This window comes from Lathyrus oleraceus, chromosome 6 (assembly GCF_024323335.1).
Source record: "Lathyrus oleraceus cultivar Zhongwan6 chromosome 6, CAAS_Psat_ZW6_1.0, whole genome shotgun sequence".
In the NCBI taxonomy this organism is placed as follows: domain Eukaryota; kingdom Viridiplantae; phylum Streptophyta; class Magnoliopsida; order Fabales; family Fabaceae; genus Lathyrus; species Lathyrus oleraceus.
The window spans coordinates 33,292,986-33,365,074 of record NC_066584.1 but is presented as its reverse complement, the minus strand read 5'-3'; the positions used below and the strand labels follow the sequence as shown (position 1 = coordinate 33,365,074).

The 72,089-nt window shown below is 37.5% G+C and overlaps 1 protein-coding gene, 1 long non-coding RNA gene and 1 other non-coding gene across 6 annotated transcripts; 1 reads left to right on the top strand and 2 right to left on the bottom strand.

Moving 5' to 3' along the window:
* Positions 1 to 28,183: 28,183 nt before the first annotated feature.
* Positions 28,184 to 40,813, top strand: LOC127097397 (uncharacterized). 4 transcript variants are annotated; one of them, XM_051035893.1, is made up of 9 exons: positions 28,184 to 28,410; positions 28,614 to 28,744; positions 30,045 to 30,881; positions 31,042 to 36,882; positions 37,485 to 38,355; positions 38,457 to 39,142; positions 39,821 to 39,962; positions 40,056 to 40,137; positions 40,216 to 40,813. In XM_051035893.1, exons 2-9 carry the CDS (start codon positions 28,694 to 28,696, stop codon positions 40,316 to 40,318), a joined length of 8,613 nt encoding a protein of 2,870 aa, XP_050891850.1. In that variant the 5' UTR covers positions 28,184 to 28,410; positions 28,614 to 28,693; the 3' UTR covers positions 40,319 to 40,813. The 4 variants fall into 4 exon arrangements, with proteins under 4 accessions (XP_050891850.1, XP_050891849.1, XP_050891851.1 ...); XM_051035892.1 differs by having other exon boundaries at positions 30,045 to 30,894; positions 31,031 to 36,882; XM_051035894.1 differs by lacking the exons at positions 28,184 to 28,410; positions 28,614 to 28,744 and having other exon boundaries at positions 30,668 to 30,881; positions 31,031 to 36,882.
* A 6,388-nt stretch (positions 40,814 to 47,201) lies between these two features.
* On the bottom strand, positions 47,202 to 47,308 carry LOC127099725 (small nucleolar RNA R71). Its single transcript, XR_007794200.1, has one exon. It is a non-coding gene; the product is annotated as a small nucleolar RNA R71 (small nucleolar RNA).
* Positions 47,309 to 69,188: 21,880 nt separating this feature from the next.
* Positions 69,189 to 71,232, bottom strand: LOC127097398 (uncharacterized). The gene is made up of 3 exons (XR_007793027.1): positions 70,984 to 71,232; positions 70,472 to 70,576; positions 69,189 to 70,000 (listed from the first exon to the last, which is right to left on the bottom strand). It is a non-coding gene; the product is annotated as an uncharacterized LOC127097398 (long non-coding RNA).
* Positions 71,233 to 72,089: the final 857 nt, after the last annotated feature.

The following is a 72,089-nucleotide window of genomic DNA, read 5'->3' as shown; positions in this document are numbered from 1 at the left end:
TAATAGAGTTGTTGTATGATTTAAAATACAATAAATAAAGGTAAGTTAGTGGAAAAAATAAATAAATAGCACATTGATATTCTAAAGTGATAAATAATTTGAAACAAATAAAAATAAGAAAGATGATATTTGTTATGAGACATATGGAGTTTTGAAAATTAACCTCAATTTTGGAGATAATCCATACCAATCTTGATGATCAAGAATCAATCTTTCTTATTGATTGTTCATCACTCTTCACTCGAGTGATTCACCATATCTTGGTTGCAAGATGATTCTGTCGCACAATGATTTGAGAAGGAAAAAAAATTGTTAAAATGAATTGGGGAAGAAAAGATAAATTTTAGTTTTGGGAGAAAAGAAAGAAGATGAATCAAATTCTGCAGAGGTTCTCTCTGCGTTTTTATTATTGTTGAATTTAACTTATTCAACTTTTTTTACAATAGTAGGGTACCTCCGTATTTATATATGAGATTACTTGCACACCAAGTAATCTTTAACTAACTAACTAACAAATGATACGTTTTAACTTTGTCGAAGTTAACTCCTTCGACAACAACAACAACATACTTCGACAAACTGTATTTGTCTTTCTATCGAATATAGTTAATACAAACTTTATTTGACTCTGTCGAACACATGCTTATGCTTGACACAAAGAATTACATATTTAACACACCACATAATTCATCGTGTCTAAGAAATCTACATTTATCATTATTCTTAATCTCTTGAATAATTTAACCAACACATCCTTTGTCATGATGTTTGAAATCTGATTCTCAGTTCTGTAGTGTTTCAAGTTCATCTTCCCGTTAGCTACTTGCTTTCGAAGATAATAAAACCTCATCTTGACATGTTTGCTTCTTCCATGTGCTATCGAATTCTTGTCCAGATTTATAGCAGATATGTTGTTGATCTTCATGGTCATTGCTTCATGATCCTTCCTTGTAATTTCTTCGATCAAACTTACCATCCATGTTGCTTGACATGCACATAAAGAAGCAGTTATGTACTCCATCTCACATGATGACAATCCTACTACTGGTTCCTTTCTCGAACTCTAAAAATCAACTGGTGCACCACCTGACATAAACATGTACCCAATTGTAAATTTTCTATCCTCAACATCACCGCATCAACTTGAGTCGGTGTATCCCTTAAGTTTGCATTATTTTTGTTCACCTGCTGTAGGAAACAAAATGTCATAGTCGAGAGTTCCTTTAAGATGCCTTAGTATCCTCTTCGTGACTACAAGGTGTGATACCTTTAGCTTCTGCATGAATCTGCTCACCATAACTACAATGTATGCTAGATCAGGTCTTGTTTGAGAAAGGTATCTCAATCATCCAATGAGTCTTCTATACTATGTTGGATCGACATCATCTTTATCTAAGTCATTCGATAATTGTAGTCTTGGTTCAGCAGGTGTCGAAGTTGCATTGTGGTCTTCCATCTCAAATCTTTTGAGTATTTCACTTGCATATCTTCTTTGATGAATCATCATGCCTTTATTACTCTTGTAAAATTCTATACCAATGAAGTATGAAATGTTTCCTAGGTCAGACATTTTGAACTCCTTGATCATATCAACTTTGAAGTCTTTGATCTCCTTCTTGCAGCTACCTGTTATTAACAGGAAATCAACATAGAGACATAATATAAGCACTTCACTCCTTCTTCTGACATATACTTCATCCTCAGTTGTATACTTCACAAATTCCTTCTCCCTTAGGAAACTATCTATCTTCTTATTCTTAGCTCTTGGAGCTTGCTTGAGTCCATACAGAGTTTTGTGCAACCTGTATACCTTACTTTCTTGGTCTTGCTATATAAAACCAACCGGTTGTGTAACATAACCCTCTTCATCTAATGGGCCATCAAGAATGCACATTTCACATCCATCTAACACATATACTTGTTATTCATGTTTTTTATACCAACAACCAACCTTATTGTTTCGATCCTATCAACTAGTGCAAAAACTTCATCAAAGTCAATTCATTCTCTCTAAAAAATCCCTTGGCTACAAGTCTTGCTTTGTGTCTGGTTACTTTTGTTTTTGGATTCAACTTCACTTTATATACCCACTTCATATAAATTGCTTTCTTATCTTGTTGTAGTTTGACTAGTGACCAAGTATTGTTAACTTATATGGACTTCAGATCTTCATTCATCGTCTGCATCCATTTCTGAAGGTGAGAAAAACAAGAAAGGGGGGGGTTTGAATTGTTTGAAAAATAAGCGCTTTTCCAAAATGAAAATCACACAATGATTTTATACTGGTTCGCTTATAACACAAAGCTACTCCAGTCCACCCGGCCAAGGTGATTTCGCCTTCAACAAGGACTTAATCCACTAATCTTGAAAGATTACAAACAACACCTAAGAGAGAAGAAAATCTCTTAGTCTTCCCAAGTCTACAGACTACACAGAGTCACTTGAGGAAATCAAACAAATAAAAGATACAAGATATGTAATCTAGAGTGCTTCTAAGAAAGCAAGTATTACAAACTTAAGAACAGATTTTTCACTTAATAAGCAAAAGCTTAGTGAAATTCTTTGAGAGCAAAGATGATTTTCTTGAGCGTGAAATAATTCAGTATAGTTTTGGCTAGTTGATTTCTTGTTACTGAATGTTGATTGCATCTCTATTTATATAAGAGTTGGAGTAGAGTAGAATCTGGTGGATATTAAACTGAGTTTACTCCATCACTTAAATAGCTTCTGCAGTTTAACTTTTCATCTTTGAAGTGACTACTTACCACAAGTAGTATCTTCTCTCTTGGAAGTGGAGATTAACGTCTCTTTCTTAATAAGGAAATCCAATTGAAAATCTTTACTTGTCTTCAACGTTACTCTTTCATGATTAGCAAATCCATAATCAGAGTATTTGTGTAACTGGAGAAACTAGGAATCTTGCTTCTGATGTTGATCTAAATAGATTCTTCAGAGGGCGTTGTTCAGAGTTAGAGCTTCTAGACTTTACTTTATGTTCAGATGCTTCTGATACTTTGTAGTTTTGTCCAGAGTCAGACTTTCTTGAACGAGATTCAACTTCAGATGCTTCTGATACTAGAGAATTAGTATCTGATCTTGTTGTGCATCTGATGACATCATCAGATTTATTTCTTCTTTCTTTAGAACCCTGCACACTTAGAAACTTTTCGTTAGGGTGCCGTTTTTGGTTTCATCCTTTGTTATCATCAAAATCAAGGAATCTGTTGTAGAACAATTTTTGTTCTTACAATCTCCCCCTTTTTGATGATGACAAAACAACTTAAAATAGCAGATGAAACATGAATGAAACAAGATCAGATAGACAGAAGCTCCCCCTGAGTTAGTGCTAGGGAGTTCAGAAGTTCTTACCAGAGCTTTTCAAGTAATGAGATTTCTGAAAACTTTCTGCAATTTCTTAAATTTAATGTTAGAGCTATTAAACAGAGCTATTTTTATCAGAGCTATTTCTACAATTGTTGCAGAGTGCTTATGGTTTTTAGACAATTTTCATCAGAGCTATTTAATGATTTCTCCCCCTTTTTGTCAGAATCAAAAAGACATAGCAAATAAATAATTGAAGAGAAAAACAAAACATTGTATTAAAATATAGCAGAAACGAAAACCAAGAGAACACAAGACATCAGAGTCAGCAAAACAAGAAAGCAAAAACAAGAAGGCAAGCAAAAACATAAAATCCTAAGTGCCTAAGGGTTCTGAGGCAATTTCTGCAAGATCATGGCAAGCATCTTCTGGATGTTCTCATTGACCGTATCTTGCTTGTCCATTCTGTCTCGGAGGATATTCTGATCTTCCTTAAGGTCCTTCAGAGTCTGAAGAATCATGGGAACAGCAGTTGAAGACTCCCCCTGAGTCAGAGCCTGCTGGGCTTCAGCTTCTGCAGCAGCTTGAGCTTCTGCATCTGCCAGAGCCTTAGCTTCAGCTTCTTGTTGTCTTAGGATTTCTGCTTCTTTTGCCAGTCTTTCTTCCTCTAGTCTTTTTGCTTCTTCTTCAGCTTCCTTAGCCAACCTCTCCTCTTCTAGCCTTCTGGCTTCAGCTTCTCTGGCAAGTCTCTCCTGGAGTCTTGCCTCAGCATTTCTGATGTAGTCATTTCTGACTTGTTCAGATATGCTCTTCAGCCTAAAGGACTCAGATGTCATCCAACCAATGACTCTGTTCCAGTGTGTCCTTACAGATTCAGGATCATCACTGATTTCAGAGTTAATGACCAGAGAATCAACCTTTTGAGCTGAAGCCTCTGCAATCATAAAGATGGCTTCCTTAAGGGTAGGTTTAGAAAGCTCAGGTTCAGGTTCTGGTTCAGAGGTATGAGGTGGAGGGCTGAGATTCAAGGTTTGAGGTTCAGATTCTGACTCAGGTTGGAGTTCAGATTCTGCTTCTGGTTGAAGACTGGGGGATGAAGCATAAAGTGGGTTTAAATCTAAAGGTTCGGATTCTGGTTCTGGGACAGCGGGAAGGATTGGTGGGGTGATATCAGAGGTGTGGGGATCAGATGGTTGAATGTCAGAGGGTTGAGTTTCAGAGGGTATGGTGGTTGTTTGTTGTGGTGGAAGTGAAGTTGTTTCAGGTTCTGTAGTTTGTGGTTGTTGTGAAGCAAGTCTATGAGCAAATAGAGTGGCTATTGTTGGAGAGTCAGGATCAGATGGTTCATGGTCAGAGGAAACAATAACGTAGGGAGGTGATTCAGGTTCAGAAGATGAAGAAGAAGAAGAAGTGCTTTGGTGAGTTTGTGCAGGTATAGAGGGAGTGAAGGAGAATTTGCGACCCAAAGCGCAGCGGAAATTAAAATTTTCTCCTTTAGAGATCCTTACGAATGGTCATGATCAGTGATAGAGTATTTACCTCTTGTGACGGTTGAAACCTTTGGTGCAGATCTCTTGTGACGATCAAAACCTTTGATGCAGATCCACGAAGCGATCACGAACGTTGAACGATGACAACGTCTCTACTCAGTCCACACGAACGGGTTCCTTCAATCTCAGTGCTAGCTGGTACGAATGAAGGCTTTGAGTGAGAGAGAGAGAGAGAGAGTGAAAACGAAAAGAATGCAACCGCAAAAATTTGCTTCTGCACAAGGGTTCTATTTATAGAACCACTTGTGTGGGCTTCAAGCTAAAAGCCCACTTAAGTGTATTTTGGCCCATATCTTATAATATGCCCAAAATCACTTAAGCCCATGGTACCTTACCATATTTCGTATTCTACTCAAGTACACCGTACCTTACGATGTTCCATAACTCACTTAAGGGCACCGTACCTTACAGTATTCCTTAATTACTCTATCTCTCATCAATCCGTCCTTTGTGTGTGACCCTGTAGGTTTTCGCGGCGTTGGCAATTATATCAAATCATGTATTTAACATAATAAACAGTGAGCGGTATCTAGCAACACATCACTGCTACCCAAGACACGAAAATGTCAAGTGATCTGACAATTCCTTCTGTGATAATAATTATGTGTATAATTACCCTTTTGCCCTTATGTCTATATTGAACACAAGGCATAGACCGTGTCATCCTTGTCCAGTTCAATATTGGGCCCATAGACATTTATCCTGTTATGCAGGATGGGCAAATTCCATCTAGGTCACTCATGTCCCTCAGCATGCTTCGTGGAGTACCCATCAACTGTCTTTATGGTTATCCAGTTACGGACAACGTTGGATCAGCAATAAAGCACTCGACTCCACACCTAGGATCCATAGTGGTTTCAGGTCGAAGAGTGGAATACACTATTATCACCATGAGAATAACTTATGACACTTTGCATAACGTTCTATATAGTATTCTCATAGCGGGTCAATCCGGTATAAATATTACTCCTAATATTCATACCTATGTTTAAGACTTGATAACTCTTTATCCATGATCCATGAGATGTGATCATCAGTCTACAAACATAATAGTCTTAATGCTTTAATGTTATCCCACTTCATACTAAAGCTCGACTACGGATACTTTAGGAATAGTGTCCTTATGTTTAATGTGTTCTCATGATTAAGTCACACTTAATACATTAAACGGACTATCTATTCCAGGGACTTTATTAATCAACCATAATAAAGAGAATGCCTTTTATTATTCGATACAAGTACCAAAATGTATTGGCCTCTAGGGCTTACACCAACAATCTCCCACTAGCACTAGAGCCAATCAGGCATACCCCGTATGCCCATTGATCTAGTATGGCCATCATGCTTCTGCTGCGCAAGAGGCTTTGTCAGTGGGTCAACTATATTGTCAAGTGTAGGTACTTTACATATTTTCACACAACGCACTAAGTATGTGTTTGGATCGTCGGTGAGATCTAGGCTCCTTAGCTTGTGCGATAGCACCATTGTTATCATAATAGAGACCAATGGGATCCACAATGCTAGGGACTATGCCAAGTTCACTAATGAACTTTTGATCCAAACAGCTTCCTTTGATGCACTTGAGGCAGCAATATACTCGTCCTCGGTTGTAGAATCAGCAACTGTATCTTGCTTTGAACTTTTCAAGCTCACAGCGCCACCATTTCAGCAAAATACATAACCATTGGAATCATTCATATTAAAGCGTCTCAGCATCTTGTCTATGTACTCTGACTTAGGCCAAGCATTTTATGATCTATCTCTATAGATTCTGATTCCTAATATATAGGCTGCTTCACCTAGGTCCTTCATAGATAAGCATTTCCCCACCCAAGACTTTGCCTGTTGCAGGGTAGGGATATCGTTTCCAATAAGTAATATGTCATCTACATATAATACCAGGAATACGATCATGCTCCCACTAACCTTCTTGTAGACACAAGGCTCATCTTCGTTCTTAACAAATCCATACAGTTTCACTGTTTCATCAAAACGAAGATTCCATGAGTAGGTCACAAGTTCATCTTGATCCATGAGTAATACATCACCTAGATCAGATATCCATATGTCATAGTCAGGTGACGTATCCTGCCTGACCTACGCTGGTCTTGTTCTACTTGAGCAGGTTGCTCTTACACAACTACTTGTGTTTCCTGCTCTAATTCCTCCATAGGTGTATCGATACTTTGTGATTCTTGAATTTCTTCAAGTTCTACTTTCCTCCCACTGATTCCTTTGGAAATAAAATCCCTTTCTAGGAAAACTCAAGTTCGAGCGACAAACACTTTGTCCTCTGAAGGATTGTAGAAGTAATACCCTCTTGTTTCTTTAGGATACCCCACAAATAAGCATTTGTCAGATTTGGGCTCAAGCTTAGTTGAAACTTGTTGTTTCACATAAACTTTGCAACCCCAAATATTTATGTAAGACATATGTGGTTTCTTACCAGTCCATATCTCATATGGTGTCTTATTAACCTTTTGGATGGAACATGGTTAAGTGTGTAAGCTGTTGTCAATAGTGCATGTCCGCAAATGGAGTTTGGAAGATCAACGTGACTCATCATGGATTTAACTCATTAGGTTTCATCCTTTTAGTATTAATGTTATAAGTTGGCATTATGAGATCAAGGACATATAGTCCATTGCTCATTTGTGCAGTAGCATAGAATATATCATTCAAATAAATTGAGCAACAATTGTTCTTTATTATAAATGAAAAACCAAACTTGTCCAAACAAGAAATGGAAATAATATTCCTGCTAATTGCAGATACATAATAACAGTTCTCTAACTGAATTATAAAACCACTAGGTAAAGTCAATACATAAGATCCTACGGCTAAAGTAGCAACCTTTGCTCCATTGCCAACTCGTAGGTCAACTTCACCTTTTGCCAAATCTCTACTCCCTTTCAGCCCCTGCACATTTGTACAAGTGTGAGAACCGCATCCAGTATCTAATACTCATGATGCATAAGTAGATGAATTAATAACAAAAATACCTGAAGTTGAAGTCTCTACTCCATTCTTCTTATCTTCCAGGTACTTTGGGCAGTTTCTCTTCCAGTGTCCGGTCTTACCGCAATGGAAGCAGGTGCCTTCTTTTGCTATGCCTCCACTAGGCTTCAAAGCAGCAGTGGGTCTGGGATTTGCAACTTCCTTGCCCTTCCCCTTATCACTCTGCTTAGTGGGCCTTTTGTTCTGTCTCTTTCCATTTCCGATCATCAGAATGGACTTCCCTTTTGACTTCAGATTCTGCTCAGCAGTTCTTAACATGGCTAGCAGTTCAGGAAGAGATTTGTCCATATCATTCATATTGAAATTTAGGACAAATTGACTGAAACTATCTGGCAACGATTGCAAGATCACATCAGTTGCAAGTTCCTTTTCGAGGGGAAAACCCAATCTCTCAAGGTTTTCCACATACCCAATCATCTTGAGTACATGGGGACCTACAGGGGCTCCCTCAGCTAACTTGCTTTGAAAAAGGGCTTTTGAAACTTCAAACCTCTCATGCCTTGCTTGCTCTTGATAGAGCAACTTCAGGTGTTCGATCATATCGAATGCTGACATGTTCTCATGTTGCTTTTGCAATTCTGAGTTCATGGTAGCTAGCATGAGACAAGCAGTTTCATTGGCATCATCGACATGCTTCTTATAAGCATCTCTTTCTGCCTTAGGTGCAGAACTAGGAGGTTCCTCTTCAGGAACAGGTGTCTCCAAGACATACAGCTTTTTATCATGTTTGAGGACAATCCTCAGGTTTCGGTGCCAATCCAGAAAATTTGTCCCAGACAATTTTTCCTTGTCAAGGATTGATCGCAAGATGTTGTTAGAGGTGTTTGTTGTCATGGTTATCTACATAAGGATTAAGAAAATATAAGTATCATTGACATATTTAATTAGGCCTTTAATCAAATATGCTCCCACTATTTTACTCAAAACAAATGACCCTCATCATTTGATTCGGAGAATCCCGTTGGAAGATTTTCTAGTGGGTCGAGATCCATATTTCACTTCGTTCTAAGTCCGCGTAGGCGGATTACACAAAACTAGGTTATTTAGGTAGGAACTCCTTCCAATTGTATCTCATACAACTCTCGAAATTTCAGTTGGGTGAATAACTCCTTATTCCAATCCATCATATGGATCATTCCCAACTCTTGCTTCTAAACATATATAAGAAAATTATAATTAAGTTTGACCCATTGTTTTAGCAGTTGGATATTACAATTATCCCATCGCACCTTACCAATATAGAACATGCACCTCGCTTTGGCGAAACCTACATTATTCGATACTAGTCTTGATGAGTGCTAAAACTTGGAAAGCAAACATATATAATATTCTCATAATTTGTTTAGTTAAGTTTGACCCATTGTTTTAGCAGTTGGATATTACAATTATCCCATCGCACCATACCAATATAAAACATGCACCTCGCTTTGGCGAAACCTACATTATTCGATACTAGTCTTGATGAGTGCTAAAACTTGGAAAGCATAAACTTAATATTTTAGGTTGAGGGAATTGCAATTGTTATGATCTCACCGGCTTATTTATCATATAAATCGTCTCTCACATGCATCAACATACATACACATGCATCAACATACATACATAATGAAACAGTTATGGCCCCTAGCGCAATTGTTCTCCCAAGCCAATGAGAGAACCTAAGCTAACCTAATAACGATCTAAGCTTCTCCAAGCAAGATCTTCAAGGTTGTCCTCCTTTAGTATTGAATTCTTTTCTAAGCTTCTCCAAGCAAGATCTTCAAGGTTGTCCTCCTTTGATCTTGAATTCTTCTCTTTCTTCATATCATTATTCTCCTTTGATATTGAATTCTTCTCTTTCTTCATATCATTACATTACAGAAGAAACTCGTTTTACATACGAGGGTTTGAGATGAGAAAAGAAGTTACATTAAGAGATCAAAAGGAGAGGCACGACACGCAGGTCGTATTTAAAAACCCAAAACAAAATAAAGGATAACTAAGGCCATAACTGATCACAACAAGGCAACAATAATAAACACATTATTATTATTATTAATCTTAATTCCTTTAATTAATTAAAACCAAATTAAATTTCGGCGACCGATCATACTACGCAGAGTTAGCCGGGGGTTCCGCTGCCCGGTCAGCGGACGGTGGTTCCGCTGACCGATCAGCGGACGGGGTCAAGGGGCAGCGCCCTTGCGGGGTTGGAGGCGCAGCGCCCCTGTCCAAAATTTTAATGAACAATTCATTTGAAATGGACATTGTTTTTGCATCAACACAACTCTTGCGTAGGCACAAAATCAGAAACCCCAAAATTTTGACTCTGGGAGTGTGACGACCGTCACAGGCGTGTGACGAGCGTCACAGGCCATGTGAGTGTGACGAGCGTCACAGGTCACGTTACGACCGTCACAGGTCAAAAAACAGAAAAGCCTAAAATTCTGTGAGTGTGACGACCGTCATGGGTGTGTTACGACCGTCACACATCCAGTTTGTTACGCTTGTTACGCTCGTCACACGAGCCTCACGCAGCCAAAGTAACAAACTTTGAAATAGTCAACACGCTCGTCACACGAGCTTCACGCAGCCAAAATAATAGGACTTTGAAACAGTCTACGGACCTCTTCCAAAAAGCCCTAAATTCACAACTCCTTGACGGCACAACCCTTGCGCCGTCACCAACCCTAATGCGCCAATTTCAGACCGTCAAACACACCTCGATTGTTGATTCAGTATGATTGATCAACAGGTCATTGCTTCACCATACTAATGTCGGATTCCGAAGCAAATGACCATTGATCGCTCAAAGGAAAACAATCATTTAGTGTTCGAATGAATGAAACAGAAACAGTATATCACATATACCGTACTTTGCATTAGGATTACTTATATCATATATAAGTTGATCGGTCTCAATTGTGTAACCTATGGACGATCGATGTATCGCTGCTTCACCATACTAATGTCGGATTCCGAAGCATAGTCAACATCAATCATCCAACTCGTACACTCATGATGCCAAATTTAATTGCCCGTTTAATTAATTGATTCATTCTGTCTTTTAATCATATTAATACAGAAAATAAACAGCTATCCGAGTCATGGTTTCGTAAGTGGCTCTGATACCACTGAAGGAGAATTTGCGACCCAAAGCGCAGCGGAAATTAAAATTTTCTCCTTTAGAGATCCTTACGAATGGTCATGATCAGTGATAGAGTATTTACCTCTTGTGACGGTTGAAACCTTTGGTGCAGATCTCTTGTGACGATCAAAACCTTTGATGCAGATCCACGAAGCGATCACGAACGTTGAACGATGACAACGTCTCTACTCAGTCCACACGAACGGGTTCCTTCAATCTCAGTGCTAGCTGGTACGAATGAAGGCTTTGAGTGAGAGAGAGAGAGAGAGTGAAAACGAAAAGAATGCAACCGCAAAAATTTGCTTCTGCACAAGGGTTCTATTTATAGAACCACTTGTGTGGGCTTCAAGCTAAAAGCCCACTTAAGTGTATTTTGGCCCATATCTTATAATATGCCCAAAATCACTTAAGCCCATGGTACCTTACCATATTTCGTATTCTACTCAAGTACACCGTACCTTACGATGTTCCATAACTCACTTAAGGGCACCGTACCTTACAGTATTCCTTAATTACTCTATCTCTCATCAATCCGTCCTTTGTGTGTGACCCTGTAGGTTTTCGCGGCGTTGGCAATTATATCAAATCATGTATTTAACATAATAAACAGTGAGCGGTATCTAGCAACACATCACTGCTACCCAAGACACGAAAATGTCAAGTGATCTGACAATTCCTTCTGTGATAATAATTATGTGTATAATTACCCTTTTGCCCTTATGTCTATATTGAACACAAGGCATAGACCGTGTCATCCTTGTCCAGTTCAATATTGGGCCCATAGACATTTATCCTGTTATGCAGGATGGGCAAATTCCATCTAGGTCACTCATGTCCCTCAGCATGCTTCGTGGAGTACCCATCAACTGTCTTTATGGTTATCCAGTTACGGACAACGTTGGATCAGCAATAAAGCACTCGACTCCACACCTAGGATCCATAGTGGTTTCAGGTCGAAGAGTGGAATACACTATTATCACCATGAGAATAACTTATGACACTTTGCATAACGTTCTATATAGTATTCTCATAGCGGGTCAATCCGGTATAAATATTACTCCTAATATTCATACCTATGTTTAAGACTTGATAACTCTTTATCCATGATCCATGAGATGTGATCATCAGTCTACAAACATAATAGTCTTAATGCTTTAATGTTATCCCACTTCATACTAAAGCTCGACTACGGATACTTTAGGAATAGTGTCCTTATGTTTAATGTGTTCTCATGATTAAGTCACACTTAATACATTAAACGGACTATCTATTCCAGGGACTTTATTAATCAACCATAATAAAGAGAATGCCTTTTATTATTCGATACAAGTACCAAAATGTATTGGCCTCTAGGGCTTACACCAACAGGGAGGAATGAAAGTTCTGGCTATGTTTAGAACTGGTGTAGGTTGGGAGGTTCTGGTAATTGAGGGTGGGATTTCAGATGTAGTAAAAATGGGTTGAGAGGAGAGAGGGTTAGAGGAAGCCATCTGAAGATTAGAGGAGACAGGAGGAACAGACTTACCAGTTGAGATTTGCAGAGGAGCTGAAGATCCGCTTCCAGAAGCTCCTTCAATTCTGGCTTTCTTTGCTTTCCTTGCCTCAGCAGCTATTTGTTTCTCAGAGACACCTCTCTTGTATCTGACTAGATCTTCTTCTGAATCCAGACAGTCATCGATGCTGAAATCAGAGACATCAAAACCTTCTTCCAGCAGACGATGAAGATAGAGGGCAACAGCGTCTCTGGGCTCATTCTTGAAGAATCTGGCCAGGCCATGAGGCATCTTCCTCTGATCTTTTAGAGATTCCCAGGATGTATCCAGAGTGGGCTTGACTCTAATCTCTTTGATGATTCCCATGCTTTTGAGGTTTTTGGCATTCAGAGGCTTTCCCACATCAATTGCCAGATCATCCATACATCTGGTCTTTTCCAGTTGGTCAACCAATCCATGCTCAATGAAGACATCAGAAAGCAATCTTCCCAGAGGGATGTAAGATCTTGGCTTCATATTGTTTCTGGTTTCTTTGACAGAATCCCTCAGATATCTGAAGAGAAGAACAGGGAGGTTGATCTGGATACCCTTCTGAATACAATATAAAATGCATTTTTGATCAGCATTTATGTAATCAGAGGAGTTGGAGGCTGAGCGATGGTGAATAGTACCCAGAATGATCTTTAGCCATACTCGGAGGTTCTGGTGTAGCTCCTTGTTCTTAGAGGGGTTTCCTTCAACATTAGGTTTGAAGATAGTTGGGTTGATGACTTCAGTGATGCGCTTAGACCTGGGAGGAATGTTGTAAATCTTTTTTCCTCCACTTTCCTCCATATTCAACAAGGAGGCAATTGATGCTTCAGTGATAACAATTTTTACCCCTAGAACAAAAGAGACAATGAATTGGTCATCTGCATCAGCATGTCTCCAGAACTCCTTGACCAGAAGAGGGTAGATAGGACCATAAAGCCTGTTGAAGTAGGTTTCCCATCCTTGTTGACGAAGTTCCTTAGTAAGATCAACGCCATTTCTTCTTAGGTTGTCAAAATCAACCAAAGATTCACACAAAACATCCAAACCTTCAAAGGGAGTTGAAAGGTTTATGTGGCGTTCTCGGTCAAGAATGTGGGGTTCTTGATAAACAGGGGTTATAGAAACACCGGTGACGGTTGGAGTTGGAACAGTAGAGGTTTGAGCGGTGGAACTAGACTCCATTTGCTGTGAGTAGTTGAACAGTTGTTGTTGAACATCCATTGTAAAGAGGAAGATGAAGATTGATGAAGATGAAGAAACTTGCAGAGAATGCTCGAGAGAGGGTTTAGGGTTTTAGAGTGAGTGAGAGTGATAAGTGTGAAATGTGAGAGAAAGTGTTTATATACTCTAAGTAAAACACATGCAAAACGACACCTCAGAATGCGTTAGACACAACACTCAAAATAGCACGCTTGGGGGGAAAAATGATTACAGCTAATAAATGAATGTCTAATCCCAACAGTACGCACACTACTCTAGGAGATTTCAAACGTTCTGACCTTTGATTTCTATTGACAGCTGTCTAGAAGTTCTAGGGTTAGACATTTAATGCTCCACGTGTTGATGTATCTGATCTTCAGGAATACCAAGGGATTGGTTTCTGAAGATTTCTAACTCAGATATCTTCTTAACTTGTAGAAGTATCAGAGTCAGAGGCAGAAGTGTATTTGTTTTTATCAGAGTCTCATTTTACATGTTCAGAGCCAAATTTTACTCAGGACAATTTTTAATGTTCAGATTCTCTAATATAAAAAGAAATCTATCTTCAGCTAGAGGCTTAGTAAAGATATCTGCCCATTGATGTTCTGTATCAATGAACTTCAATGTTACTATCCCTTTCTGAACATAGTCTCTGATAAAATGATGTTTTATTTCTATGTGTTTGGCTCTAGAATGTAGAATAGGATTCTTACTTAAACAAATAGCAGCAGTATTATCACAAAAGATAGGAATGTTACTCTCAAATATCTGAAGATCTTCTAGCTGATGCTTCATCCAGAGCATCTGAGTTGTGCACAGTGATGCTGAGATGTATTCTGCTTCTGCAGTTGATAGAGCAATAGTTGACTGTCTCTTGCTAGCCCAGGAGATTAGATTGTTTCCCAGAAGCTGACAATTCCCAGATGTGCTTTTTCGTTCTATTCTATCTCCTGCATAATCTGCATCACAATAACCCGAGAGTCTATACTCTGATGTTTTCTCATACATCAGGCCCAGGTTAGGAGTTCCTTTCAGATACTTAAGAATTCTCTTAACAGCTGTTAAATGAGATTCTCTAGGATCTGATTGGAATCTGGCACAAAGACAGACGCTAAAGAGAATATCAGGACGAGTAGCAGTCAGATAGAGAAGAGAGCCTATCATACCTCGATAGAGCTTCTGACAAACCTTGTTGCTTACCTCTTCCTTCTCCAGAATGCAAGTTGGGTGCATGGGAGTCTTTGCAGAGTTGCATTCAGTCATGTCAAACTTCTTCAGAACGTCTTTAATGTATTTACTTTGATGGACGTACGTGACTTCTGGAGTTTGATTAATTTGAATTCCCAGAAAGAACTTTAGTTCTTGCATTAGACTCATTTCAAATTCTGCCTGCATTAACTTAGAAAATTCTTGGCAAACAGAGATATTAGCAGAACCAAAAATAATATCATCAACATAAATTTGGCATATCATGAGATCATTATTAAGGTTTTTACAGAAGAGTGTAGAATCAACTTTCCCTCTGATAAAATTTTGTTCCAAAAGAAAATTGCTTAAGCGTTCATACCAAGCTCTGGGAGCTTGTTTAAGTCCATATAAGGATTTCTTAAGTTTAAAAACATGTTCTGGAAAATTTAAGTTTTCAAAGCCTGGAGGTTGATTGACATACACTTCTTCTGAAATATAACCATTAAGAAATGCACTCTTGACATCCATTTGGTATAATTTGATAGAATGATTAATAGCAAAAGATACAAGAAGACGAATAGATTCTAACCTCGCGACTGGAGCAAAAGTTTCATTATAATCAATACCTTCTTGTTGACTATAACCTTGAGCTACCAGTCGAGCTTTGTTTCTGACAACTTCTCCTTTCTCGTTCAGTTTGTTTCTGAAAACCCATCTGGTTCCAATGACATGAGTGCCTCTAGGTTTAGGAACGAGATCCCAGACATCATTCTTGGAGAATTGATCTAACTCTTCTTGCATAGCTGCCACCCAATCGTTATCTTGAAGAGCTTCATCACAGGACGTAGGCTCAATCAGAGACACTAGTCCCAGAGGAATATCTTCAGAAGTTCTGAAAGTAGATCTGGTTCTAACAGGTTCATCTTTGTTTCCCAAAATCAAATCTTCAGATACGTTAATGCGACTTTTGACTTTCCTCGGAATTTCTGGAGATTTAATTTCTTCAGAGTCTTGAGTGACAGTTGCTTCTGGAGTTTTCTCAGATTCTACCAGAGTGATCTCTAAATCTGCAAACTTTTCAACTAGCTTTGACTTTTCAGGGTCAAGCTTATCATCAAATCTAACATGAATTGATTCCTCCACAATTTTGGTTTCTGTGTTGTATACTCTGTAGCCTTTAGAGCGTTCTAACATAATACCTTTCTGTGCTTTGGAATCAAACTTGTTCAGATGTTCTTTAGTATTTAATATAAAACAAATGCATCCAAAAGGATGAAAATATGAAATGTTGGGTTTTCTTCCCTTACACAGTTCATAGGGAGTCTTTTCCAGAATAGGTCTAATAGAGATTCTATTCTGAATGTAACACGCTGTATTTACAGCTTCTGCCCAAAAGTGCTTTGCTACATTTGTTTCATTGATCATGGTTCTGGCCATCTCTTGGAGTGTCTTATTCTTCCTCTCTACAACTCCATTTTGTTGTGGAGTTCTAGGGCAGGAGAAATCATGGGATATTCCATTAGAGTCAAATAATTCCTCAAAATCTTTGTTTTCAAATTCTCCACCATGATCACTTCTGACTCTAACAATCTTAGAGTCAAATTCTTTTTGCACTTTAGAACAGAAACTGGTGAATACAGAGTGAGACTCACTCTTGTGCTTTAGGAATTTTACCCATGTCCAGCGGCTGTAATCATCAACGATTACTAGTCCATACTTCTTTCCATTGACTGATGCTGTTTTCACAGGACCAAATAAGTCAATGTGAAGAAGCTCCAGAGGCTTAGAGGTAGAAACAACATTTTTCCTTTTAAAAGATGTTTTTGAAAACTTTCCTTTCTGGCAAGCTTCACACAGAGCATCTGAAGAAAACTTCAGTTTAGGCAGGCCTCTGACTAACTCAAGTTTAGTTAGCTGAGAAAGTTTTCTCATGCTAATGTGGCCTAAGCGTCTATGCCATACCCATTGCTCTTCGTGAACTGACATTAAACATTTAACATTTTGATCTTTTAAATCAGAAAGGTTTATTTTATAAATGTTGTTTTTCCTCTTGCCTGTGAAAAGGACAGAGCCATCGTTCTGACTAATGGCTTTACACGTTTTTTGATTAAAGATTACATCATAACCGTTATCACTTAATTGACTTATGGATAACAAGTTATGCATTAATCCTTCTACATAAAGAACATCAGATATAGAGGGAAGAGTACCATTACCAATAGTTCCGGAGCCTCTGATCCTTCCTTTCTGATCTCCTCCGAAGCCTACAAATCCAGCGTCTTTAAGTTCCAGGCTTTGGAACATAGACTTTCTTCCCGTCATATGTCGCGAGCATCCAGAGTCCAGGTACCATGACTGGTGTCTGAACTTTGCTGCATAGGATATCTGCAACATAGATAATCTTATCTTTCGGTACCCAGAATCTCTTGGGTCCTTTTAGATTAGTCTTCCCAGAGTTTCTTATAACTTTGGGTCTTCTAGCATTTTTAAATTTTTGTTCTTGTGTGTGTGTGTAATGATATGAAAACGGAGATTTAAGCTGGTTACTGGTAGAGGTTTTATTTTCCTCAGAATCATACCCAATTCCCCTTTTATTATTCTGACTTACTCCATAAATCATGGATGCCATAATACTCCTATCTATCCCATTCTTCAGAAATTGTTGAAAGGCTTCTTCATATTTATAAATAATTTCATTTGAAGTTTGTGGTGCTTGAGACAACATTTCTTCTAATTCTAAGCTTTTTGTTTTAGCTCCATCTCTTTCTATCGTTAGAGATCTGATAGTATCATCTCGTGCTAGAATTGTTGTCTCAAGTCTACTACATACTTCAGATTTTGCCTTAAGAAGGCCTTTAATGTCTTTAACTTTTTGTTTTAATTTCTGAAGAGAGGTAAGAGTTTCTGATAAACATGATTCTAAGTCAGATCTGGAAAGTTCAGAAAATACCTCTTCAGATTCTTCATCTGAGCTGCTGGATGTGGTAGCCATAAGAGCTACGTTGGCCTGTTCATCAGAGTCAGATTCTGATGATTCGGATTCACTATCGTCCCAGGTGGCCATTAATCCCTTCTTTGTTCTGAAGGTATTTTTCTTGAAGCTTTCTTTCTTAGAGTTATCTTTCTTCAGCTTGGGGCATTCATTTCTGTAATGACCTGTTTCTTTACATTCAAAACAGGTAATATCTTTGTTAGGTTTACCTTTTGAAATTGACTCTGATCGATCCCCTCTGGGTCTTGATCTTCTGAAGTTGTTGTTGTTCCTCTTTTTCCAGAGTTGCTTAACTCTTCTGGTTAGTAGGGACAGTTCTTCTTCATCATCAGAGTCTTCAGGTTCAGAGTCATCAGTGTCTGCAGTTTCTGCTTGAAGGGCTTTGGTTCTGTCTGACTTCCATCTTTCAGGTCTGGACTTCAGCGCCACTGACTTGTTCTTTTTCTGAGGCTCATCCTCCTCTAGTTCTATCTCATGGCTTCTGAGAGAACTAACAAGTTCTTCAAGGCTGATATTGTTCAGATCCTTTGATAACTTCAGAGCAGTAACCATTGGTCTCCATTTCTTTGGCAGACTTCTGATAATCTTCTTAACATGATCTGCAGTCGTGTATCCTTTGTCTAGCACTTTAAGACCTGCAATAAGAGTTTGGAATCTGGAAAACATAGCTTCTATAGCTTCGTCATCTTCCATCTTGAAGGCTTCATATTTCTGGATCAGCGCCAGAGCCTTCGTCTCCTTGACTTGGGAGTTTCCTTCATGGGTCATCTTCAGAGAGTCAAGTATATCTTTAGCCGTCTCTCTGATGGTGATCTTTTCGTATTCGTTGTATGATATAGCATTTAGAAGTATTGTTCTGGCCTTGTGGTGATTCTTGAAAATCCGCTTCTGATCTTCTGTCATTTTATTTCTGGGAACTTCAGCTCCATTTAAGACTGGAGGAGTATATCCATCTGTGACAATGTCCCAGAGGTCAGCATCATAACCCAGAAAGAAACTTTCGATTCTGTCTTTCCAGTAATCAAACTTTTCTCCATCAAAAACAGGAGGTTTAGCATTGTAAGAATCTCTTTCATTTGAGTGAGCCATTTGTTTTTCTCGCACTGGATCTCTCTACACGGTTAAGTGTTTGATTTGAAAATCAATAACAGAGCCGGAGCTCTGATACCAATTGAAGGTGAGAAAAACAAGAAAGGGGGGGTTTGAATTGTTTGAAAAATAAGCGCTTTTCCAAAATGAAAATCACACAATGATTTTATACTGGTTCGCTTATAACACAAAGCTACTCCAGTCCACCCGGCCAAGGTGATTTCGCCTTCAACAAGGACTTAATCCACTAATCTTGAAAGATTACAAACAACACCTAAGAGAGAAGAAAATCTCTTAGTCTTCCCAAGTCTACAGACTACACAGAGTCACTTGAGGAAATCAAACAAATAAAAGATACAAGATATGTAATCTAGAGTGCTTCTAAGAAAGCAAGTATTACAAACTTAAGAACAGATTTTTCACTTAATAAGCAAAAGCTTAGTGAAATTCTTTGAGAGCAAAGATGATTTTCTTGAGCGTGAAATAATTCAGTATAGTTTTGGCTAGTTGATTTCTTGTTACTGAATGTTGATTGCATCTCTATTTATATAAGAGTTGGAGTAGAGTAGAATCTGGTGGATATTAAACTGAGTTTACTCCATCACTTAAATAGCTTCTGCAGTTTAACTTTTCATCTTTGAAGTGACTACTTACCACAAGTAGTATCTTCTCTCTTGGAAGTGGAGATTAACGTCTCTTTCTTAATAAGGAAATCCAATTGAAAATCTTTACTTGTCTTCAACGTTACTCTTTCATGATTAGCAAATCCATAATCAGAGTATTTGTGTAACTGGAGAAACTAGGAATCTTGCTTCTGATGTTGATCTAAATAGATTCTTCAGAGGGCGTTGTTCAGAGTTAGAGCTTCTAGACTTTACTTTATGTTCAGATACTTCTGATACTTTGTAGTTTTGTCCAGAGTCAGACTTTCTTGAACGAGATTCAACTTCAGATGCTTCTGATACTAGAGAATTAGTATCTGATCTTGTTGTGCATCTGATGACATCATCAGATTTATTTCTTCTTTCTTTAGAACCCTGCACACTTAGAAACTTTTCGTTAGGGTGCCATTTTTGGTTTCATCCTTTGTTATCATCAAAATCAAGGAATCTGTTGTAGAACAATTTTTGTTCTTACAATTTCGAGTCCTTCAATGCCTCAATTACATTGACTGACTCAATATCTTCATAAAAAGCTTAATTTATTAGTTCTCCTTCATAATCGACCACATTATCCGACGTAATCACACATTCTTTCAACCTTGTAGACATGTTTCTTATTTTTTAAGGTCTGCTTGTACCTGCTTGACCTCTGACTTCTTCTTGTCAAACTTCTTTTGTCAGTCTCACTGGTTTGGTTTATCACATAGAATTCTCACTGAATCCTTATTGACATTGTCTTTCCAATCACTCATTTAGCTCATCTATGATTACTTCGCTGCTAATCATAACTTGTTTGTTCAAGGGATTGAAAATTTTGTATCCACCATTCGAATGATATCCTATCAGGATCATTTGGTTAGACTTATCATCAAACTTTTTTCTCAACTGATCAGGCACATGTCTTTGTATTATAGATCCAAACACCTTTAAATGACTTAAGAAAGGCTTGACACCATACTAACATTCTTTGAGTGTGATTCCTTCTAGCTTCTTAGTCGAACATCTATTCAGGATCTATGTTGTAGTCAACACAACCTCATAAAAATCTTGTCGTTTTTGCAGGGTGGTCTAATGACACAAATCATTTAAAAAAATCCAGTTATTTTTGCCAACAACCAAGTCAAGTTTTTTCAGCTAAAGGTTCGAGATGATGAATATGTTCAAAATATGTTTCTCATTCATGAACATTCTTGGTTCAATGATATTGAGTTGTATACTTTATTACAACAAAATCAGTTACCTCAGATTGTTGATTTATCATAAGTTTTTTGAAAAACTAATGACGACGTACAAGCTGAAGTCGATGTTGTTGACGAGGAAGAAGAAGAAGAAAAGATATTGGTTAATCATATGGTGAACGATGACACTATCGACCATGAGCAAAAGTCGTTACCTTCGGTCATATGTATTTTCGCATCAACACATGACAAACTTGAACTTGGGTACAAACGAACCATCCTCAGATATATTTTACAATCTGTATATGCAAACAAAGGATCATTAAAAGTGGAAGACAAGTTTCACACGAAAGAAGACTGTGTGAGAGCTATAAAAAAGTATCATATGGAAATCTCAGTTGATTATACTGTCAATCACACTAATGTGACGAGATACATGATTCTGTGTCGTAACATGCTCTGCATGTTCCGGATGAAAGCATCTTACCATAAGAGGAGTGGTTCTTAGGAGATAGGTTTTATGGGTCTAGCTAAGACTTGTATAATCACCAATCTGATGCAGGATCATCGCAAACTCATCTCTAAGTTAATATGCGATGGAATTTTATCTATCATTAGCAAGGATTTGTCATTAAGGTGAGTACAATAATCTCGCTTATCCTTACACGACATGATTACACTCCCTCGTACAGGAAGGCATGGATAGCTAGTACTAAGGCGGTTGAATGAGTATTTGGAAATTGGGAGGATTCGTACAAAGAACTTCCACAATACATGGTGGGACTTAAGCATTATGCTCTAGGGACTGTTGCAATTTTGGAGACCCTATCGACATATACTCCAGACAAGACTTATGTTATAGGAAATGTAATATTCCACCGACTCTTCTAGGTGTATGAACCATGCACCAGAGGCTTTGCGTTCTGCAAAACTGTTATACAAATTGATGGAACATGGTTGTACGAGAAATATAAAGGAACGCTACTCATGATAGTGGCACAAGATGACATCAATAACATTTTTCCAATCGCCTTCGCTCTGGTTAAAAGAGAGACTTCCGATGGATGGAGTTTTTTCCTTAAAAATCTTCGATTACACATTGCTCCATAACCTAAGTTATTCTTGATTTCGGACGACATTCATATATTGAGAGTGCTTATTAAAACCTTGATAACGGCTGACAAGATCCTCCTTCTACACATGTCTACTGCATTAGACACATCGCTCAAAATTTCACGCGAGAGATCAAAGACAAGACACTTCGGAAGAAGGTTGTGAACGTAAGGTATGCATTAACAGAACCTTCCTTCAAACACTACCGCGAAGAGATCAGATTGACAAATGCAGATGTAGTAAGGTGGATCGATAATATTCCATTGGAGAAGTGGACCATAACATTCGACAATAGTCAATGATGGGGCCATATGACAACAAATCTCGTGGAATCAATGAACTCTGTCTTCAAAGGCATCCGAAACCTACCGATAATCGCTTTAGTGAGAACAACCTATTTTAGGTTAGGGTCACTGTTTGAGACCAGACATTTAAAATGGAGTTCAATGTTACAATCATGGTAATTGTTCAGTGAAACTTTAATGTAATTCATTAAGGAGGAGGATGTTGAAGCTAACACACATGTGATCACAATGTTTGATTGTCGTAAATGTTGGTTCAATGTAGATGAGGCAATGAACAACAATGAGGGGAGGCCAAAGGGATAATATAAAGTTGAACTAGATAGAGGTTGGTACGACTGCGGAAAGTTCCAAGCCTTCAATATTCTTTGCTCCCATGTCATAGTGACATGTTTAAAGGCTCGACATGACCCTTCCAGCTTACTATCTGTTGGTTACAAAGTCATAAACTTATGCAATATGTACAACAATATCTTTCTGATGGTAGCAAAATAGGATTATTGGCCTACATATCAAGGGGAGATAGTTTGGCACAATGAAAATATACGAAGAAAGAAAAAGGGTCTCCCTAACGATACACATATTCGAACCAAAACGGATACGACGAACAAAATGGTGAGATTATATAGTTCATGCCATCAGCCCGACCATAATCGTACAGACTATCTAAATGTTGGAGCAAGCTCAACAACATAATTCAATAATTCATTTTTAGTCATGCATTTTATATGTAATTCATTTTATGCAACCATTTTATTTGATATTGAAAATAAAGTTCATTTCACAAAGATCACAACATTCGGTTATAACAATTTAAATAACAACTAAACAACAATTTAAATAACTAATCAATAAGACAAATAAATGACTAAATAACATATCTATACAATTACAATCATCAGGACAATTTCCTTTGAACTATGCATCAACAATTAGTGACAGTTTTAACTGACTCCTAGAAACAATTTTCTCAACTCTTGTTGTACATTATAACAAGCCTTTGAATTCTTCTGATCTTTTCACTGTTTTCAATGTCTCTATCTAACCATTGGATCAAGCTTCTCTGAAGATGCTCGAAAGTCTCTGTGTTCAAGAGTTAGATCTTCATCAGAGGCTTTACTGTTGAATAAATCAAATTGAAATTTCTCTTGATAATATAACACGACATTTTGAAGAAAAATTGAAGGAGAGAATTAGAAGATGGGTGGAAAATGGTGAGGAAGGAATAAACTATATATAAAAACCCAAAGCAACATAGTAGCCACAATCTATGACGCATGCTCCTAGAGGATACATGCATGTATCATAGGGAATGGCATGAGATGAATGCATGCTCCATATCATATGTCGCCTTAGTTCAAAATATGATTGCATGCACCACTGCCTGTGGCGTCTCCTCTTGTGGACGGATTTTGTTTGTTTAAAACATGATTACTTTATGAAAATATGGTTATTTTGGTTGTTTTTTTTTTTCAAAAAACATGGTTATTTTTTTTAAAAAAATCCCTTATATGTCACTACATAAATATAGATAAATTTAAGCAAAATACCATTTTTGATCCTTTAACTTTATCTCGGGGTCCATTTTGGTCTCTTAATTTTAAAAAGTTCAAAGTTGATCATTTAATTATTTAAATAATGCCATATTAGTCATTTTTGTCCATTGGGCTGAAACAAACGTTTGTTTTGGTATGCATGGCAACTGACGTGAATTTCATATTTCATATTCTTTGTTCCATCCTCTCCCTCCCTCTCTTGCTATGTTTTTTCCCAATTTGATTTAGGGTTCTTCAATTTGGAGAGGTCTACACTGAAATTGGTTGTGGAAAATGAAATTATCATCATCAACGAATTCTGGGCGCTTTTCAAACGAATATAATTTGAAGATCTCTGGTAGTTTGGATTCCAATTTGCGATGGAAACCCATATGTCGTTGTGGAGACATAGTTGTTCTTCGCATGGCCTCAACTGTTACGAACTTTGGGAAACCATTTTGGGGATGTCGACATTATAAGGTAAGAACAAATTTGAATATTTTCTTTTTCGCTGGTTGTTCTGATATAGACCATTTGTCAAATACACAGGATGTAACACAAGCTGGTGGATATTTTGATTGGTTATATGGGGATGTGGTAGATGAGAAAGACCAGTTTATGAAGAAGCAAAAAAGTAGGTTGGAGAAGCTGAAAAACAAACTTGATGTAGCAAAAATGGAGGTAGAGTATTTCAGGGCTACAAATGAGGGACTGAAGCTACAATTGAGGGAATTACACATTCAAATGAAGAAGATGGTGAAATGGGAAATTTTTTGGAATAACATGTTTTGTATTATTTTAGGTGTGATGGTATTTAGAATGTTGTAACAAGTGTATGCGATTGAATTAGTTTGAGTATGTTTGTATCTGTTTGAATGGCATAATGTTTTAAATTTGTTTGTATCTATTTGTAAGAACATATCTCTTAATGTTAGCAATTGACATTAGTTAATTTGTGTATCAATAGTGTGTTCCAGTTTATTATGTAGTAATTAATATATGTTGGTTTATGAATTGTGTATCAGTTAACGTGTATCGGTCCATTATGTATCAGTTGGTTTATACCCGAACAAATAAAAGAAAGCACTAATATTGTGCATTACAAGGCATAATTGTGTATACCAACAATTGTGTATCAGTTGGTTTATACCAAAACAGATAAAATAAGACACTTTAATATTTTGCATTACAAATATGGAGTAAACAACTAATATTATGCATTACTAATGTGGTGTAAACCACTAATATTGAACATTACTAATGTGGTACAAAACACACTCCATAAGCTCAAAAGGAATTGCATAGGTTCAACAACATTACATTTCCAAAACACATGTTCAAACTTAAACTAAAAATTCTAAACTGAGTTCAACAGACAAAATGACAAACAACAACTCTATGTTAAACTAAAATTTTCAGTTTGATGTGGATCTCTTAGTTGGTGTTGTCCTACTTGTTGTTGGCCCAACTGTATTCTTGGTTGTACTCAATCTAATTATAGGTCCTAGTGGTACAAATGGTGTTGTCGACCTTTAGACTGGTAGCTTCTTTGCCCTTACATGAGTTAAGTGATGGAATGTTTTAGTAGCTATTTGAGATGCCCTCTTAATTGGTTGCTTGTTTACCCTTCAATGAGTTGACTGCTAGGATGTTTGAGTAGCTGCTTAAGTAACTTGTTAGGATGCCTGTTGTGATGCTTATTGGGATGCATAAGTAGGTGTTTGTTGGGATGCATTAGTAGGTGCTTGTTGGGATGCTTAAGTGGGTGCTTGTTGTATACATCTACATTGACATCCTTCATTCCTTTCATTTCTCTTTCTCAAGCTTATGAGTATGTTGATTTTGCAGCATTCCATATGATTACCTTTAACATCTTACCAAGAAACCTCTTCCTAAAGTTTTTATAAAATGTCTAACACAAAATCCCTGTTCAACTTTACGCAGTAGCTCATCCATTGCAGGCAACAATCCCTATGTCATCAGAATCGTAAACACATAATTAGAACATCAGAATTGTAAACACATAATTAGAACATCAGAACTGTAAACACATAAAACATACCTTTTGTTGATAAAAAATAAAAGTTTATGTGAGGCACTCATCTCTTTCACCAATGTCATCAATAAGCAACTCTAAGAACCATGTCCGTCTATCCTTATTTTCACTTTCCATTACTGCAAATACTATTGGTAGCATTTGGTCATTGGGATTTATACCTATGACTGCCAGAATTTGACCTCCACAAAGACCTTTCAAAAAACAACCATCAAGGCCTCTGAAATGTCTGCATAACTTGAAGCTCTCCTTACAAGCTACATATCATATGTATAGCCTTTTGAAATGGGGTCTTTGATCATCAATACCATCTTGAGTAGGTTGAACATTTAGTTTTACTGTTGACCCTGAGTTTGATCTTAATAACTCATGGCAATAGTTATAAATCCTTGTATAATCCTATATGAAAGAACCATTAACCATGTCTCTAATTGTAAATCTAGCTCTTATGGCCTTAGTCTTGTTGACTCCTACATTCCACTTCTCTTGTGCCTTTTCCTTAATATCTTTAAGCTTCATTATAAGGTTGTTTTTCAATGAGTTTTAAATCCTTTTGCTCAACCATGTAGTGCTCATCATCTTCACATTATATTCTATACTGCAACTATGAATGTCAACTACCTCCTTAGTTGCCAAGAATCCTCATTAGGAAAATTAGCACAATAAGCTTCCCACTCACATCCATCTTTACACCTAACCCTCACCCTTATCTTGTCATTTTTAGTGAGCTTCAAATTTATGCCAGATTGGATTGCATATGAGGTTATTGCTTCCCTAAAATCACCTTTCGTACTAAAATACATTTCGACCTCCCATTTGTAATTGGACATGTCTTTTTATAACTTGAACATTGGGTACTTATTTCTCCTAACTCCACTGCTATCATCACTTTCACACCCACTTTCTAGATCCCCACTTTCATTATCACTCTCTTTAAATTCTTCTTTGTTTTCTTTCCAAGTTTCTTTACCTTTTTTGGTGTTCCCCTATTGATAATCTTCATTCACATAGTCAATTAGATTAGCCATTTCATATTCCTCAACCAATTCATCATCATACTCATCAGATTCATCATCAAATGCTACCTCCATTGCACTATCATAATTGAAGCTCTCATCCTCATTGTCATAAGAACTAACATCATCATGCACCTCACCATCAGTTTCCCTTACATCAGTTTCCCTTACATCAGTTTCCTTCAACTCAACTTCCGTCAACCCCCATTAACTACTTCTATATACATTTCAACAAACACTTATTCCCTCTCATCTATAATATCATTTTGTTATACTATCATCTCATTAAGAGGACCATCATAATACTCAGCCTGAGACAATGTGTGTTAAATATAGATATCAACACTAAGATCAACCCTATAAACATTTACAATCTCTAAGGCACCTTTTTCATTAACCAACACATTCATCCCAAATGTGGGATCCCTATACTTCTTTATGACATTATAACCTAAATCCTTAAAACAACCTAACAACTCAAAATAACTCCACCTATCAACATGAAAGGATTCTATGTTTATTTTGGTTTGTTTCTTTCAAATCAGCCATCTCACCCCCTTCGTACACAATAAATTCCTCATCAACAAATTCACCACTGTGATGGATTTTTAGATGTAAATGTCCATCAATTTTAAACTATGCCCTAAAATAGAAGCGAAGAAAAAGATGGATTTCAGAAAGTTTCCATAAACCCCAAAACTACAACATTAAAAATTTACAGAATAATCAGTTCAAACATACCTCCAATGAGCAGTGGTGTCTTCCGATTTCACCTTGAACGAACGTCTTCGCCTCAAATCGCAGTTAACACACCTTCAAGGAACGACAATGGCTGCACTAGGGTTTGATGGAAGAGTTCTGAATGTCTCGATCCATTTCACTTGGTTGCACACTTATATTCCACATGGTAGAAAAATTACACATCAATTAGACGTGTGCGTCATTTGTACACTAATATTGACTTTGACTAACATGACAAACGAAAAGGATAAACGTGACATTATTTAAATAATTAAAAGATCAACTTAAAACTTTTTAAAATTAAAGGACTAAAATAGACTCCAAGATAAAATTAAAAATCTAAAAAAAATATTTTATCTAAATTTAAAATAAATCAATTTAAGTACACTATAAATTTAATAACGTAAAACATATGACGTGAGAAATATCCTTGTTCTAGAAAAAGTTTAGAGAATTAACAACAATAATAGTAATAATAATAATATATTTATAAAGAACAAAAATTTATCTAACCATAATGTATCAATAAAATAAAATGCTCGACATATAATTTGTTTTTAAATAATCAAATTCTCTTGTTTTCTCTGTTGTTGCTCGATTAGACACTTAACCAAAGAGAAAATAACGCTCGCGTGCTTGCGTCTGCGTTTAGATCTCAAACGCGCTGTGTGCTTCCACCACCACCATCTTACACAAAAAACTGAGAGAAGAAAAGCAATGAATCGTTGAACCACCCTCGCCTTGAATGCAACTCTCATCAACGTCGTCTCACACCTCTCTACAATCCTCAATCAAGGTTCTCTTCTTCATTTCATTCATTCAATTTTCATTTCTCGATTCCGATTTTTCAAATCAGACGGTTATGTTATGCTCTGTTTGGTTTACGCCGAAATAGAAACGATTTTTTTTTTTGAAAAAACCTTCAAAAACAACACCGATACATTGCTTTCTGTTGATGATTGTGTTAATCGTATTGAAATTTGATTTGATTCGGTGTAGGATAAGAAGAGGATCTGAATTATGAAGTTGGATTAGGTGTGGTGATTACAGTGGGTAGCAAGAACGGAGTGGATCGGAAAATGGACAGGAGTAAGAGCCGTACCGATCTACTCGCAGCTGGCAAAAAAAAGGTATATCTCTATTTATTAACTTATCTATTTCAATTTCTTCTTTCTCAAGTGTGTGTGTGTTTGAGGAGAATTAGATGCTAAGGCATTGTTGTTAAATAACTATAGCATAGCGTGATCTGACACTTGTGATTATGTTTAATTTATTTATTTTTCAAATTATTACCATGAGTCATAGTAAGTCTCGTGTTTCCGGTGTTTGTGCTTCATAGTTAGAATTTGAACAAATCAATATTACTCCGCAATACTCTATTTACTTGAAAGTGTTGTTATATAAAAGCTATAGCTTATAGCGTAGTGGAGTTTGAACGATTCACTATTGTTTTGTGATACACTATTTAGTGCAAAGTAATGTGAACTTGTCATATAGCGGCTATAGGCTATAGCGTAGTGGAATTCCAATAAATCATTATTTTTTGGTGATGTGCTGTTTAGTACAAAGTGTTCTCTAATACAACCTACAGTGGTGCTAAAACATTGTAGCATAGCAGAAACAAACTGCTTTTTTCCGTGATCTGCGACTGAAAGCACCGGCCTCTGTGTTTTTTTCTTTCGTTAGATAGTGGTTGTATAGGATTTAGTAAATTGTTACCACTGGGAAGAGTTTTTGGATAGTTTGAAGTAATGGTGCAGGTAAGAAAGTATAAAACACATAATTCATAATGGTTGATGTGGATAATAAAGGCTTAGAATTTTATTAAATACGTTATGCGCAAAAACAAACCTATACGAGAGACTATATCTCTTTGATTTTGTTGTGAAGGGTTATGATATGTACTTTCTACTTTTTAGTGTACCAAACTTTGTAGATGATCGAAGGTCCGGTTTGGATTAGCTTCCTATCTTGCGGCAGAGTTTGAATTAAATAAGTTTATGGTTAATTGTTATTCAATTAATGGATTTTTTTATAAGCTTACACTTATAGGTGTCTATGGGACAAGAGCTTCTGGAAAAAATGAGATGGAGTAGTTAAAAACTTAGTTATAAATTATAATTATAATTTTTTTCTTCTGATAAATGCTTGTGCAGAAGTTTGTTCAAACTGACTCCAAATCCACCTAAGAAAATAGTGTGGCATACTGTATACCGAGCCTTGTAGTTATTCATCTGTTCTACATTTTTGAACGTTGGCACGTGCGTAAATGAAATTGGATATTTTTATAGGATCAGAAAATATGTGATTTTATCTTTCTCTTCCTATTTGTTTTCCTCTCACTAGTCTGCATCAGCATATATAGGGTGGCAAAATTGAATGGTTGCATGTTGCAGTTATGAATTTTGACTCTCATGCTTTTATTGTCAGCTTCAACAATATCGTCAGAAGAAGGATAATAAAGGTGGTAGTAGCCGTGGGAAATCATCAAAAAAGTCTTCCAAAAATCAGCTACCTGAATCTGATGCTGATGCTGCCAGTGTTACCTCTACAGGATCGTCTCAGGTTACCGATGGAAATGTTGAAACCAACAGTGATTCCAATGTTGTTATCACTGAACCAATAGAATCACAGCCTTTGGGAAGCTCAACAGCCGCTGACAATGTTGATCCATCTGTTGATTCTTCGTCAGTGGGCAAGACATCTGATACAGGTGAGGAAACTGATTTGGATTCTAATGCTAAGTTGGCACTTCAGGGCCGTGGGGTCCATGAGAAGGATTCTGAATTGTCTGCCCAAGATCAAGGAGGGAGTTCTCAGAATATTGGTGCTAATGTGGCAAAAGATGCGTCTTTTACAAGTTCATCGGCTCCTGACAATGTTGATCCATCTTTTGATTCATCATCAGTGGTCATGACATATGATACAAGCCACAAAACTGAATTGGATTCTAGTGATAACTTAGCACTTGAGGGTCATGGAGTCCATGAGAATGATTCTGAATTGTCAGCCCAAGATCAAGGTGTAAGCTCTCTGAATGTTGGCGCTGATGTAGCAGATGTTTCTTTGAGAACTCCAAATAGTGAAGGAGGAACAACACACGATCATGCATCCAAACCTGTTGATCTTTTGTCCCCGCATGCTTCTATTACAACTGCAGTGGATGAGTCTATCACAATTGAAAAAGAGAGTGAAGAAAAGGAAAGATTGTTGCCTTTATCTGAAGATATTTCCAGTACATATGTGGTGCAAACGAGAGAAGATCAGGTAACAAATTTAGGTTGTGCTCTCTCTCCTTGCCTCTTTAGTTTAACTGCAGAACATTATGTTTAATTATGAGGGTATTGTTGGGCAGTCTGGGAAAAATCATATGTGGATTTGATTTATAATTTATATTCTCATTTATTGCTGGGTAGGGGCAATGCAGGAAGCTGATGATTTGGATATGGCGAAATCTTGTCAAAGCACTGATGCAATTATAGATGATCAAAAGGATATTCCTTTGTTTGAAGCCAGTGAGGGTGACCAGTCTCTTTCAGGAATTACTACGGAGAATACTATAATCAAGGAGGCATCTCATGAAGCGGAACAACTAGACAGGCCAGTGGAATTATTCTCGTCTCTTGACATTGTGTCAGATAAGCATTCAGGTTCCAATAAAGGCCAGCAATGTACTCTTGTTGTATCTGCAGCTGATGATTCCACTCACGAGTTGTCAACCAGAGCTTCCACCAGATTGTTTGATCTCTCTCCTATTTCTGATGCGAGCTCAGTTAATCTTTTGCAGTTAGCTGAATTTATAAGAGGGCTTAATGAAGAAGAGTACCAGTTTCTGCTCAAGGCAAGAGGATCATTTTCTGATGCAGATCCATTAACTAGTAGTTCAGTTCTACCAAACCATGACTTTTCAGAAGTGTTCCAGAGACTGAAAGAAGAATTGTTTCTTGCTCATATGATGCAAAATATATTCAGTATGCAGCTAGCTGAACAACTGGACCTCCAATTGGAATATGATTATCACCGTCACCAGTTGATTGGTGAACTATCGCAGCTCCGTGATTCACGCAATGAAGTTAATGAGAACAATCAACGGCTTAACGAAGAACTTGCTAACTGCCGTGTAGAACTACAGAATAGTTCTAGCAAGAGTGTAGAACTACAGAACCAATTTGATACTGCAATGACAGGGATTGAAGCTCTTTCTGCCAGATTAGTTGAGCTGCAGATTAATTTTGAAATGTCTCAGATAGATTCATTGGATCTATCCACAGAGTTGGCCGACTGCAGAAGTTTGATCTCAAGTTTACAGGATGAAAAGAAGGGTGTGAGCGAAACTCTTGATTTGGTGATTTCTGAGAAAAATAAACTTGCAGAGGAGAAGGAGTTTAACCTCTGTGAAAGTCAGAAGCTGGCAACTGAATTGTCTGGCTTAAAGAGTTCAATGGAAGCAGTAGAAGTCGAAAATTCCAACTTAATTGACAGGATCTCTTTGGTGACTGAAGAGAGCAATACGTTCAAAGCAGAAATCAATCATCTCTTGCAAGAGATCGATAGAGTTTCATTAGATTTGGTTGAAAATAAAGATTTGGTGGCAAGTCTACAGAGCGAAAATTCCAATTTAAATGGGAACCTTCAATTGTCAGTCGATAAGATTAAAAATCTGGAAGATGAGAATCTATCTGTTGTTCTTGAGAATCAAAGGCTCAATTCTCAGATTGTTTCCATACAAGAACAGTTATCTATAGAAAAGGGAGAACGGATGAGATTTGAAGATGACCTTAAAGAAGCCACAACGCACTTGGAACAACTTTCCAAGAAAAATGTATCACTTAATAGCACTTTAGATGAGCACAAGGTTAAAATATCAGAAATTGCAGTTACTAAAGATTCTCGGCAGATAGGTCAGGGGCTAGATGATGGTGCAGCAGGGGGACCATTTGAAAATATACCCGAACAAGAAATTTTCAACGATTCTCTTGGGTTTGTTTCATTGACGACTGATTTGAATGAGGTGGAGAATGTTTTGGTGAAGCTTGAAAAGGCAATTGATAAGTTGCATTCTCAATCACTAATCTCTGGCGGGACTGCTGAGAAAGTTTCTTCACCTGTGGTATCAAGATTGATACAGGCTTTTGAACCAAAAGTAAATGAAACTGAGCATGAGGTAGAGTTAAGTGTTTCAACTGATGCTCAGTCACAATCAAACTCATTTATTAAGTTAACCAAAGAGCAAGTAGGAAACTTGAGAAAATTGCTATCAAAGTGGAAGCTGGATGTTCAGAGTGCAGATGCATTGTTCAAGGGGGAACGAGATGGTAGGAAAATTGGGGATGCAAAGTACGGTGATCTTGAGGGCCAGTTTGAAGGATTGAAGCAACATTGTTCAGATTTGGAAGCATCTAACGTCGAACTTGCAGTTCAATATGAAACAGTTAAACAACTTATGGGCGACGTTCAAGAAAAGAAATGTCATCTTGAAGAAATCTGTGAAGCTCTAAAGCAAGAAGATATTCACCTCAAAGCCAAAAATAGTGAACTCTATGACAAGCTTGGATATTGTCATTCAAAAATGATTGAATTGCTTACTGAAATGAATGATGTAAAACTAAGTTCGAATGAGATGGCTTCTGTTATTGGCAGTCAACTGGAAAATTTGCAGAAGGAGGTGACAGAGAGGGCGGTGCTACTTGAGCAAGGCTGGAATACTACTATTGATGAGATTGCTAAGTTAGTTACGAAGCTGAATGAATCAGTTGGGGAAGCATCACATACAATGGTCTCTTATTACACCCATGATGGTTTGCATATCAGTCATTTGTTAGAGGTTTCTGTAAGTGCTGCCACTGAAATGATTTTTGGTCTGCAGAAGAAACTTGAAGCTTCTAATGCAGATCATGAAATAATCTCTATGTCACATAAAGAAATGACCACGAAATGTGATAATCTGCTTGAGAGGAATGAAATGGCTATCGATGTACTACATAAAATATACAGTGACCTGAGGAAACTTATGTTGAGGAGTGGTTGGTCTTTGGATGAAGATAAGATAGATGATCAAAGTGAGGCACTGCCTGATTTGCTGAATTATAATAATTATGAGACCATCATGAAGCATTTGGGGGATATAGTGATCGAAAAGCTGGAATTGGAGTCTGTTACCAATAATATGAAGTCAGAATTGGTGCACAAGGAAACTGAATATGAAGAATTGAAGATAAAGTGTCTTGGTTTAGATTCTGTTGGAAGGCTAGTTAATGATGTTGCAGGTGCGCTGCATGTGGAAACTCCAAATATTGAAATAAACACATCGCCCCTTTTGCACTTAGATTCATTAGTGTCTAGTCTTGTACAGAAAACCAAAGAGGCTGAAATCCAGAATCACGCCACTAAAGAAGATGATGTATCTAAGGAGATGGAATTGGATGAACTGAAAGAAAAAATGCATTATCTAGACATGCTGCGTCTTGAGAATGAAAATGAAATCTTTGTTCTAAGGGAAAGCTTACATCAAGCCGAGGAAGCTCTTTCTACTGCACGTTCTCAATTGCGTGAGAAAGCAAATGAACTCGACCATTCAGAACAAAGAGTATCCTCCATCCGGGAGAAACTTGGCATAGCTGTTGCCAAGGGAAAAGGATTAGTTGTACAGCGGGATGGCCTCAAGCAGTCCCTAGCTGAGACATCTACCGAATTGGAGAGATGCTCGCAAGAGTTGAAGTTGAAAGATACAAGACTCCATGAGCTTGAAACAAAACTTAAGATCTATTCAGAGGCTGGTGAACGCGTGGAAGCTCTGGAATCTGAACTTTCATATATTCGTAATTCAGCTAATGCCTTGAGAGAGTCATTTCTGCTCAAAGATTCAATGCTTCAGAGGATAGAAGAGGTTTTGGAAGACCTAGATCTGCCTGAGCAGTTTCATTCGAGTGATATAATAGAGAAGATTGATTGGTTGGTTAGGTCAGTTGTTGGCAACTCACTGCCCATGAATGACTGGGAGCAGAAAGATTTTGCAGGAGAACGTTCATATTCTGATGCTGGTAATGCTGTCGCAGATTCTTGGAAAGATAATAGTCAGTTACAACCAGATTCAGGGGATGATGCAGGTAGGCGTTCATACTCTGATGCTGGTTTTGTTGTCACAGATTCGTGGAAAGATGATAGTCAGCAACCAGATTCAGAGGGTGATTTTCAAAAAAACTTTGAGGAGTTGCAGAGTAAATACTACGGGCTGGCCGAGCAAAATGAAATGCTGGAGCAGTCATTGATGGAAAGAAACAGCTTAGTTCAGAGATGGGAGGAGCTTGTAGACAAGATTGACATGCCTTCACATTTGCGGGCTATGGAGATGGACGATAGGATTGAATGGGTAGGAAGAGCACTTTCCGAGGCTAATCATCATGTAGATTCTCTGCAGCTGAAGATTGAAAGATATGAAAGCTATTGTGGATTGCTAAATACTGATCTGGAAGGGTCTCAGAGGAGAGTGTCCACTCTTCAAGAAGACCTTAAAGCTCACACATCGGAGAGAGAACACCTTTCTGAAAAAATAGAGGCTCTGAGAAATGAATGCGAGAAACTATCAGTGCAGACAAGGGGAGCTGAACTTGAGAATGAAAATCTGCATGCAGAAATTACTAGTTTGAAGGATCAGTTGGAGCAGAAAGCTGAAATTGAAGAACAGATTTTCACCATCGATGGCAAGATAAAAAAATTACAAGACTTAGTTGGTGATGCTTTGTCAGAATCTGAAACAGAATATCTGGTTTCTGATGGTGCAAATATTGATTCTTTGGAAGAATTGCTGAGAAAGCTTATAGAAAGTCATGCCAAAAGGGTCTCAGAGGCTCTGAGAAATGAACGCGAGAAACTATCAGTGCAGACAAGGGGAGCTGAACTTGAGAATGAAAATCTGCACGCAGAAATTACTAGTTTGAAGGATCAGTTGGAGCAGAAAGCTGAAATTGAAGAACAGATTTTCACCATCGATGGCAAGATAAAAAAATTACAAGACTTAGTTGGCGATGCCTTGTCAGAATCTGTAACAGAATATCTGGTTTCTGATGGTGCAAATATTGATTGTTTGGAAGAATTGCTGAGAAAGCTTATAGAAAATCATGCCAGTCTTTTATCAATGAAATCTATGCGTGGTGTTGTACTTGATGGACATCATTCTCAAAATGACGATGCTACTCTTCATGAGGAAAAAAGTATTGATATGCATGATAAGGATCAAGCGGATATTGATAGATACAAGAAAGATCTGGAGGCAGCTTTGAGCGAATTGGAGCATTTGAAGGAGGAGGGAGGGAGAAATTTGGAAAAGCAAATATCTCTATCTGGTGAAGTTGAAGCTCTGAGTAAAAGAACTGAGGAGTTGCAAGAGCTTCTTAATCAGGAAGAGCAGAAATCTGCTTCTGCAAGAGATAAATTAAATGTTGCAGTCAGGAAAGGGAAGTCATTGCTGCAACAAAGAGACAGTCTAAAACAAACCATTGGAGAGATGAATGTTGAGATGGAGCACTTGAAATCTGAGATCAACAAACGGGAACACACTATTGCAGAGCATGAACAGAAGATGAGACAGTTATTAACCTACCCAGATAGGTTAGAAGCGCTTGAATCTGAGAGTTCTCTTCTGAAGCATCGTTTGGAAGAAACTGAACACCATTTGCAGGAGAAAGAGTATTCCTTGAAACTGATTTTGAACAAGCTAGGTGAGATTGATGTTGCAGGTGAAGGTCATATAAGTGATCCTGTGACAAAGGTGGAATGGATAGGAAAACTGTGTTCTGATCTCCATAATTCCGTCGCGTCTTTGGAACAGGAATCCAGGAAATCTAAAAGAGCATCAGAACTCCTGTTGGCAGAGTTGAACGAGGTTCAAGAAAGGAATGATAGTTTTCAGGAGGAGCTTGCTAAGGTGGCTGATGAACTTGTGGATCTCAGAAGAGAAAGGGATTCAGCGGAGGCTGCCAAACTGGAAGCTCTTTCACATGTTGAAAAGTTGTCTACATTACACGAGGAAGAAAAACAGAGCCATTTTTATGAGCTCGTGGAATTAAAATCTAGCATGAACCAAGTCTGGAAAGGCTTTGGTGAGGTTCAGAATTTACTGGCTAAGGCTTTTTTCACAGATTTGGAATTTTTTCGGAATGTGGAAGTTGGTCTTGAGTTGTGTATGAAAGGATACAATGCTCCAAATGTGGTGGATTCATCTTCCAGCGAAGAACATGATGGTATTTTATTCAAGTCACCTGATAATAAGGTACAATTATCACATGTATACTCTACTAGTCGCATACAATGATAGTTTGCACTCAGTTTTGATATTTTTATATACTGCATCAACTGTCATTTATGCGTTAAATTATGAGAATCAGTAGTAAGTAATAGATTGTAGCCTGCACTCGGGCTGATATTTGACAATGATTTGTTAGTTTAATTTCTTATAGTATTTTGTTGTTCGGTGTGGGATGAGTAGCTTTGGTCAGATTGAATATTTATTGAGCTTGAAAGGAAGTTGGACTGAGAAAGTCTTCATTTTTCCATAAAGGCAACGACTGAGAAAGTCTTCATTTTTCCATAAAGGATTTGGATGTGATGATTTTTCTTGACAATAAGCACATAGCTTGATCTAGAGTTACTCTTATAGTAGTCCTTTCACCAAAAGTTGCTCCGCCTTTCACCAATAGTATTCAATATATTAATTTTCTTTAAATTGATATCCCAAATTTTATTCCTTTAATATTGTGGCTTCTAGTTTGTCTTCAATGTAAATTTTCACGTGGAGCATAATTATATACCTTACTATTATTTGGGTTACCTGACTTATTTTCCTTTCTAATAATACCCTTGATTTTTCTTCAGACGAGCTCTGTGTATTCAGATTCTTGGTCAGAAGTTGGCACAATTGACCACTATAATGATAATACCATTATTGAAAACTTTCATCTACTTGGGCATAAACTGCAAGAGTTTTTGGTGGAGGTCAGCTCTCTTAAGGAAAGAATACACATGCACTCCAGTTCGGCACGGGAGCAGGACAAAACTCTGTCGAAACTAATGAGAAATATTCAGAGAGAAATTACTTCCCGAAGAGAATCTTTTGAAAAGATAGATACAGAAGTTAATAAACGAGATCTGCAACTTATTGCATTGCGTGGGAACGTTGCCCACCTTTATGAATCATGCATCAATTCTGTCACTGTATTAGAGAACGGAAAAACTGAACTGCTTGAAGAAAAGGTTGAATTTCCAGATCAAAGGATTAACTTGAAAACACCGTCATTTGATGATGAAATATCTGAGGAATGTGTTAAAACCCTGGCTGATAGACTGCTGTTGGCTGCAAATGGGTTCGCTAGCATAAAAACCGAATTTTTAGATGCTAATCAAAAGGAAATGAAGGCTACTATAACAAATTTACAGAGGGAACTTCAGGAAAAGGATGTTCAAAGAGACATAATTTGTGCAGACCTGGTAAAACAGATTAAGGATGCTGAAGCTGCTGCAAAACGTTACTCTCAAGAACTTCATTCTCTTAGGATGGAGGAGCATGATTTGAAAAAACAGGTAGAAGTGATTGAGGGAGAAAAGAAAAAACAGATAGAAGTGATCGAGGGAGAAAAGAAGATACTTGAGCAGAGAATCAAGGAGCTGCAGGACAGGCAAGGGATTGCAGCAGAACTAGAGGATAAAGTAAGATCTCAGACTGGTTTGCTGGCTGCCAAAGACCAAGGTGGGCTTTGTATGATTGCTAAAGTCTTTAAAAAGTGAACTGGTATTATATTTTATAAACTAAAACTTACACTATTTCTGTAACTTAATGATTTATTGCAGAAATTGAATCCTTAATGCATGCACTTGACGAGGAAGAGATACAAATGGAAGAACTGACAAAGAAAAATGCAGAACTTGAAAAGGCTGTTCAACAAAAGAATCAAGAGGTTGAGAACCTTGAATCTTCTCGTGGTAAAGTTATGAAAAAGCTTTCCGTAACTGTAAGCAAGTTTGATGAACTTCACCACCTATCTGGAAATCTCCTTTCTGAGATTGAAAAGCTTCAGTCCCAATTGCAAGAAAAAGATTCCGAAATTTCTTTCTTAAGGCAAGAGGTTACTCGATGCACTAATGATGATCTCCGTGCATCACAACTGAACAACCAGAGAAGTCTGGATGAGATCGTTGAGTTCTTTATGTGGGTTGACACAATTGTATCTCGAGATGGGATGGATGATATACCTCCTGATGTGAAGAGTGATGCTCAGGTTCATGAGTACAAAGAAATACTTCAGAAGAAGTTGATGTCTTTAATATCAGAGTTAGAGAATCTAAGGGAAGTTGCAGAAAGCTGGGATGAAATGTTGCAAACAGAAAAGAGTAAAGTAGCAGAGTTGAACCATAAAGCAGAGACGCTTGAGAAGTCCTTGCGTGAGAAAGAATCACAATTGAATTTGCTTGATGGTGTGGAAGAAGCTGGAAAGGGAATTGCCTCAAGCTCAGAAATTGTGGAGGTAGAACCAGTGGTAAGGAATACAAATTTTTTATATTGAATCATATTAAATAGAAATCATGTTAGAACCTGATCTTCAATTAGAAAAACATGAAATATATGACTCGCACCTATTCTCCTTTAGCACATCATTGATTAACTCTGATTGAATATGACAGTTGTTATTTCTTAAAAACATAAATAAAGTTTTAGGTAATGAAAAAAAGATTCGATATTTTCTTTTTCTTAGTAAACATTACGTAGATACACAACTATGGCAGTTACGATAATGGATTTAAAGTTTAAGGTTTGAATTTATTTACTCTTATTCTCAGAATTTGGGTTGGGCCTAACTCATCCCTATAAAACCGGATAGTAAGGTGAAGATTGTTCCCACTTATAAACACATGCTCAAGCCATATATTATCCGATGTGGGACTCTTAACACACACCCTCACATTCAGGACTGAACATCTGGAAACATGGAAATAAATGGTGGGTGGTCCAATAGCGGAGACCTCATTGTAGAGGTCCACTGGATCTTTAAACCAAAGGCTCTTGATACCATGTTAAGAAATATGGTTGGGCCTAACTCAATCCTACAAAACCGATTAGTAAGATGAGGATTGTCCCCACTTATAAACACATGTTCAGGTCATATATTATCCGATGTGAGATTCTTAACACTTATTTTATTTTATTTCTTTTACAGATAAATGAATGGGCAACAACAGGGACATTTGTTACACCTCAAGTTCGCAGTTTGCGCAAGGGCAATAGCGATTATGTTGCCATTGCTGTTGATGAAGATCCTGGTAGTACTAGTAGGATAGAAGATGAAGATGACGACAAGGGTAATTTTGCACTACTTTGCCTGTGTGCACCTGGTGCTCTCAGATACTATGTTTCCGATGATTAACTTTTGGTTTCACAACTTTTTCTTGCAGTTCATGGTTTCAAATCACTCACATCATCCAAAATTGTCCCAAGATTTACCAGACCAGTAACTGACTTGCTTGATGGCTTGTGGTAGGTCTATTTTCCTCTCTTGCATGGTTTTAAAACTTTCTTTTAATTTGATAATTGACATGCATTCGTGTTTTGCAGGGTTTCTTGTGATCGAACTTTAATGAGACAACCGGTTTTGAGGCTTGGAATTATAATTTATTGGACCATAATGCACGCACTTCTTGCTTTCTTTGTTGTCTGATACTCTAAGTTGGCTTCGTATAATTAATTGGCCTTAAAATCCTCAGCAAGGCATAAGAGATGCCATTTATAGATTCGAGATATTCGTTTGAAAAAGGATTCAGTTTAGCTGTACAGTGTCTTCCTTCAACTTGCTTCTTCCTGTTGTGGTTCAGCGATTATAAACCATAAGAAAATAAAGATGCAGCTTCTAGAAAGGATACCAGGCTGCAATGAAGAAAATATGAGATAGCAGATTGCTCAATATTTGAAGAGCAAAGGATGAAGAGCCTGCTACGTTCACTAGGAGGTTTGTTTCTACAAAGTTTCTGATGCATTTTACATTGATCAGAAGATCAATACTGTGACTGTTTTTTTTAAGGGAAAGCAAATTTTGGGTCGTTCATGTGAACTAGATAAATGACTAGTTAGGTATAGAAAAAACGTAATTCTTTTGTAAGTTTTTTCTCCCTACTTAGGCATAAGAAATTTAAGTTGCCATTCTTTTTTCATAGTATATCATATCAATCATATCAATATTATGATTTTTTTTGGCATTTTTCAGTCATTAAAAATACATAACCATATAAACCAGTAATATGTTTAGATTTTTATCTTACTACTAGAGTCAGGTATACTATCTGTCTTCACTGTCAAAGTCAACACAACCATCTCAATACCAATATAACACTGAAAATCCCTCATACGTCGGGGCTTTATAATTTTATCAGTCAGTATTTTATAAATGTAGGTGAATTATGTGTTAATTTTTAAGACTTTGTTTGAGACTTTGGAGCAAAGAATAGGAAGGGTTTTCGAAAATGATTTTTTTAAAAAATATAGAGAAAATTTTAATATTTTTTAAAAGAATCATGTTGTATAGAAGGATAATAATAGATTGTTTTATTATCAACATAATTTTATTTTTTTAAATATTATAATATATATTATATTTAAATAATATGTCTAAAACTCTTCAAAAATCTCTAAGGTCATTCTCCAACACAATTTTTTAATTCTTCAGAAAGTTTATTTTTCTTAATGCATTACTAAGGCATCACGTAAAAATACAAAAATGTCTTTAGATATCAGAGATGCATTTTCGGACGTGTTCTAAATACACACACTCTAAGCCAATTCTGTATCATGTATAAGGAGTGTGGGTTTTTTAGATCCGAAGATGCATCTTCGTAACCTGTCCGTAGATGCATTTTCGTAAACATTACATTTAAATATCCAAGTGACGCTTTAACATCTTCACAATATTTTCGATGGATCTTGAAATCGTTGCTTCCACCTCGATCCGAACTTTTATTTCGAAACGTAGAATTGTATTTTACTTAGCCCTTACATATGCATCCGTCTTAAGCTCATAATTGTTGAACTCAATTTTACCTTCGCTGTTAATTGACGGTGAACGACATTTGAGCTTCACAAATTTTTGATTATGTCCGTAAGGTTGGAGATTCTGCACTCCATATTACAGATTTGCAAAAGGGGTGTACTCATTGATCTTAAATTTTCGCTTGTGTGTCGCGCTGGAAAACGAGACGTTTACGATATACTAGATGATGTTCATTTACGACATTTTCTGTTTGTAAGAGACATGATGCAAGAACTATATTTATATAGTTGTAGACAAATATGGTCCTAAAAAATTCTACCTTGTATCAGTAGAGGTTTTAGAGATGCATCTCCGGCGCCACCCTACTCTCTTATTCCGGAGATGTATCTCCGAAACCTCTTCTGATCCAGACATAAACAAAACCTATATTTTTGTTTGGCAAATGGATAAATTTTTTGACAAACATGAAAATGTATTAAAATATTTGAAATTATATATATTACACTTCATTAATATTAATACATAATTACATACAATTAATTGATGACAGAAAACTAAAACGAATCGAAAGATTTGTTGCCGGCTAATCTATAAGTATGGATGATATCCCCCTTGACTTTTGTGCATTTGATTATCTTTCAGTGTTGTTCAATTTGGTGAACTCTTGCATCCTTTCGACAAACTGATCCGGCCAAGTCTTTTCTTTTGTTGTTGAATGAGTCGTCCACTCCACTGATGTAAGTGGTATAGGGCATCTCGGTTTCAAATAAACTTGAAAAAAGTGTTATGATTTTGAAACCATCCAATACACATAATATGATCATTTGCCTTTTGAGGTGGGGCGGTGCACAATGGGAAATTTTTTCCCGAAAAACCGTATCTTGTAAGATCAATACACACTTGCTATGAGACGACCCATTTCAGAGAAACACATTCATTTTTTCTCCGGTGCCAGTCCACTAATGCAACGAAAGAGAGACTCATAAATTGCATCAAAATTTTCTTTATTTCCGTAAAGTCGTGTGTATGATTTTTTTATGGGTCCTCAACTCATGGATAAGTTGATGGTGTCTCCTTTACCGAGCAAAGTCGAAATCGCTCGAAAACCGCAATTATCATCGCCCTCAAAATTGATGATCTGTTCGATATATATATATGTGCATAGAAACCGATATCTCGTCAATGAATGAACTTTTTGGTGGAGATGGTGAATGACGTAGTTTGCTAATGCGAGCTCCTTTAAAAATACTTTTTTGAGATTTTAGAGTTAATGAGTCCGGAAAAACTTTGTCACCAGGTACAAAATACGAAGGAGACTGCACCATTAAATTGTCACTCGGTGTATGCTTGACCTTCTTCGTGGAACCTTTTGTTTTTACCAGTTGATAGGGTGGCTTCAAGTAAATGATTTTCAGATAAGCAATCTTCCTCAATTGTTCTTTGATGTGGAGTTTTATATTGTCACCGACTTTCAAAAATCTCTCTTGTATCACTTCCCATTCGGTCAAGATAGAGATATTCGGTTTACCGTCTTTCATGACACCATCATCATCAAACCTAAGTCTTTTTCAGTGACTGCAAACTTCATCCGTTCATAACGGCCTACCAAGTTTCACCTTTTTTTGTTATATGACAAGCATATGAGAGACCACATGTTTTCACAATTGTGCAATCATACTTTGCGCTATTAAAACCTATGTTATTAGCTCGTTTTGCTTCGTGAAAAATATAATTCAAACCTGCTTGAGATATGTTGCCGACCAACTGAGAATAAAGATTGATGTCTTTAAATCTGTGTTCCAAAACTGTGATGCTCCGATAAAATGATGTATGTATCTCATTATGCTGGTTTTGGATCATTTGGTTCACAAAGTCTCAAAATGCAAACCCGACAAAATACGTCTTCTTAGTAGAGGTAACACCAACCATCTCCAATAGTGGAAGTTTGTACTTGTTGGTCTTATACGTTGAATCAATGATGAGAACATTAGAAAATATGCTGAATAACTTGATGGGATAAGGATGTGTCCAAAATATATCTCTAATGGTTACTCCATCCTCGTACGTTCGGTACCTGGAGACATAATTGTTATCATCCAAAAGTTTCAATAGTTGTTGCATTTCACTTCTACCCCCCTTAGTGACTTGTTATATTGGTACCTAATATTGTACACTTGCTTGATATTTGATACATTTTCGGGTCTTTCACGTTTCAAAGTTGCAAGTATGTTTTTCGGTTGAACCAAATTCAATGTCATCTCATTTAAAATTCCGGAGAGGAGGTATATATTTCCCACTTCTTTTGCATGTCATTGCCACAAATGCACATCTTCTATCCGAACCATTATCGGATCTTCCGATTACCGCACCAAATATCAGTTTGGAGGCCTTTGTACGAATCCATTGAAGCATGTGATCACGAAACTCAAACTCTAGCTCATTTTAAAATTGGTTGGCAACATCTATTTCCTTCACAAACAACACCTTTGACATCCAGAGACACAACATATTTGGGGAAAATATTGGGGTGTACCATATCTAATTAAAACAGTTACAATAAAAAACTCAAAAGTTGCTAAAACCGTAAACAGAGCTGGAAAAATAAGAACAGACAGGTTACGGAGATGCATCTCCGGGGGAGTTCATACAAACTTCAGAAATATATCTTTGGATTCAACGCATGTTTTTTCAGACTAAAAACAAACTTAATGTGATAAATGAAGTTTGAAATGAATGATCTTTACCTTGAATTCTAACTTCTTTTACTCCTTTTGATGTGATGAAACACAAGAATGAAGATTTGGAGTGAAAATGTTGATTGCGAATAAGAGGATTTTCGGGAAGAGTTTTGATTGAAAAAGAAATATATGTATGATCATGCAGGTGATTGTTTTTATCAAAATCATGTTTTCTTATTCCGAAGACGCATCTCTCTAAATACCTGATATGCAAAGGTGACAAATATTTCAAAATCCCGCCCCAAACCTCCGATGATGCATCTCCAAAATATCCACGGGTTGCTCAAATATCAATATATTTGTTGTAAATACCCGAAATAAAATTTTGTTTTACTCTAAGGTGACACTCATTTGATGCGTCATAAAATGGTGCAAGGATGACGTCCGAAGATGCATCTCTAGAATCTGAGGGATATTTTGGATTTTTCATAGGGTGCTTTTGATAACATGAAATAATATCACATTCTAGGACTCAATTTAATTAAATTATATTATTATTTACTTCAATTTATTTCATTTTATTCGATATTACTCGGTATTTTCTTTCTATTTATCTCAGGTAGTTTATTTGAAGCACAAGTGAAAAACGAAGAAAATGAGGTGCAAAAAGGAATGAAAAGAAGCAAATATCAAAAGTCAAAGCCCAGCCCAAAAGCACAGGCGCTGCGCCTGTGACGAGCGTCACACAGGCTGTGACGAGCGTCACGCTTTGCCCACTTGTGTTACGAGCGTAACACATGGTGTGACAGACGTCACACCATTCTCCTATATTTTTGGCTTCAGAAGCGCAACAAAGACGTTGAGGCCTATTGTTACGCTTGACCATTTGCAACGTGAAGACCCTTTACGCGGAAGACCTTTGGAAACAGTTACAACAAGTGACCAATATAAATAGTAGTTTTTGGCAAACCCTACGGAGTTTTTTCTTCTTCGCCGTTTTTAGCCACTTAGTTCAATTTTCTTCTTCCAGCCGTGCGAGCATATCATTATTTTTCCTTTACTGTTTTTGTTTTTTTTAATTGTAATTCTTATTTTTACTTTCCTTTCGAGTTAATCTTTCAGCACTTAATTAATTTTTCGCACAATAGTTTCTACACCGGAAACTATTATGTACCTTTTACTAGACCTAACCTTACGTTAGACCCTAGATTTTTATTCCTTCACTTTTATTTTCCTGTCCGATTGAAGAATTCAAGAACAAATCCAACCGGTCTGTGGTGGAGTGTTCAAGATTGCTATAAATTATTCAGGTTCTTTAATTTATATATGCTTTATTTTACTGTTTATTTATGTTATCTGCCTGAGATGGAATTATTTATGCATGCTGATTACTTAGATCTGTTTAGTATGTCTGGCTAATTTATTTAGGTATTGGTATGTAGAGTAAGCGGAATGAAGGAATCAAAACTAAGTTGGTTTAATTACATTTAAAAATAAAATCACTCTTTTTACGGTCTCAATTTACAGGTTTAATAACAAGGTTTTGTACGAAAGTAAAAGACATAAAGAAGTTAAAATCAATAGAACGAGAGTTTGAGTTTTTAACTGGACAGTGTAAATTGGACATTAATTCTTGATCAGGGCGAAAACAATTTTTAGAGTTAATTAAATTCTAATCTTTTTCAAAAAGTATTTTTAAAGGTTGAATGTGAGGACGAGAGTTAAGCATTTGAATTTAATTATATAATCTAAGTCAACAGAGCGAGAGTTTGAGACAAGGGTGTTTAAACGATTAGTGTTTTCTTAAAAAGAGTTTCTACGGATTCTATTGTTTTCAAAAAGTGATTTTGGACTTAACTAATAAGTGACAACTACGTTAATATAAAATCATAGTTTATTCAACAGAGCGAGAGTTTGAGAAAAGGCTTTTAATCAATAGTGTCTACCGAAAGGATTTATTTTAAAACCAAGAAACCAACGAAGAATTGATTCCCTAATTACGACGAACTACATATCGATATCCGCTTGATTAATATTTAATTTAGATCTTATTTTAGTTTTAACTTTTCCCCCAAACAATCAAAGTATTATCCGCCTTAGCTTTACGAAGTAACCTTAGAAAACGGTATATCGATTCATAAGTCCCTGTGGGATCGATATCTTTTAAAACTACGCGATAGAACTGTGCACTTGCAGTTTGTACCCCAAATTCGACTCATAAAGTCGCGATCAAGTTTTTGGCGCCGTTGCCGGGGACTTTTATTTAGTCGATATCGTAACTCTTCTGTTACGCTGTAGAGACTAAGGCTTTTTTATTTTTATTTCTTTCGTTGATTTGTATGCCACATACTCGCTCACAAGGTGAGCCGTTCTACTTACGAATCAACGATATCGAGCTATATCTCCGAGTCTTACGACGAATTCGGGAATACCGTGTTGCGAACAATCTCCCTCCTGTCGAACTTCCTGATCTCAAAAATCTTCTTCCTTCGCCGATACCCGAGATGGCAGAACCAGCTCGTGCTCTTCGAGATTACGCCGCTCCATCGCAAGATGAGCCGCATTCGAGTATTGCTCCACCCGCAATCGAAGCAAACAACTTCGAACTTAAACCTTCACTATTGCAGGCAGTGCAACAGAACCAATTCTCTGGAAATCCTACCGAGGATCCAAACCTTCATTTATCCGTGTTTTTCCAATACGCTGATACTGTTAAAGCTAATGGTGTCACTTCAGAGGCAATTCGACTTCGTCTTTTTCCCTTCTCGTTAAGAGATAGCGCTAGAAGATGGCTTCAATCTTTTCCTTCCAACTCAGTCACCACATGGAACGAGTTGAAGAAAGTCTTTCTTGCCCGATATTTTCCGCCGAGCAAAACAGCTATGTTGAGAGCCCAGATAAATGGATTTAAACAGAAAGATAACGAGTCTCTTTTCGAAGCATGGGAAAGATACAAAGACATGATGAGACTTTGTCCACACCATGGTTTAGAGGACTGGTTAGTAATTCATACCTTCTATAATGGTCTCCTGTACAACACGAGGTTAACAATAGACGCCGCCGCAGGTGGGGCACTAATGAACAAACCTTATGCTGATGCTTACCAACTTATCGAAAGCATGGCCCAGAACCACTATCAGTGGGGAAGCGAACGAACAGTGGTAGAAAAACCTCAAACGAAAACTGGCATGTACGAGATAAGTAACCTTGATCATGTTAACGCAAAAGTGGATGCTCTGGTCCAGAAAATTGAAAGTTTAAATGTATCACCTCCAGCCACCGTGGTAGCCATAACTCAGAATTGCGAAGTCTGTGGAATCCAAGGTCACACTCCTGCAGATTGTCAACTCCTAACAGGAATCCAAGCGGAGCAAGTAAACTATGCTCAAGGAAGCCCCTACTCGCATACCTATAACTCAAATTGGAAGATCATCCAAATTTTTCATATAAGAGTAATAATGCTTTATACGCACCTGGACAATCTCCAAATCAAGCCCCAGCTATACCTCCGGGATATCAAAAGCCGATCCCATCTACACCTAACAATAACGCCCCTAGGAAATCCAACTTGGAAATCATGATGGAAAACTTTATAGCTTCTCAACAGCAAACCAATAAAGATTTCTTAAACCAGAATGTACACACTGGCGAACAAATTAAACAACTAGCAAGTAAAGTAGATGCCCTGGCTACCCATAACAAAATGCTGGAAACGCAAATATCACAAGTAGCTCAACAACAAGCACCTACTGCTGCCCCAACTGGTACATTTCCTGGACAACCCCAACCTAACCCGAGAAGCCACGCTCATGCAATTATACTGAGAAGTGGAACGGAAGTGGAAGGACCGTCTGATCCAAGGGTAGAAAACCAAAACTCTGAAAAGTCAACTGAGGAGGAAAGTGAACCTAAGAAAAAGGAAGAGAGTAATAAGGAAACCATAGAAAAGAAGGAACCTTATGTACCTCCACCACCCTATAAACCACCTATCCCTTACCCTCAAAGGCTTATTAAAACCAAAGATGCGGGCCAATTTAAAAAATTTGTTGACCTACTGAAACAATTAAACGTCACAATTCCTTTTACAGAAGCTATTACGCAGATGCCCTCATATGCTAAGTTCTTGAAAGAAATTCTCTCTAATAAAAGGAAACTTGAAGATAGCGAAACCGTTACACTCACCGCTGAATGTAGCGCTATAATCCAGAATATGCCTCCTAAACTTAAAGACCCAGGTAGTTTCTCTATACCCTATCACATAGGAAAATTTGTCATTGACAAAGCCTTATGCGATTTAGGAGCCGGTATTAGTGTTATGCCTTTATCCATATGCAAGAAACTGGAAATGGGAGAATTAAGACCAACTAAAATGTCTGTGCAACTAGCAGATCGTTCCGTTAGATATCCTATAGGAATTCTTGAAAACGTTCCCGTGCGCATAGGTCAATTCTACATTCCAACCGATTTTATAATTATGGATATTAGAGAAGATGAAGTTACACCCATTATACTGGGAAGACCGTTCTTAGCAACTGCCGGTGCAATCATAGACGTAAAACGAGGACGACTCACTTTCGAAGTAGGAGAAGAGAAAATTGAGTTCATTCTTTCCAAATTTTTGAAAGCACCTGCAATAGAAGATTCATGTTACTTCATGGATATCATCGATGAATGCATAAAAGAAACAGAGTTAGAAAAAGACAAATCATCTGACTATCTTGTAGAAAACAAACTTAACCAATGTTTAGCAATAACACCGGACCCTACGCAATGCCTTAAGAAACCAACCCTAGACTTGAAAACACTTCCCAAAAACCTGAGATATGAATTCCTAGACTTAGAACTTGAACGACCAGTGATAGTTAATGCATACCTAGGAAGACTCGAAACAGAAAAACTCCTGCATATCTTAAGAAAATATCCAACCGCACTAGGATACAACATCACCGATCTTAAAGGAATAAGTCCTTCTATCTGTATGCACCGCATCATGCTAGAAGAAGACTGTAAAACTTCTAGGGAACACCAGAGGAGACCAAACCCGATCCTGAGTGAGGTAGTGAAGAAAGAAATAACCAAGTTATTAGAGGCAGGTATCATATATCCTATATCTGATAGCAAATGGGTTAGTCCTGTACACGTAGTACCAAAGAAAGGAGGTGTAACAGTCATTGAAAATGAAAAAGGAGAAACTATAACCAAACGTATCGAATCGGGATGGAGAATGTGCATTGACTATAGGAAACTAAACAAAGCAACCCGAAAAGACCATTTCCCTTTACCATTCATTGACCAGATGTTAGAACGATTAGCAAAACATTCTCATTTCTGTTATCTAGACGGTTATTCAGGCTTCTTTCAAATACCAATTCATCCTGATGACCAAGAAAAGACAACATTCACATGTCCTTTTGGTACCTTCGCTTATAGACGAATGCCGTTTGGCTTGTGTAATGCTCCTGCAACCTTCCAAAGATGCATGATGGAAATATTCGCCGATTTTCTCAAAAACATCAAAGAAGTATTTATGGATGACTTTTCCGTATGCGGACAAAGCTTTGAAGAATGCCTTGAAAACCTAGAAAGAGTTCTAGAGCGATGTGTAAAAGTAAACCTAGTACTTAATTGGGAAAAATGCCACTTTATGGTACAAGAAGGAATTGTTTTAGGACACATCATCTCGAACAGAGGAATTGAAGTAGACAAAGCCAAAATAGAGGTAATCGAAAACCTTCAACCCCCGAAAACTGTGAGAGAAGTACGAAGCTTCTTAGGACATGCCGGTTTTTACCGACGATTCATTAAAGACTTCTCTAAGATAACTAAACCTTTAACCGGGCTATTGATGAAGGATGCTGAATTCATATTCGACAATAGATGTTTAGAAGCATTTCAAACGCTTAAACAAGCATTGATCTCCGCACCCATAATGCAGACACCAGATTGGAACGAACCATTCGAAATAATGTGTGATGCCAGTGATTACGTTGTAGGCGCTGTTTTAGGACAACGAAAGGATAAAAAGCTTCACGTTATATATTACGCAAGTAGAACTCTAGATGAAGCACAAATGAATTACGCCACAACCGAGAAAGAACTTCTAGCAGTAGTGTTTGCGCTAGATAAATTTCGTTCTTACTTGGTCGGAGCCAAAATAATCATCTACACTGATCACGCTGCTATCAAATACCTCTTAACAAAAAAGGATGCTAAACCTAGACTCCTAAGGTGGATCCTGTTGCTACAAGAGTTCGATTTGGAAATCAAAGACAAGAAAGGAATTGAAAACGTAGTAGCAGATCACCTTTCTAGACTTGAGAACCTTGAACCGGAAAGAACATCAATTAACGATGATTTCTCGTACGATAAACTTATAGCTACTTTGGAAGAAAATAACAATGATAAACAGGTAGAAACCACCTTAGCTATATCTGTTACACCATGGTACGCTGACTTCGTCAATTATTTAGCTGTCGGAATAGTTCCACCTACTTTATCCTACCAGCAGAAGAAACGATTCTTTTATGACATAAAACACTATTACTGGGATGACCCCTTACTTTTTAAAAGAGGCCCCGATGGTATTTTCCGTCGGTGTATACCCGAAGAAGAGATAGAAAATATAATCCAACATTGTCACTCCGCTCCTTATGGTGGACATGCAAGTACATCCAAGACCTGCTCTAAAATCCTACAAGCCGGTTTTTATTGGCCAAATATATGGAAGGATGTACATGCAGCTATTAAGAAATGTGACAGATGTCAACGCACAGGAAACATATCTAGACGTGACGAGATGCCACAAAAGGGCGTTTTGGAAGTAGAGATTTTCGACGTGTGGGGAATAGACTTCATGGGACCTTTTCCATCCTCTTTCGGTAACAAATACATACTCGTGGCAGTTGACTACGTATCGAAATGGATTGAAGCTATAGCTTCTCCAACAAACGACACACGAGTAGTAACCAAACTCTTTAAGAATATAATATTTCCAAGGTTTGGTGTCCCAAGAATAGTAGTCAGTGATGGTGGATCGCATTTCATATCCAAGGTACTCGAAAAACTACTGTTTAAGTATGGCATAAGACATAGAGTAGCGACACCTTACCACCCTCAAACCAGTGGGCAAGTGGAAGTGTCTAACAGAGAAATCAAACAGATACTAGAAAAAACAGTCGCCACCTCAAGGAAAGACTGGTCATTGAAATTACCAGAAGCTTTATGGGCTTACCGAACTGCTTACAAAACTCCCATAGGGACAACTCCATTTAAGCTCATTTATGGAAAATCCTGTCACCTCTCGGTAGAATTAGAACATAAAGCCTATTGGGCTATTAAAAATCTAAATTTAAACTATAAGGCCGCCGGTGAAAAGAGAATCCTTGATATAAGCGAATTAGAGGAACTCAGAAGAGACGCTTACGAAAATGCCAGAATCTACAAGGAAAGAACAAAACAATGGCATGACAAGCGCATATCAAGGAAAATCTTCAAACAAGGCGATGCAGTCCTTTTATTTAACTCTAGGCTAAAGTTATTCCCGGGAAAACTACGATCTAGATGGTCAGGTCCTTTTCATATCATAAATGTCTTTCCCAGTGGAGCGGTAGAAATTAAAGGCAAATCTATGGAACCATTTACCGTAAACGGGCAACGTCTAAAACATTATCACTATGCAGAAAACAATGAAGATTCGCAAGTCTTGCACTTAGACGAAATGCCTCCAGAATTTATAGATTATAATTGATAGTTTTTATGTCGAGCTTGCGACATTAAACAAAGCGCTTAGTGGGAGACAACCCACCAATATTTATATTTTCATTTCTTCCTTAATTATTCTTTTAAATTTTAGTTAGTATTCTTTCTTAGTTTATTTTTAATTTATAAAAAAAAAACTTTTTTTCTTCTTCTTTCGGCATTTGGCCAAATCCTGACTAAAACTATTTTTTTTCTTTTCTCTAGCTAACATTAACCTGATGGGACAAATTGATCGTATGGGTATCAAATTCAGAGGGAAAGCTCAGAAACAAAAGTTTGAGGAACTAGCCACGAGAGAGATGCTACCTAGCCTGTATGCTGATGACTGGGCAATGACTGCCCTTGGACTAAGAGAAAGTGTCCTGTATTTGTTGAGTCAGATTGGGTGGGAAACCTCTCCTATCCGTAGACATTTCGTCACTTACCGGAGACTAACACTAGAATTCCTTAGCTCCCTGATCTATCTACCCAGCCATGGAAAAGGAATAAGCAGAGGTTTTATTCAGTTCAGAATGTTTAACATGGAGTATCAATTTAATATTCAAGACTTTACTAACCTTTTAGGTTTCCCTACCTCCTTTGACACATTCACAGTGAGCCAAGAAAAACTTTTTGAATATAGAGAACTTGAACACTTTTGGGGAAGCTTGACTGAAAATGACGATCCCGAGGAACATGAGTTTCTCTCTGGAAACATACATAACCCAGCCTTTCGCTATTTCCATAAGATCCTGACCCACACCTTATTTGGGAAGAAGCCAAACAGTACCACCGTTTCACGTGATGAACTCTTCATCATATTTTGTGCTTCCCAGAACCATCCAGTAAACGGTGCCACTTTTATGTTGGCAAATTTAGACCACCTTATCCAAGACGAACGAGCACCAATTCGAATAGGCGGTTTGATAACCATGATTGGTAATGCTATCGGATTACGTCAGCCTATGCTTGACTTAAGCCCTTTTTGTGGCATTACTATTATGAGTATACCCTTCCTCTTCAACACTATGTTTATAGCAAACCTAGGGTCTGACGAGTTTGAGCTTATAATTAATAACCAAGTTCTTTGCCTATTCACCTTGCCCAGTCCTGCGACTAGTGTTCATAACCGCAATAACTGGCTCTACAATCTGAACGCAACACCCTCTCCAGCTAGATCTACTGAATCCATCCAGGACTATGAGATTTGTGATGACCAGATTCCTTATGCTGAATCTGACCCCCAGACACCATCTGGTTACTATGATATTGATCCTCCTCCTCAGTCTGTCCCGACCGAAGAATCAGCGATACCCGATCTTAGACATCATATGCCCGGAGTTGATTATAACACCACCATTCAAGCTCTGATGTCAGAACAAGACGCCCTCAGAGAAGAGTTAGCTAACATGGGACAAGAATTTCTAGGATACATGAACAGTATGACAAATCAGTTCCACAAGTTGCTAAACCATGTTAACTCCTTTGCTCCTCCGGCCAGAGATCGTGCAGATGGATAGAAGTTGTTTTTTTTCTTAGTTATTTAGTTTTAAGTTAGATTATTCATTAATGTCATTTCAAATTATGTTCGTATTTGTTTCTCTTTCGCATTTTTTTTGTTGTTTTCTCCTCCAATGTTACATTATGATTATTTTATGAAGCTATTGATTTATTTTACTTTACTATGAACTATGCAATATCTATCAATAATGCTCTCTACTGTTGCTGCCTACATAACTTATTAAAGAAAAATATATTTATGCACTATTATACAAAGTAGAATAGCATGCAAGGGAAATTTAAATAGCCAAATAAAATAATCTGAAGCAAAACAAAATAATAAAAATAAATTACTATAATTATTATAAAGAACGCAATCAGTAACCCGTGCCAAGATGACTGTGTGACGAGCGTCACACACGCCATCACTGTCGTCACACCAAGTACTTGTGACGCCCGTAACGCCCCTGTCACGAGCGTAACACCTTCAGACTAGGTGAACGTTACAAGCCGTTGGAGAGACGACCGTTACAGCATTTCACCTTTTTTACCTTCCCCATTTATTCACATTAACCCACATTTATTTAATTTTCAACCACTTCCTTTCCAACTTCAAATTTTTTTCCTATAAATACCCACCATACCTTTCTTCCTACATCACAACAATTCTATACAATCCAATATATTTCTTTTCTTTCCTAATTACTTCTTCCAACTCATTCATCAGTATGGCGGGAAATCAAAATTTCGGAAATATCATCTTTCGATCCAAAGATGATAATTATCAAAGGGAGCAGTTCGAGCGTTTCCAACAACGAGGTGTCACCTCTACCAGGTATCCTGATCTAACTTGTTTACAAGAATTAGGATTACTTCAAGGTATAGAATGGATGCTCCGTCTTGCTGATTTAACCTTCCTTTGCACGCATAATCAACCTACCTACCCCTCCCTAACCTTAGAATTCTTAAGTTCATACGCGTACAACACTCCCACCGGTGAAGACGAGTACTTAACCGGTACCGCAACCTTCCGTATGTTCAACACCGAATACTCCCTATCCCAAAACCAATTGAGCACCATGCTACAATTCCCTGTAGAAGGTCAAGTCCTCCCTAGAATACCTCCAAACTCCCAGTGGCATATAAACGCTTTCGACCTTTTCAGGAAAATATCCGGTGTAGATACCAACAACTGGGATGTGCTCCTTGTTTCCCATATACATAACCCAACCATCCGGTACTTTATCCGCATCCTGCAAAACACAGTTTTCGGAAGACCGAACAACAGCAAAGTCAACGCCAAGGAATTATTCTTCCTCCACTGCGTTTTTGCAGCAGATACACAGGTAAACGCCGCCTCCTTCCTATTTCATCATATCCGCACCTTATGTGCTAGAGGCCGACAACCTTTTGTAATTGGTGGATTAATCACCACCATAGCACTTGGCTTAAACCTAGGGGACCGACTCCAAACTTTAGAATCTTTACCACCCCTATTTATGGATATAAGCTACTGTAGGTCCAGCCGCCTAATTAAGAACAGAGTAGGCGGAGGGTATTACCTTATGGTGAACAACCAGGAAGTCCCAAGCGTTGTTCTACCCAACATTGCCCTAACAGATGTCACCAACCCCAACCGCCACCTCTATGATCTAAATGCTCCCGAAGCTACCGAGCCTGCACAAGCAAACCCGTCTACAGGCGAGTTCGAAGACATGGAGCACGGTGATCATGCTCCTGCACAACAGTCAGCCCCGCTCAACCCTTCCGATGATGCAGTTGGTCCATCCTCACGACGTCGTCGACGAAGAAGGTCTGTAACCAACGACGACATCATGGATGCTATTGATGGTATGCAAGCACAGAATCTCGAAATGATGCAAATGATGCGCCAAATGCAACAACAAGAGGAAGCGAGGAATGCCATAACCGATCAGCGGTTCACTGAGTTGTTCAGCAGATTTGACGACTTAGAAATACGTCAACGATCACCAGGTCCAAGAACAAGAGGCGGAAGGCCGCATTGACTTTCGTTTCCTTTTCCTTTTCTTTTTGTATTTCTTTTGATTTCCTTGAAACATTGGGGACAATGTTTCATTTAAGTATTGGGGGGGGGGGGGGGGGGACCGTGTTCTTTCTATCCTCCCTTCTTCAAGTATGTACCTTTCTTTTCATTGTTATTTCCCTTATAAAAAAACAAAAAAAAAATTTATAATATAGATTTATTTTAAGTTAAGTCCCTAGTGTGAAAATTTCTATTATCTATTCCCTCAAAAATTTTCATGAGCCATAACAAAAATTCAACACACTCAGTAAGTATAAAGGTTGCTTATTTTATCGAACTTGAACAAATTAAGACAAAAACTATTACCGCCCCAACACTCTAAACAAACCTCAACTTGTTAGATCAGAAAGGCAACTGTTATACAAGTCCTTGAACTTTTAGTTTTATAGTAACCCCGAGTAGTTTATACAAGAAGTCAGCACCATCTTAATAGCAAACTACGTGGAGGGCCGATGAATATAAGTGAATGATTCCCAAAATAAATAAATAAAAAAAAAAAAAAATATATATATATATATATATAGCAGGAAATGCACTAACTAAGTTAGGTGATCCTTACCAGATCATTTAATCTAAAGGTTGTAGATCATGAGAAAGCATAATATGAAAGATCCGTTATGAGTTGGTTCAGCAGGTATCTGGTACTGAACTTGGTCGGGCGGACTACGGTCCGATCCCCCGCAATTCGCAATGGACTAAGTAACGAAGTTATCCGACTCATGTACCAGAGCTTCAAGCTAAAAAGGGGATCAGAATCACTAACTGGTTACTCCACTATGTACGCGAAAAGATAAAGGGCTTAATGTGATTTCGCTAGAATGAAAACGGGTGAAATAAGAGTAAAAGAACCAGGCTAGCTATAATAGCATGACTCGAACTGGTTTGCATAAGGTGGGGGTTATCTGAGGTTGTGACGGTAGTCCTTGCTGTCGAGATTAGACTCAAGATACTTCAAAACGAAATCTACTCGCAACCTAGTACGAATTGATGTGTGTTTTGAAATTTCATTTGGCTAAAATTTTAAAAACAAGTTCTATACTGTATTTTGCTTGAGGACAAGCAAAGATCTAAGTATGGGGGAGTTTGATAACATGAAATAATATCACATTCTAGGACTCAATTTAATTAAATTATATTATTATTTACTTCAATTTATTTCATTTTATTCGATATTACTCGGTATTTTCTTTCTATTTATCTCAGGTAGTTTATTTGAAGCACAAGTGAAAAACGAAGAAAAGGAGGTGCAAAAAGGAATGAAAAGAAGCAAATATCAAAAGCCAAAGTCCAGCCCAAAAGCACAGGCGTTGCGCCTGTGACGAGCGTCACACAGGCTGTGACGAGCGTCACGCTTTGCCCACTTGTGTTACGAGCGTAACACATGGTGTGACGGATGTCACACCATTCTCCTATATTTTTGGCTTCAGAAGCGCAACAAAGACGTTGAGGCCTATTGTTACGCTTGACCATTTGCAACGTGAAGACCCTTTACGCGGAAGACCTTTGGAAACAGTTACAACAAGTGACCAATATAAATAGTAGTTTTTTGCAAACCCTACGGAGTTTTTTCTTCTTCGTCGTTTTTAGCCACTTAGTTCAATTTTCTTCTTCCAGCCGTGCGAGCATATCATTATTTTTCCTTTACTGTTTTTGTTTTTTTTAATTGCAATTCTTATTTTTACTTTCCTTTCCAGTTAATCTTTCAGCACTTAATTAATTTTTCGCACAATAGTTTCTACACCGGAAACTATTGTGTACCTTTTACTAGATCTAACCTTACGTTAGACCCTAGATTTTTATTCCTTCACTTTTATTTTCCTGTCCGATTGAAGAATTCAAGAACAAATCCAACCGGTCTGTGGTGGAGTGTTCAAGATTGCTATAAATTATTCAGGTTCTTTAATTTATATATGCTTTATTTTACTGTTTATTTATGTTATCTGCCTGAGATGGAATTATTTATGCATGCTGATTATTTAGATCTGTTTAGTATGTCTGGCTAATTTATTTAGGTATCGGTATGTAGAGTAAGCGGAATGAAGGAATCAAAACTAAGTTGGTTTAATTACATTTAAAAATAAAATCACTCTTTTTACGGTTTCAATTTACAGGTTTAATAACAAGGTTTTGTACGAAAGTAAAAGACATAAAGAAGTTAAAATCAATAGAACGAGAGTTTGAGTTTTTAACTGGACAGTGTAAATTGGACATTAATTCTAGATCAGGGCGAAAACAATGTTTAGAGTTAATTAAATTCTAATCTTTTTCAAAAAGTATTTTTAAAGGTTGAATGTGAGGACGAGAGTTAAGCATTTGAATTTAATTATATAATCTAAGTCAACAGAGCGAGAGTTTGAGACAAGGGTGTTTAAACGATTAGTGTTTTCTTAAAAAGAGTTTCTACAGATTCTATTGTTTTCAAAAAGTGATTTTGGACTTAACTAATAAGTGACAGCTACGTTAATATAAAATCATAGTTTATTCAACAGAGCGAGAGTTTGAGAAAAGGCTTTTAATCAATAGTGTCTACCGAAAGGATTTATTTTAAAACCAAGAAACCAACGAAGAATTGATTCCCTAATTACGACGAACTACATACCGATATCCGTTTGATTAATATTTAATTTAGATCTTATTTTAGTTTTAACTTTTCCCCCAAACAATCAAAGTATTATCCGCCTTAGCTTTACGAAGTAACCTTAGAAAACGGTATATCGATTCATAAGTCCCTGTGGGATCGATATCTTTTAAAACTACGCGATAGAACTGTGCACTTGCAGTTTGTACCCCAAATTCGACTCATAAAGTCGCGATCAGCTTTTCCACCCCATATGATGGGATAAGAAATTCCCTAAAAATAAATCCTCCAAAGCACTCCCACCTAAATCCCTCTTATTTTTCTCTCGATCATTTCCTTTTTTTCGAAGTCCTCTTTCCAAACAAAACATATGGTGCAATAATGGTTAGCACAACATAACTTCTCCTTAACATCTATTTATAATATATTGATATAGAAGTGTATATCCTAACGCTAAAATATCAACTCCATTTGTATCACATATCTCCATAGTCCGATATATCACCTTTCAAAATTCATTTTATTATTTAAAAAGTCAAATACAATATTTATTTTCTATTGGAGATCACATGTTCAAAATCTAGCAAATACAAAAAAAAATCTTATTTTAAACTAAATGATTTAAGAAGACAACCATTACACAAACTATATATTTCAAAATTAAAATAGATCTACGAATCCAATATAGCAGCAATAAAAATAACATTTCAAAACCAATGTCTTTAATCTCAAAATAATTCTTACACAATTTTTAAAATTCATTCACTCTCAATTGATCTTAAAATATAATAGAATATGCAACAATCTTTCACTATTTGTATATATTTAAGTACTATATTATTCATACGATACAATACAAATAAACTAAAGAAAAACAACAACATCTTTGATTTCTCAAATACGAGTGTCATACGGTGAACTGACTTTTTGTATTTTTGCTTTTAATCGCAATGTTGCGGATAGCAAGAGTCGCCACCGACTTTTCTTTTATCCAATAAGGAAAGGTGGAAAAGAACAGGAAAGACCTTAATTAGATTTTGGGTTCGGGAGGTACATTATACAAAGGGAAGGTGTTAGCACCCTTTGTATCCATGGTTATCCATGGGCTCTTAATTGCTTGATCACTTATGTTTGTCTTGTCTGAAAAAAAAGTGTTCGTGAATTGTTTAGAAAATGTTTTGAAAAGAAAAAAAAAAGAACTTAATTTTGTAATGATTCTCGTATGAATGTATACAAAGTGGTTATCTCGTTTAGTTTTGAAAATGGTTTAGAAAAATATAACTTGGCAATGATTCTAGTATGAATGTATACCAAGTGGTGATTTTCTAGTATTTATGAAGTGTGAAAAGTATTTTTAAATTGTGAGTAAGCAATTAAGAGTTATACCTACCCAAGGTCTTGATGGGCATTTCCTATCCTTGTGAGGGTAAAACCGTCCTTATTATTGAGAAATAAGTAGTTTTATCCTTTGGATGTAAAAGGGTCATCGTAGGGTCCTCGTTTGGTCATTGAAGGCAACAATTGTAAGGATACCTTAGCATTCGAAGGGACACTCATCATTTAACCGTAGGCTAAACCGAAGGGTCATCGAGAGACAAAATCATATATTTGAAGGCAACATCCGAGGGACTATGATTTATTTTATGATGATTTAATCGAAGGGTCTTGGCTAAGGGTATCCCCACATTCGCGGGACATGACCATAATACCGTAATATCGTAGGGTAACAAAGAGAGGTCCAAGATCGCATATTTAAAGGCAAAGTTTTACAATTAATTAGATAGCCGTAATCGATTAAGTAATTAGGTCCACATTAAAATCGATGAAATCAATACATTAAAATCAGCTAGATAATTTAGGATGTATCTCCACATTAAAATTAAGTAATTCAGAATCCATCTCCATAAGGGTATCCCACAAATGAAGTGGAATACTTAGCCGGCCATTTCTTCGGGAATGTGTAAGCCTTTACACAATTCAACACACGGGTTAGAACATCGAGATAAAGTACAATTGAAAATTGCACCACAAAATAAACACAACAGTCATAAAGTCAGGCCAAATAATGCAGAATTATAACAAATCTTGATTAGATAAACCTAAGGCAGAACAGAAAAGAAACAAAACAGCCACTGTCCCGTTCGCTCCTGCTTCGCCTAGCGAAGGCTTAGCGAGTGCTCGCTACAGGCTCGCTTAGCAATGTGCTAGCGAGCTGCTACGGGTTTTGAGTTTGATAGCAGCATGATCTCCGGCACCCTGAACTTTATGGAATTTAATTACAGGAATAGCATGGACAAACATTCAGGATATTCAGGCATACTTAAATTCACATGTGAAATCAAATTACATATCCGAAAATTTAATCATGATGCCTTATGTATGTAGCGATTACCGATTAAAAGCATAAAACAGTAGTGATGCGCAAACCTGTTTGCAATGGAATTGCAGCTTTGGATTGGCAAATCGGGTCGAATTGGGCGGAGGTAACTTCGGCGCGGATGAGCGGCCTTAAGGGTTTCTTTACTCGGAATTCTCTGAATTGGTCTCCAGGGTTTCTATGCCAGGGTTTCCGTCCGTCCTCGTCTGTTTTCGTTCTCCTTTTCGTGACTGAAGTGTCGGTATTTATAGTGATTGTGGTGACCAAATGGGCTCAGAATGAAGCCCAAAAATTCTGATATATCGCAAGCTTCGCTAGGCGAGCGTTGTAGCGAAGGGTTCGCTAGGCGAAGGATTTGCTCGCCTAGCGAGCAGGCCATCTGTGACCTAATGGGCTTAGAATGCAGCCCAAAAATTCTGGTATTCGCAAGCTTCGCTAGGCGAAGGAGTTGCTCGCCTAGCGAGCAAGCTAGTTTGGGCCTTTTTCTGGATTGGGCCTGTTGTGAGCTGGGCTCTTGTTCCTTTAAGGTCAATGCCTTGAAAAATAAGTTGGAGTGCCTTGAAAAATGCCTTGTAATATGAACGGGCAAATTTTGGGGTATGACAGCTGCCCCTGTTCAAGATTCTTGAACCGAGAGAGTTAGAATGGTAAGTGCGCTATTCGTGGTCTGGAGGTGGAAGATTATTGAACATTAGAATGCCCAAAATTTTGCACCTGTTAATGGAGATGGGCTTAAAGATGCCATCCAGGTAGTTTGATGATGAGAGCTTCAGAGTGCGTCGTACATTAGACGATATCTGAAGACATGGGTGTCATATCGGGCCGTACGCTAGACTGTATGGTGAGTCATCCATTCGGCTGTCGACTTTGCTGGGGAGTCAGGATGTGTCATACACTGCTGGGGATAAGGGATCAGAATGGATCATACACTAGATCGTATCTGAATAGCAGAGTGAACCGTCCCTTAGGCTGCATCTGGAGAGGTAAAGGTCAGAATGGATCGTACGCTAGATCGTGTCTGAGTAGCAGAATGAGTTGTCCATCAGGCCGGTGACTCCGCTGGGGATGAAATACCAGACTGGATCGTACGCTAGACTGCATCCGAGTTGCAGAATGGGCCGTCCATCAGGCAGTATCTGAGAGGGGTAGTCGTATGCTAGGCTACACGTCAGAAGGTACCGTACGCTAGGTAGTCTCGGAGAAATGAAAGGTCCAACTGGGTCGTAAATTAGACCGTATTGGAGTAGTTGAATGTCAGAATGGATCGTCCGTTAGATCGTATCTGAGTGGAAGGAGTCATATGTTGAGCTGAATCAGAATGAACCGTACGTTAGATTGTATCTGATCGTATTTGTAGATGCTGTATTTGCAATAAATGGCCGGGATGGGCTTAAAGATACCATCCTTAGGAGGATAATTAACCTGAAAAATAAAGTTAGCTTCATGCCATGTCATGATGCATGAGATGTTTTATGCTTTCGACGATAAATGTGAACAATGCATGCATGCGTATGCTGTGAAATGATGTAATGAATGAATTATGCATCTGAAAAGTTCTTCCCGGGGACTCTACTGGGGAAATAAATCTCAGTCTTCTGGTTGGAGATACTGGTATCGGTGATCCTTTCTTAGCTGGGGATACTTGATTCTTGTCTGATGGTAGAAATATTCGACAGAGCCTGGCTGGGGATGGAAGAGATGACCAATTTGTCTAGTAATGCCAATTGCTTCTGGGGAATAACTGGCTTTGCTGGGGGATAGAATCAGCAACGGATTCATTGGAAAGCATGGTTAGACCTTCTTCTCGATCCTGAAGTCTTGCAGTAATCGCTATTTCTATCTTATGCATTTTTGGTACGCAACGATCATATTCAAATGCACATATCAATTCAAATTAAATCAATGGACGTTTATGCAAACAAAACAGAAAAAGTAAAACAAAAGCATCTTTTTGGAAATAAAATTGTATTGATTTTGAAAGAGGGCCTATAAGCAGGCAATTGGTGTACAAAGAGACAGAAATCCTAGTAAGAGGAAATTGTCGATAACATAAAGAAAAAGCTATGAAGGAAAAGTCCTATCGATTCTAATTCTGCTACTGTCATTATGTCTTCAAGCATCTCATCTCCTGCTGTCGGATAGAAGTGATTGGCTTGTTCAGTCCCTTGAACTTGGATGAAGCTGTCTGAGAACGGGACATAGTCATACGCTTTCAATCCCTAATTTTTGCCTGGACCGCCTTTTCAGGTTTTCAGTCCACCAGGATACCCTTTTTTGCCCAAGCCGCCTTTTCAGGTTTCCGACTTGCCGGGTGTACATTTTTTATATGTTTATCCCTAATTTTTGCCCGAACCCTTTTGGTTCGCTGGGATGCCCTTACTTTTACCTAGGTACGTCGACCTAGCGGGTCTCTTTTATGCGTAGTATTTTTTAACTATGTCCGCATTCACAGGATGCGGGAAGTCTTCGCCATCCATTGTAGCAAGCATCATGGCTCCACCAGAGAATACTTTCTTAACTACAAATGGCCCTTCGTATGTGGGAGTCCACTTGCCTCTGGGATCACCTTGTGGTAGAATGATAGGCTTGATCACCAAGTCGCCAATTCGATACACCTGTCTCTTGACTCTTTTGTTAAATGCCTGGGTCATGCGCTTCTGATATATCTGCCCATGACAAACAGCCGCAAGTCTCTTCTCATCAATCAAATTTATTTGATCGAGTCGAGTTTGAATCCATTCACCTTCATCTAAGCCCGCCTCTTTCATGATTCTTAGAGAGGGAATCTGAATTTCCACTGGTAAAACAGCTTCCATTCCGTAGACTAAAGAGAACGGAGTTGCCCCTGTCGAAGTGCGCACTGAAGTGCGATAACCATGGAGAGCAAACGGTAACATCTCATGCCAGTCTTTGTACGTTACTGTCATCTTTTGTATAATCTTCTTGATATTCTTATTAGCAGCCTCCACGGCGCCATTCATCTTTGGCCGGTACGGAGAAGAGTTATGGTGTTTTATTTTGAACTGCGTGCAGAGTTCAGTAATCATCTTGTTGTTCAAATTAGTACCATTGTCAGTGATAATTCTTTCAGGGATGCCATACCGACAAATAAGACTATTCTTGATGAACCGTGCCACCACATTCTTGGTGACAGAAGCAAATGAGGCGGCCTCTACCCACTTTGTAAAGTAATCAATAGCAACAAGAATGAAGCGATGTCCGTTAGAAGCAGTAGGCTTAATCTCTCCAATCATATCAATGCCCCACATTGCAAAGGGCCAAGGGGCTGTCAACACGTTTAATGGAGCAGGAGGCACATGTACTTTGTCCGCATAGATCTGGCACTTGTGACAGGTTCTGGAGTGATGGTGGCAATTAGCTTCCATGGTAGACCAATAATACCCTGATCTCAGAATCTTCTTGGCCATCGTATGTCCACTAGAGTGAGTCCCAAAAATACCATCATGCATGTCTTCCATAATCTTTTCTGCTTCCTTTTTATCCACACAGCGAAGCAGAGTCGAATCATGATTACGTTTGTATAACACTCCATTACTCAAAAAGAATTTAGCGGAGAACTTCCTCAGGAACTTTCTGTCATTGATGGATGCCCCTTCAGGGTATTCCTGAGTTTCTAAATATCTTTTCACTTCGTGGAACCAAGGTCTCTCCTCTACTCCCTCAGTATTATGATAATATGCTGGTTCTTCTAATCGTTCAATGGTTATCCTAGGAGCTTCATTGTCCCATCTGACTCTGAACATAGATGACATGGTAGCCAACGCGTCTGCCAACTGATTCTCCTCTCGTGGAATATGTTCGAATGTAATCTCTTCAAAGTATGGGGTTAATGTCAACACCCGCTCTCGATAAGGGATGAGATTCGGATGTTTAGTGTCCCATTCTCCTTTGATCTGACTGATTACTAAGGCTGAGTCTCCGTATACGCTTAAAAACTTGATTCTCAGGTCTATAGCAGCTCTGAGTCCCAAAATACATGCTTCGTACTCGGCCATATTATTGGTACAATCAAAACATAGTCTAGCAGTGAAAGGAGTATGGCCACCCTTGGGAGAAATAATTACAACACCAACACCATTGCCCAACGCATTAGAAGATCCATCGAAAACCATAGTCCATCGGGATCCCAGTTCGGGTCCTTCATCTGGTCCAGGTTTTTCATAATCAGTAACAAGCATGACATCCTCATCTGGGAACTCAAAATTCATAGATTGGTAATCGTCCACCGCTTGATGAGCCAAATGATCAGCTAGCACGCTTCCTTTGATTGCTTTCTGGGTAGTATACTGGATATCATACTCTGTTAAAATCATCTGCCATCTTGCTATTCTTCCGGAGAGGGCAGGTTTCTCAAATATGTATTTGATAGGATCCATCTTAGAAATCAACAAAGTGGTATGATTCAACATATACTGTCTTAGTCGGCGAGCAGCCCAGGCCAAAGCACAGCAAGTTCTCTCGAGCAGTGAGTATCTTGTTTCACAGTCGGTAAACTTTTTGCTAAGGTAATATATGGCATGCTCTTTTCGACCAGACTCGTCATGTTGCCCCAACACGCACCCCATTGAACTTTCTAACACGGTCAAATACATGATTAGAGGTCTTCCTTCAACTGGTGGTATCAAGATCGGAGGTTCCTGGAGATACTTCTTGATTTTGTCAAAAGCTTCTTGACATTCGTCATTCCATATCATCTCTTGATTCTTCCTCAGTAGTTTGAAGATGGGTTTGCAGGTAGCAGTCAAATGGGAAATAAATCGGGCAATGTAGTTCAAACGTCCCAAGAAACCTCTGACTTCTTTATCCATACGGGGCACTGACATTTCTTGGATAGCTCTCACCTTAGCCGGGTCGACCTCAATTCCTTTACCACTGACGATGAATCCCAAGAGTTTACCGGATCTTACTCCAAAGGTGCATTTGTTCGGGTTCAACCTCAACTTGTATTTCTTCAACCTCTCGAACAGTTTGTACAAATGATCAAGATGTTCTTCTTCAGTATGAGATCTGGCTATCATGTCATCCACGTATACTTCTATTTCATGATGGATCATATCATGGAACAAAACCACCATAGCACGCTGGTATGTTGCCCCGACGTTCTTTAAACCGAATGGCATTCTTGAAAAATGCCTTGTAATATGAACGGGCAAATTTTGGGGTATGACAACGAGGGTATAAAGTTTTTCCAAAGTGAATTATAATTTACTTTTTTTTTTATAATAGTGATCCTATGAAGTATAATAAAACCAAAGAAAATAATGACTAAAAAAAAGAACACCCATATTTCAAAATTTATCAATGACAAAATCAGATAAATTTATTACAATTCTATTATTAAAAATTAAAATAGTTAAATAAATAACTAAATAAAATTAATATAGTAACTAACATTTGCAACCCTTTATTTATCGTATAATAAAATTTGATAAAATAGACATAAATTTATAAAACTATTGAAAGCTTTATATGATAATAGTTGCGAATAAACTCTTTTTTAGAATAAAAGAATTCTATTAACCAAAAAAACGTTACTTACAAAGATGATTCCCGCCTATGAAACATACAAAAACACCGGTAAAGGACTAAACTAAGTTGCATCATCAATCTACCAATGTGAGTTCTAAGCTTAGATTTCATCGAGGCCCAGTATTTTAAGGTATCTATAATCTTTGTTTCTATATCATTACTTACAGTATTTTCAAGACAATAATCATTTCTATACTTCCAAATTTCATATATGGTTTCTGTAAACAGCGTCTTGAGCAAATGAACCCTCCACCCCTTTCCTTTACACTGTTGGATAGTCCAATTAAGCCCATTGTTCCAATCCCTGGGGGCATGTGTGATATGTAGCCATTCAATAACATAGCTCCAGAATTGTTTTAGAACCATACAGTCAAAAAATAGGTGCTTTATTGATTCCTGTTTTTGACAGAAACAACAACAATCATCATCTATCAGGCCAAATATTTTCATTCTATCTTTGGTTGCAAGTCTTTCATGACAAGCAAGCCAAAGAGTAAAATATGGTCTTGGCCTCACCATATTATCATATAACACTTTCCTCCACTGGACTTTTGGTTGCTTCTCCCTTAGGCAAAGGTAAACATCTTTTGCCTTGAATTTGTCACTTGCCTGGAGGGTCTGCCAAAGTTGTGTCTGCATAATAATATCTCTTTGTTTTAAGACAGTTTTCATGATCCAAGATCCATCACTTTTCACTGGTGCTGTCATGATATCCTCATGCTTAGTGTAGTAGGCATGCATCCATTTGATTCAGACCCTGTCATAATATACTCATGCTTAGTGTTTAGTTAATCTGACTATGCACTTGAATTACAAGATGAAACATCTCATGTGGAGATCGACCACATGTCATTTTTCGTACACAACCTTACGTGTCGAAGGAACCATGTAAAATCAAAAAGTTATGTCGATTTTTCTTTAATGACCAATGACTTGGGAGTAACAACCCTTCAGCAAAATCAAAAAACAAAAAAAAATAAAGTCCGCTAAGTCGAACACCCCAAAGAGGCGACTTAGGTAAAAACTGGGACAATCCCGATGGACTACAAGCTTCAAAAAATATGGTCCAGACAAAAATTAGTGATCAATAAAATTAAAAGGAAAGGAGGTCATCAAATCCTCCGGCAAAAACAAAACAAGATTCGGTGACCATAATATCAAAATCCAAAGGGTCATCGATATCCGTGACAAAAAAACAAAATAAGGTGACTGCTATTTCAAGAGGATCTTGAATCATCATTTTCACTCATACACCTTCAAACTCTCTTGGGAGATGAATATGTGTGTCGAATTAACTGAATGCAGGACTGGAGAATCATCACGAGGAATGGGCGGGTTAAAACAAAATTTGAACCTTATATCCTTTGTTTCAAATAAACCGTGAATCAGGCCACGTTACAACCAAAACCTAATCGAAACAAGCTTTATTCTGAAAGCATACTATATCAAGGTTGCATAAACTGACTCCTAGATATTTTTTAATCACTTGTATTGACATCATATTCTCGCTGTATCTTTCATACTAGCTAAATCAGCACTGCGTTTGAACTAATGGTTCATTCGTCACACACAACCACATCATTTCAATAATGATTCTTTTCAAAACTTGCATGAGTATCGCATTATAATTACCATTGTTAAAATAAAAAATTCAACTTCAAGTCCGTAGTTGACATTAGGGAAATCCCAACAAGGAGCAATCAGAGAGGAACTTGAATGTTGGTTGGTGCTGACCCGAATCAAGACCATTTCATAACCCCATGGATTAGGGGCATGACATATGATGACTATGTGGACCTAATAATTGGTCAGGCTAAAAGATAAATCTCCAATCATTAGTTTATCAAGGAGGCAAATCATTTCCAAATATTCAAGTCCTTCAAAAGCTCAATCAGGGGGAAACTACTTAAAGATTCATACATAGGGGAAAATTTGGTTCATACCATGGTATAATCGTTCCCAGGATTTCCTTTCAAAGGCGAATTCCTTCAAAGACCCTACAGGCTGGGGCAGACAAGTTGCAAAGAGCCTTGAGGAAGAGCAAGAGCATAATCATCATGCATTGATTACGTCACAACGCTCATTAAATTATCTGCAGTCTGTCGTACCCCAAAATTTGCCCCCCCTTTTCATTTTTCATCCAACCTATGATTTAAAATTCATTTGCACTCACCCATGTCTCATTCATGTGCATCATGCATATATTAACACCTTCTCATAACCATCATAGATTGAAAGTTTGTGGTTAACAAAGATAGGGTTTGCTTGTGGGTCAAGCCCTAGGGATGCGACATGGATCTTCATATGGGATCATTGGGGTGAAACCCTAATTTCATGCTCTCATGGATCTTGATTCATGGAGTTCACAACATGATATTCATTTATGTATTTAAAACCCTAATTCTTAACTTTGGGATTTTCCTTATTCATAGGGTCTGATTTGAAATACGGATTCATAAGTTTAAACCATCTGATCATGTTGCATCATGCCATTGTGCATATTAATCCATTTGGTCCAAGACTTTGTATCATTCATGCTGTGTTCATGGTTTCACTATTCACCCATAGCCTATTTATTTATTACTTTTGGTGCACCTTTAAGGCATTTATTCAAGTTTCATGGTTTGTATTCAGGCTCGTGGTTCATTCAATTCCACAGTAGTCAATTTGTATCCTTCATTCAATAACATGTCCATTTATATCGTGTTGTACACTCAATTGCATTTCTAGACTAGGTTGACTTTTTGGTCAACCAATTGACCAAAATCAACCATTCATTTCTAAGCCCATTTGACATTGAGATTTATCAACTGCTATTCTTTCTTTCCATTTGATCTTTCTTCAATCAACTTTCCAACGTTAAGTTAATTTGAACATTCGAATTTCCCAATCATTGTTAATATTAAAAATCCATTTCAAATTTATTTTTATAACAATTTTCAAATCACTTTTAATTTTCAACTTTCCAATTGTTTCTAACAATCCAATATAAGTTATATTTTAATTCAAGTTGCCATTTAGAATCGCATTTTAATTTTTGTTTCCGTCCAACTTTCAAGGCCTAACTTAATGTCACGTGTTCAAATATCCATCCAAACAAATTTACAGTTAGTGTACATTCATGATTCAATACAAATTTTCATTTACAAAATTCCAAAATTTAAAATCCAAACCAATTCACATTCCAATATGATAGAAGAATTCAAGCAAAACTAATTGAATTCCTAACCTGCTAACTACTGTTTGATTAATATCTAAATTCTAAGTATTTCATTTAACTGGTTTCCTCAATTGCAAGAGAACCACCAGGACTTCAAACCAATTACTCATCACTTCCGTTCTTGACTAGTAACGAAGAAGACAATGTCAATCATGTTGTCTTCTACGTCAAGACTCTGAATAATTTTGATGCCAACAATGGAGGATCGTTATACCAACACAATATTTCCGCCGCTTGGCTTGGAAACTCCAGCACCGTCTCAAGAACTCCCCGTCACAGATGGTCACAGTGTCATGGGAACCATTCGCAGACACGATGAATACAACCATAGTTGTTGCTGCAATTGTTGCAGTTGCATCGGCTAAGTCAGGCCAATCCTCAGTCGTGTCAGTTGCTGGCACCATTAGTGTGCTTGACAGTGTAATGTACCAGACGCATAGACTGTCACAAGCTGCGTTATTACGTTTGGCCAGGCATATTCATGAAACAACAAAGGAAAACTCAAGGATACATATTGTAAGGATATAAGTGGAAGATTGTCTTGACAGTGCATGAAACTTTTGCCGTGAGTACCTTATCGAGTGGTCTTCGATGTTTCATGACCTTGCTCAAGTCCGTTTGCAGGTCAAAAGCCAAGCTCCCATATTCACCAACCTACAATATCACAAACAGTTTGGTTAATCCGCATGAAGTAACATTCCGCTAATTATTTTTCAACTTTTTATCCAAACTAACATCACATCCTATAAAGCTTTGACAACTCTCTAATTTCCTAACATTATAACATTTTTTTTCCTTAACTAACAAGTTCCCAATATTTTTCCATAAACTCTAGGCTTTGTTAATATAACACAATACAACTAACAATTAACCATTTTAACTTGACATACTTAAACTGACAGATGACTAAAACACCTAACTGTTTCAAACAAAAAAAGTCCAACCAATTCTGAATTACTTAATTCCAACAGAAACCAACAAAGTAGCAATAGATATATTAGCTAATTCAACAATCCAAGTCTCTTAACGACAGTCTAGCCGACTTTACTAATAGAATCAGAATTAGCTGACAACAACTGTGCATAATATACCACAGATTCTAATAACAAAGTCATGGAAACTCACCTTCAGCCTAATGCAGTGATAATCCTGTTCTAAAAGCGAAAGTTTCTGCATCAATCATCAATTGGCATCACATCCTGCATAAACAACCAATCTCTGCATATTCAACTGCAAATTAACAATAAAACCAAATTATTACCTCTCAAACTCCATCTCAATTACATTCAAATTTACATTTCAAACAAAGCAAACAGTATAATTCGATGCTAACAATCCAGGTCACAATTGCATTCACTATTAGCTATTCACTTTAAAGACCAACAAAATTTAACCATAACAGAAGTTAGTTGAGACAAATTGAATTAACCTGATACTACTGATTCAACACACTTCAACTAAAATTTCCAACACTAACACACTAACTGGTTTGTGAATTTCTAACTAACTAATGGAATTTCAATTGCATTTGAGATGAGTTTCTATCACATTTCTAACAGAATTTGAGAGTTGGAATTCTATAAATTGCAAGCTTCACTCATGAATCAAGAGGATCACAAAATTCACCAATTACTCACCCCAATCATTCTTCCCTCAGAATCTCATAGTCCCTCATTTCAGAATCTCTCTTCTCTAAATCTCTCAGCATCTCCCTCATTCTCGCTCTCTCTCAAAGAAACCTCACATGGAGATCTGTTAGGAAGCCATTGGAGCTTCACATCGAAGCTCCAATCGTGCTTGAGCTAGACTTCATCAAGCATACACAAGCGTAAAGTACGACACAGTACCACCAAAATGTATCAAACCAGAGCAACAATGACATATGGAAGGCCAAAATGTTGTGACATGCCTGTGAAGTTTGGGCTTGAAGCCCAAACTTTCTTCACACCCCTTTTACATCCTGCATCCCCACTCAGTCCAATGAATTAGCGCCTGTCATGCCCAACTTCCATTTTCTATCAAACACCTCCCATAAGGGCTTGTACCCCCTATTTACTTGGGTTTGGGTTTAACCATATTCCAATTTTTGATTTAATTATTCGGTTCTTGATTAATAGGTTAATTAGTTGATTGTGATTAGTAGATATAATCGATTAATGGAAACATTTAGAAATTTTAGGTTTTAGGATAATATTTTTCATCATATATTCATGTGTTGTTTTAATTGATTAGTTGATTTTAATTAATTCTAAATAATCTTAAGTTTTTATTCCATTTAATCAATTGTGACATAATGACCATTTTCTCTTAGGGGTTAAAATCTTGATTTTAATACATGTTACCTTAGTCTAGGGCCTTAATTAGAATTGTCTAATTATATCTAGTTGATTAATTCAATAGGTTATTATTGTACATAGTTCAACTATTATTTTAATCCCACTGATTAGTGTTGACCAAAGGTCGCTTTGGTCAACCAAATCATTTGTCTTGTTTTGTAAGCCCTAAGCCTATTCAAGTGATCAAAAGACCCTTGATCACTTGATATGGAAAGTTCATTGTGCTCGAGCTATTGTGGATATGTTGAATCTCAGAAGCTCAACACCTCAAGGTTCAAATGCAAGATCAAGACTTCGAAGTCAACATCAGTCAAGCATAGCTAGCAAAATGGACTACTTCTCAAGCACAACAAAGGTATCAACAATTGACAAGTGTGATTAAAATTGTAAGCCATAAGCCTTAAGTA

Excerpts from the sequence above, each read along its gene's own strand:
- LOC127097397 (XM_051035892.1), top strand. The coding sequence starts at position 28,694 with ATGGACAGGAGTAAGAGCCGTACCGATCTACTCGCAGCTGGCAAAAAA. Across the intron at positions 30,895-31,030 it reads AGATCAGGTAACAAATTTAG|GGGCAATGCAGGAAGCTGAT; the intron begins GTTGTGCTCTCT and ends ATTGCTGGGTAG. Across the intron at positions 36,883-37,484 it reads TCAAGTCACCTGATAATAAG|ACGAGCTCTGTGTATTCAGA; the intron begins GTACAATTATCA and ends ATTTTTCTTCAG.